A 68,444-nucleotide genomic window follows, 5' to 3' on the forward strand; every position below is an offset into this window, starting at 1 on the left:
TACCCAGGGGTCCCAGCACGTGGCCCCCGCCCGCCCGGCCTGGCACAGGGGGCCCTGCCGCGGCCTCTCTCACCTGCACATTCTCTCGGGCTTTGCTGCGTGGCCGCATCTCCCGAGCCTTCCCGTGGAACAGCCAGCCCCTGGGCCTTCTGCCTTACGGGGCGCATTCCCCCTCCGGTGCCTACTTCTGCACCTTCTAACCCCTGTCCCCACTCCCCCCCCCACCCCGACACACATTTCTCCCTCATCCACTGTGGCCCATGGCTGCTTTCTGTGCTTCTGGGAGCCATCCTGGCAGCATGGGGGCGCCGTCCCCTGGGGGCCTGGCCAGGGGCCCAAAGCTGTACCCCGGAGGAGTGCTCCCGAATCACTGCAGTCTCCCTCCTCCAGGGTGCGGTTCTGCTGCCCTTGACCCAGTACCTCCTGCGTCTGGGCCCACGGCCCTGCAGCACTTGCTGGCTGCGTCCTAGCGCGCCTTTGGGGTACAGCTTCCTTCATCCCATACCAGACCTGGCACAGCATCACGGTCAGAAGGGGAGGTGGGGCCAATGCCGGGGAGCCTGCTCTCCTGCGGGGCCCTGACCTCCCGGCAGGCCTGTGTCGGCTGAGGTCAGCCTCGGAACCGGGCTGCTCTGTGAGTCAGTCCCGGACCCAGGACGGGAGCACGCCGTCTGAGCTCCCAACAAGGCACACCGGCTTTCACAGCAACCTTCTAATTGCCTGAGAATCGCTCTCAGCTTTTTCTTTTCTTTCCCCAAAAACGTAATTGGGCTTAGCAACAACCACACCATTTCACGGTCCTTATATTTTCTCCCTCCCTCCAGGGTTTTCAAACTCCTGATATAGGGAGCCCCCTGGTGAATGATCTTCCACCAGAATACCACCTAGTTCGTCCACGGTAAACATTTTAACAACTTCTTTGTTACCTTGTGCTGGGGCCTAGAGGCCAGGGGTCCTCACTGCCAGCCAGCAGCCCCTGGTCCAGCTCCAGAGCCCCATCCGGCACCTGCTTCCTGGGGCCCACTCCTAGCTGAAGCTCCGCATAAAGTAAGCTTATCAGAGGGTACTCCCTGGCCCAGGGAGAACGGGATGCAGCGCTGGGCAGAGGGACAAGTTGGGCTTCACCACGACCCTCACTTTAGGTGAAGAGATTGGGCCTTTACAAACCCCCCGACCAATCAGGGCCGCGGGCTGACCAGAAAGGAGGCATGGCCTTGCTCTCGATGATTCTCTTCAGCTGAGGAAATCCCCAGAGGACTGAAAGCGGAGGGCTGCCTGCTGGCAACACTCCTAGCACTTGGGGTGTCCACCGTCCCTATGTAAGCCGTCCCAGGATCCAGCAGGCCGTGGGTACCGATGCGGGCTGATGGGTGGCCAGTGACTAGTGTGACACTGTCCAGATGTGATGGAGGACATTCTCGTCTGATCAATTCAGACGTTTCAGTTAGGTAGGAAGCAAGTTCACCTGCGTCCGGACAGAGAACAGGTGGGGAGCGTGCATTGTGTCAAACATGCCTACCTTGGAACAAGAAAATGCGGCAGCGGATCCCATCCTCCAGACGGTCTGTTTGCAGACGGAGACAGACTCCTAGCTCAACCATGGAGTGTTTGCTTAATTGTACTTAACTGATTGCAAAAGTGTATATTTGGAACGTGAATATGTAAATCAACATTTTCAATTGTAATTTTTATGAAACTTAAACGCGGATCAAGTATTCCTTTTGAAAATTTAGCATCTTACTTGAGATGTCCTGTAGGTGCAAGTTACACACTGGATTTCGGAGACCACGTATGAGAAAAAGAATGTAAAATATACCATTAATAATTTTAAAATATTGATTACATGTCGAAATGATAATATGTGCATATACTGGCTTAAATAAAATATAGTAATAAAGTCAAATCACCTATTTTTTACTTTTTTAGTAAGGCTACCAGGTAATGCAAAATCACTTATTTGGCTTACCTTCTATTTTGCACCCAATGAGTCAGAAGGAAGTCAGAGGCAAGGCACAGCTATGCTGTTCTCAAACTGGCCACTAGGTGGCACCCTTAACCCAGGACTGCGATTTTCAGACTCCAGGAGGCAGCCTCCCCCAAGATCAATCTTCAGGGAAATCTAGAGGAAAATACGGAGATAGGGAGAAAAGTTGGAGAAAGACTCTGGGAGAGGAAAGGACGCTCTGAACCGCGGGTTGTGTGTGGCCATGGCTGTGACCAATGGCAGGAGGCTGTGGGCTCAGCTCTGGAAGAATAAAGTAGAAGTGCGTTGTCAGAATTCTGTCTGTTCCTTCCCCAACTCCAGTGCTTTGGGGCAGTGGGTACCTGCCCCAGGCCCACCTATGACAGCTAGTGCAGATGTCCTTGGGTAAATGGGTCATGCAGAAACTCTGAGCTGGTGAGGAGCCGAGGAGGACAGAAAGACCACCTCCATGCCCTCCTCTACCCCCTCTGGGGGCGGCTGCTCCCTGGGGACTGAGCAGCCGTGTAGCCCAGAGCAGCCTCCTGGTAGGAAGGGCAGAGGTGAGCTGTGCTTGTGTACCTGGGGCTCATCCACTGCTTCTGGGTCCTGAGCTCAAGGGACTGACCCCCACCAGCGGCTTTGGCCTTTCCCCGTGTGTGTTGGAGGACCCGGTTCTCCATGCCCCGTTCTCCAAATAATGAGAATTCTGAGGACCTCAGCTCCTTCAAAAGACATCCACAAACAGGAATTACAGATTCCACTGGAAACAGATATGAGGGGGAAAAGTGGACCGAGACTTAAAATAGGCCTAAACACCATATTAAACAAGATAAGATCATTTGCCAGCAATACCAAATTAGAACGAGAAACTAGAAAAAGAAGAGCCAGGTAGAAATGATAGGCATGAAAGCCACAGTGATTGAAGAACATAACAGAAGGCTCAATAGAAGTAAGACAGTTGAGAAACTGTGGGGCGCCTGGGTGACTCAGTCGCTTAAGCGTCTGACTCGATTTTGGCTCAGGTCATGATCTCAGGGTCATGGGATTGAGCTTTGCGTGGGGCTCCGTGCTGGGCGTAGAGCCTGCTTAAGATTCTCTCCTTCTGCCCTCTGCCTCTCCCCCAATGGCCCCCCCATCCCCCGCACTAAATAAATAAATAATCATTTTTTTAAAAAAGAAATTGATGGGTTAAAAGGTAGGTTAAGAAACTCTCTTGGAAGAAACAGGAAATGAAAAGAAATAGGGAGGCTAGAAGGGGAAATGCCAGTGCCTAGAAAACAGGGGTCCCAGAAAACGAGATAAAGAAAAAGCAGAAACGGATACAACTCTCTGGGCGAAGAAACTATGGAGATGGATTCCTCAGGTTGAAGGAAAAATTAAAAAAACCTTAGATTGGAAAAACTCAAGAGTGCAACCGTAGGATTCCATTTGTATGAAGTTCCAAATGGGCAGAGCCAACCCACAGCACTGAGGTGGGCATGGGGACTCCGCTGGGGCCGCGGAGGGGGCATCCGAGGCTTGGTGCTGTTTCTGGGTCTGGTTGCTATGTGAATGTGTGCTCAGAAAAATTCATCAAACTGGGGCACCTGGCTGGCTCCGTCAGAGGAACGCGTGACTGTTGATCTTGGGGTCGGGAGTTTGAGCCCCATGTTGCGGGGCAGATTGTACTTAAAATTTTAAAAAAAGCTCATCAAACTATACACAATTTGTGCTTTTTCTTGTATTATGTCATTCTTTGGTAAAAAGCTCACTAGAGCAGGAGAGAACACACTGCCATATACCTCATGAGTGGAAGAAATCATGATGGAAATAGAAAAACTTAGGACGATATATTATATATCAAAATTTATGGGCTGCAATGAAAGCTGTGCTTTGAGGGAAACTTAAAGCCTGAAATATTTATATTCGGAAAGAGGAAAGGCAGAAAAATGAATGAGCCAAAGAGCCAAAGTAAGATGTTAGAAAATCACAAATAATAAACACAAAGAAATTAGGAGGCTCGTGTTATCCTGATACCAAAGGCAGATGAAACACTACAAAAAAGAAAATTGTAGACCAGCATGTCTCATGAATATGGAGGCAAAAGTCCTCCATAAAATACTAGCAAACCAAATCCAGCGGCATACTCACAAGATTATACACCCTGGCCAAGTGGGATTTATCCCAAGCTCGAAAGGGTTCAGGATAAGAACATAAGAACCTAAGAAACGGACCAGTGGAATACACAATGTTAACAGAATGAAGAAAAAACCCATATAACGATCTCAACCGACACAGAAAAAAACCTTTGACCAAATTTAACATCCTTTCATGATAAAAAGCACACAGAAAACTAAGAATACAAAAGAACTTGCTGGATAGTAAGGGGCATTGATGAAAAACACATGCAGGTAACATTGTATCCAATAGTGAAGGATTGAAAGCTTTCCCCCTAAGATCAGGAACAAGACCAAGATGCCTGCTTTCACCACTGTTAGCAAATATTGTACTGGAAATTATGATCAGAACAATTTAGACAAGGAAAAGAATTAATAAAAGTCATTAAAATTGGAAAGGAAAAAGTGCAGCTATCTCTATTTGCACATATCATGATCCTACATATAGAAAAATCCCAAAGAATCAACAAGTGAGTGATTCAAGCTAATAACTTCAGGAAAGTTGCAAGGTGCAAACACAACACACCACAACATCAGTTGGGGTTCTATATACCTGTACCTATAATACACATGAAAAGGAAATTAAGAAAGCTATTCCAGGGGCACCTGGGTGGCTCAGTTGGTTAAGCATCCAACCCTTGGTTTCAGCTCAGGTCATGACCTCAGGGTCGTGAGATCGAGCCCTACATGGGGCTCTGTGCTCAGTGTGAAGTCTGCTTGAGATTCTCCCTCTCCCTCTCCTTCTGCCCCTTCCCCCGCTCTCTCTCTCAAATAATTTTTAAAAAAAGAAAGCTATTCCATTAACAGTACCATTGAATTAATGAAATAGTACATATTCAAAGCAATTCTTAGTAAAATAAGGGCTAATAATTCTTAAAAAAAAAAGGAAAATAACTACAGCTTGCAAGGATGGGGAGCAATTGGAACCTTCATGCATCACTGGTGGGAAAGCAAATGGTGCATCTGTTGTGGAACACAGCCTAGAGTAGCTGGTGTTCATGTGCGGAGAGCTGCAGAAGAAAGGCCTCACCTGGGGGACACATGTGTGGAGGGCAGGAGCCCAGAGTGCTCGGTGTCCATGTTGGGAGGACCGTGGGAGGGTGGTGTGAGATCGCTGAGGGACTTCCTGTGTTGGGGGAGGGGCTGGGCCAGAGCCCCGTGGACACCCTCACGCACACCCAACCTGGTACTGACCGATCCGCTACCTGCAGGAAACTTCCTCCTGCAGTGTCCCTCCAGAATCTTTTTTTAAAAATATTTTATTTATTTATTTGACAGAGAGAGACACAGCGAGAGAGGGAACACAAGCAGGGGGGAGTGGGAGAGGGAGAAGCAGGCTTCCTGCCGAGCAGGGAGCCCGATGTGGGGCTTGATCTCAGGACCCTGGGACCATGACCTGAGCCAAAGGCAGACGCCTAACGACTGAGCCACCCAGGCGCCCACCCTCCAGAACCTTCTATGAGCATATATAACATTGTGTTCATTGTGCAAAACACATGCTTTCAGGAATTCCATCCACTATGGCAGAGTGGATGTCCACGGGTGAATTCAGAGCCAAGAGGTGATAAATCACTAGCTGAGGGCACAAACCGCCCTGGTGAGGTATGATCTCAGAGACCTTGAATCCCATGAGCCTTTCCTAAGACACCTACCAGAGAATGAGCTTCCCTCACCAGACTAGCTACAGAGACATGGCTAGAGGGCTGGCTGTGAGCCCCAAACGCCCAGTCATTCGAGGCTGAAAGAGAAGGTGACAGCAGGGAAGGTCTCCCTGGAGATATCCAACAACTATTTAAAACCGGGGACCCGTCGGTGGCTCAGTCGGTTGGGCAACCGACTCTTGATTCCAGCTGAGGTCATGATCTCAGTGCAGAGTCGGCTTGGAGTCTCTCCCTCTCCCCCTGCCCCTCCCCAGTGAGCATGTGCTCTCTCTCAAATAAATACGTTAGTCTTAAAAAAAAAAAAAAATCCGCAAAGGAAAAGCTGGTAAGCATTTCCCCTCCATGTGCTATAGGAACAGCACCGCTGGGCAATTGAGTGATAGATGGGGGCATCTCTCTGGAACTATTCTAGACAATATAGGAGAAATAAATGTTAAAATTAAGCTGCCCCCATCGTACAAGCCAGAGAAGAACCAGCGAATCCAGGGGGCCATCATCAGATCGGCTCACCTCAAAAAAGAGAGGCAGCCGGTCCTGACACCTCTGATGAAGGAAGCCTGCCCCCACCTACAGCCGGGCCAGTGGCATTGAACCTGAGTCGGATGGGGCCTCTAGATTTAACTGCTGAATCCCAGAAATTCAGAGGACAAGGAGGAAGCTGAAAGGACAGTGGCGCCAAGCTCTGGTGCTGGATTGGAGATCTCCCGAGCTACACAGGTGTGATGTGAGTCCAGCCTGAGCCGGGGTGCTGGGATCCCAAGCAGGGAAGGGCAAAGGGCACTGGGCAGGGTGGGAGCTAAAGGCAGGCGAAGGTGCCTGGTGGCACGTGGGGGCAGAAGCAGCTTTCATGGATATGCTATCTTGGTCCCAGTGCCCACCCTTCAGGGCTATGGACTGCATAGCCTGGCCAAGGACCACTGCCTTCCAGAAAGTTCCTTGGGTCAAGCTGGGTCCAGTAGGTAGAACCTTAGTTCTACCCCCTGGTGGAGTCCTGCGCAGGGAGGATGAGATATAGATACAGCTTCCCCAAAAATGCCTAAAGAGGGGATGATACCGCCACCCTAGGCAGGTGATAGAGATGGATACTCAGCCCCACACCTCCTAGGCTCCACAGGGACACAGGTGAACTCAGTGCTTCCCTTTGTATGCTTTTATTGGAAACACTCAGGGTTGGGATAGTGGGAGCCATGGGCTCAGTTGGCAGCAAGTATTTCCTGAACCCAGGGCATGAGCTCGGTGACGCGGGCGTACACAGCAGGAACAGAGGTAGAGCAGGTCCCACTGCCCCAGGACACGATGCCCACCAGGGTCCAGGCTCCGTCCTTCTGGCAGACCAGGGGGCCACCAGAGTCGCCCTGCAGGAGGAGAAAGGACTTGTTCCAAAGCCCGAAGCGGGGTGCCAGGTTCCCAGCGTGCCCTGACCTGCCCCAGCCCAGGTTCTGTGCAGAGAAATGACCAGGGTGGGCACAGTGACTGAGCAGGAGACCCTTCCATGTGGGCCCCACGGCAGCCCCAGCTCCGTCACCGACTCCGGGACGGCCTGGGGCAGGTGGCCGGCCCTCTGACCCGGCCAGCGTCTATACAGTGGGCCGGAAACCTCCACCACCCCATCGCCCCCTACCCCCCCCGCCCCGCGGCGGCTGGCGGGAAGATGCCACGGCGCCCGGAAGCCCCGCAGCACGCCCCGGCCAGGGCGAGCCCTGGGTCCGAGGCACCTGCTGGGCGGGTCCGGGCTTTGGCCGGGCCAGCTGGCGGGAGCGAGCGGGAGGAGACGCGCGCAGAAAGGAGCCGCGCTCCCCGCCTGAGCAGGGGCGGGGCGAGGTCCGCGAGCGCGGGCGGGGGTGGCGGAGCCGGGCCGCACCTTGCAGGAGGAGACCCCGCTGGCGCCGGCGCAAATCATCACATCGCTGATCTTGCTGCCCCAGAACTTCTGGCACTCGGCGTTGGACAGGAGGGGCAGGGCCGCCTGCTGCAGCTTGTCGGGGGTCTTGTTGGCTGGAGGGACACAGCAGGCCGGCGGGGGTCGGGGCCCCTCCCCCGCCCACCCCACAGCGGAAGCCGCCGCCGAGGGAGCCGCGGGGGAAGGGGAGACCCGGCCGGACCCCGGGGCCAGCGGGGCACGGCCACCGGCCTCGAGTCCGGGGACGATTTCCAGGCCTGGAAATGGGGCAATGTGGACCTGGCTGCAAGTTCGTGAGGGCGATGCTTGCTGGTACGTAGGTGTTTCTCGGCAAGTTAGTCTTCAAGTATAGAGCGCTTAAGCTCATCTTTTTTTTTTTAAGATTTTATCTGTTTATTTGAGAGAGCAAAGTAGGGGGAGCGGAGGCAGAGGGAGAAGCAGGCTCTCCACTGAGGAGGGACCCCAACGCAGGGCCCAACCCCAGAACCCCGGGATCATGACCCAAGCGGAAGGCAGACGCTGAGCCACCCAGGTGCCCCAAGAGAGTTTTGAATAAAAAATGGAAAGATTTATGGCTGTGTTGCAATTTAGACAAGAAAAAGAAAAGCTACAGGGGTGTCCCCCTGGAGACTCCTGTACTCAGGCAGCCCCAAGCGCAGACACATCTCCTGGGGGGAAACGCCAGGTCCTGCTCACCATTGTACTTGGTCTTTCCCCAGCCGGTGGTGACACACAGCAAACCAGGGGGGAATTCGTCTGTCGCCTCGGGCAGGCACACAGGGGACACGGCCTGGGAGAAGCGGGCGGGCGTGGCCAGCTTCAGCAGGGTGATGTCGTTGCGGACGGTCAGCATGTTGAACCTGGGGTTCTTGAAAACCTATAGGGTAGAGCCAGAACAACGAAATCAAGCCCTCGGATTCGTTGGCAACCTGCAGGTTGCAAGGAGATAAGCTCTTTCTCTGGCGGCCATGGAGGAAACAGACCCACAGGAGCCCGGAATGAGAATTCAGAGGGCGGCCCCACCCGCCCTGGGCTCCTACATCTCAGGCAGCCCAAGGGTCTTGTCCTTCCTGCTTCTGCCCCCAGCCCCTTGGCTGAGGCCCCCAGGCCAGTGGGACAGGGCTCAGGGGTACCTTGGCAATCTTCAGGACCTGGATGTTCTCCTCATCTGAGCGCTGGTTAAACTCCCCAGCCACGACCAGGTGAGACGTGCTAGAGGAATCACGTGGAAGTTAAAGAGTTGGAGTGGGCCCTGCTTCCTCCTCACCCCGAAATGTAGCCAGAAGCAGAGCACTGAGCCTGCCCAGGCCTCACCTGACCCCGCAGTGGGCGGCAGTGACCACCCAGTCCTCGCTGATGAGGGAGCCCCCGCAGAAGTGGAAGCCAGTGCTGTCCTGGAGGAAGACGGGGAGGTCAGTGGTGGCTGGACGCCTGCAGCCCCCAGCCTGGCTAATACCCCCGTGTGTCCCCCACTCACCTGCAGGGACACCTGCCAGGGCCAGGAGCCCGGGACGGCGTCCTCCCCATTGACGATCCTGGACAGACCACTCAGCACAGGCTCAATGGTGGGGACCCCGCAGTCTGGTGGGGGGGGGCAGGAGGAGGGGGAAGAAGGCTGAGGCCCAGGGCCAATCTGCAAAACTCCTAGTTTCTTCCAGGCCCGCGCAGGACCCTACACACCCTCCTACCACCCCCAGGCAACTTCTGCTGCAGTCCTCAACCTGTAGGCACGAGGATCCCCACATGCAGCCTGCTAACCCTACTCATGCACCATGCCCAGGGTCTTTCTGATGAAGGAGCAGAAAACAGGCCGAGAAATCAGACTGTGGGGCTGGACTCCCAGCCTTCTTGCTGTGAGACCTCAGAGTGTCCCTGAATCTCCACTGTTCATTTTCCTCAGTAAACTGGGGAGCAAACAAGGTTCCCCTCTCAGGTCAAAACTCACCTGTTGGATGGGAGGAGATTAAAATTGGCCAACCCCAAGCGCACGGGGCATCTGGAACTGGGACGCCTTGCCGAGGCAGGTAGGAAATGGTACATTCCACCCTTGGGCCCTCACTGAATTTTCTTTTCCAGAGATTTCAGGAACTATTCATGCATAAAGTTTACGTTTTTTAATTATTTTATTAAATAATTTGGTTCTGCCCCATACGTGGACACACGGGGAAAACAAAACGAGGGCTTGAGTTGTCCCAGACACTGAGAAAAGACAAGTGTACTTAATATGTCCGTGAGGACCTGGGGAATTCTCCGCACCTGTGCAAGTCAAGTTAGGCTCCCGCAGCCGCCACCGCAGCCCCCTGGGTAACACAGGCTAGTTAGTGCCTGCCCTGCTGCCCCTGGGCAACCCAACGCAGAGCATTCTTGCCAGAACATGTCAGCATACTAATCGCGTTCTTTGTAATAGCAAAAACATTAGAACTATCCCAGGATGAATTTACACAGCTGACTGTAGTGATTACAGTGATGGGGCTCCGCGCCAACAGGGATAAATCTAAAACATTACATGGGCGAGAAAAGGTACTTTATTATTTTATTATTATTTTTTGACAGAGAGAGACACAGTGAGAGAGGGAACACAAGCAGGGGGAGTGGGAGAGGGAGAAGCAGACTCCCTGCTGAGCAGGGAGCCCAATGCGGGGCTCGATCCCAGGACCCTGGGAACACAACCCGAGCCAAAGGCAGACGCCCAACGACTGAGCCACCCAGGTGCCCCGGCACTTTAATTTTTTTTTTAAGTAAGCTCCGTGCCCAGCCTGGGGCTTGAGCTCTCCACCCTGAGATCAAGAGTCGCAAGCTCCACCGACTGAGGCAGCCAGGTGCCCCGGGCACGTTTTAAAATTGATGTAGCGTATAATACTGCGTGTGAAAGTTTGTACACATTTTGTATGGTGTCTATGGATTTCTAAGTATGTAGTAAATTGGTAAAAATCCACCCAGAAATGAGGCCCAGCAAGCTCGGAATCGGGCTCACCTTCCACGAGGGGCAGAGGGAGAGTGTGGCTTGAGCTGAATCTAGTTTATGTTTTATTTTTTTTTAAGATTTTTTTTTTATTCATTCGAGACACAGAGAGAGAGAGAGAGAGAGAACATGAGCAGGGGGAGAAGCAGAGGGAGGGGGAGAAACAGGCCCCCCGCTGAGCAGGAGCCTGATGCGGGGCTCAATCCCAGGCCCCGGGACCATGACTCGAGCTGAAGGCAGACGCTTAACCATCTGAGCCACCCAGGCGCCCCTAGTTTGTTTTAAAAAGAAATCCCTGAAGCCAGTCAGCAAAAACAAAAATATTTGCAAAACCTTGATGGTAGGTACGTGGTTGTCATATTATTTCCTGTGGTTTTTACCATTTCTTCTTTTTTAATGGAAGATAAAGGACTTCACAAGTGCCTGGCACAATAAATAAAAATCTGAGGATGGGCACTGAGAGTCTCCTGTGACCGCTCCCCTCCTCTGCTCACAGTACCCCTGCCCGAGACAGGCCTGGGGCCCCAGGACTCAGTGGGGCCCAGACTGGTCTCTGGCACCCTCCTGGCTCAGAGTCCAAGTGCTCAGAGAGCCCCAAAAGGACCCCTGTGCTCCCCACAGCCTCAGCTTGCCAGTCTGGGGAGAGGCCCTGCGTGCAGGGAAGGGGGCCCCAAACTCCTTCTTGGCCAGGCCCCAGGGCTCACTCTGGACAGAGCCCCTCGCGCTCCTTCCCTGGGGCTGGATGCAGAGCCACTGGGGGCTCGGGACCCCCTCCTCAGCCTGCTCCAGGCCTGGCAGGCCCACCCCTAGGGTCCCGACACTCACAGCCGTAGGCAGCCTCCACAAGGGCAAAGCAGGAGAGAAGCCAGAGAAAGGCCATGTTGCTGCTCTCAGGAAGATATGGGACAACCGCTCTGGGGGCCCTGCTTTTTAAGTCTCCTGGGCCACCCCAAGCCCTGCCCAGCCCCTCTGGCCCTGCCCAGCTGGAGAAGCCCGAGAGACACCCACCCTGTTATCCAAAGACCTTGAACGGTAAGTGGGCGTCAAGCCCCTCAAACAGCCAGGGCTGGCTCTCAGCCTGGGATGCCTCAGCCCCTGGGAAAAGGGCAGCTGCTCTGAGGCCTTGTCACCCCTGAGACTTGGCAACACCTGGCATCCCAAAGGCTCTGTGACAGGCAACGCCGGCGCCCCAGCCCGGAGCCCGGGCCCTGGAGAGCCCAGCTCTGTGCAGCCTGTAGCCAGTCCCAGGAACCAGCCGCTGCCAGGGCACTGGGGGGGAATCCCAGCTCCTAATCATAGGCAACCCCCCCCCATGGGGTTCAAAGAACCCCGACTGTTGTCGCCGGGGGGCCTCCAGTACACTGGACGTAGGCAGCAGGGGCTCAGCAAAGAGTATTTTCAGTGCAATACCATCTACAAGTATTCTACAGATATTCTGGGTCATCCAGAACGTCCCCTTCAAACCAGCCCAGCCAGGCAGCTTCTGAGCGTGCGTGAGGGTGTGGGGGGGGTGGTGAGGGCGAGAGCATCGCCCCCGCGGAGGCCATTAGTAGGTTCTAGGTGGACAAACACGCTGATAGGCCATCCTGCATCTAGCCCTGGGCTCAGCTCAGTCTCTTCCCGTGGTAACGCACAGCGTAAGGAACCCGTCACTGTAGATAGCACTGTGTCCTGTAAAGTGGGGCGTTGACTGCTGCCATTAAATGACACACAGGGAAACAACAGAAATGATGTTGTGGTCCCAGAACACTGAGAAAAGGAAGGTGTAGGTAATAGGATGGTGATGCCTTTGCCAGAAGCAGGGGCCCAGTGACCTCTCAGCAGACCCTGGTGTAGATGCTGGGCACTCACATGCACACTGCGCATGGTGCGCCTGTCCTTGGGAGGCTGAGAGCCTAGTGACAGAGTCGGACACTGAAGGGACGGGACTATGATGTCTTGAGTCCCATAGTCCAGGCAGGGAGGCAGGGAGAGTGCTGCGGTTCTGGAAGGTGCTCTGGGCTTCAGCCCTGAGCTGGTATGTCGAGGAAGGTGGGGTGACCAGAGGAGTCTCCTCTCGAGGCCTCTGGGCACTGTGCTCCCCAGGGTCGCCTTCCCCTGGACGAAGCTGGCCAGAGTGAGCAGCATAGGGTCACTGCTCCTGATCGGGACTCCAGTGGCCTGGAGGTTTTGTCTTGATCTGTATGTGCTCAGTATGGGGTTTGTTCAAAATGCTCCGGGGGTGGGGGGTGGGGGGCGGTGAGCAGGGGCTCTGAGCAGTGGCGACAGTGGTCACGGGTGGGGCAGGGTCCCGGAGGAACCCCATATCTCTGGGGCAGGGCTGCCACATTTCCAGGGACGTAGAGAGCCTGCGGCTGGGTTCTAACTGGGTCTGAAGCTTTTTGGCAGCCCCTGGGGGTCCCAGCTGAGCATCAGCCCCAGCTGTGTGAGGAGTCCATTGTTAAGGTCCAGATCAGGGTCATTTATTGAAATATTTACATTCACTCGGGTTTTCTTCTCTTTTTTTCCTTCGCTCATTCCAAGCAGGTAGCCAAGCCAATTGTATTTTCCTTGCCTCAGGGACTTTTCCAGAGCAGCCCCCAGTCTCTGGTTCTCCAGGTCTGTTGCGAAAGTAAACCCCTGGCCCACTGGAGTGTAGGAGGAATCTTCTGGAAAGGCAGGGACAGCTTCGCCAGTTGCAGAGGTGAGTGAGGGTGAGGCTCAGAGCCACGAGGCCACGGCTATTCCTATCTGCTGCTGCCTTTCCGAGGTGAACCCCCCCCCCCCGAGCAGCGTGGCCTCCGGGCTACCCGCCCGAGCCGTTCCCCCTTCTCGTCCAGCGGAGGGTCACCCCAACCCAGCTCTCAGCGGGGAGACTCTGACTAGTGTCTGCAGTTGGGGCCAGCGGGGTGAGAACCCCCCCCACCCCCCCCACCCCCCCCACCCCCCCCCCCCGCGCTCGGGCCGTCTTGTGCGCATGTGCGGCTTGGCCCGCGGGCCACTCTCCTGAGGCGCTGACTCGGGACTGCGGCCTCCCTGAGCCGCCCGGCAGCACCTGCCTGGGTGCCCTCACGGAGAAGTGCGAGCCCCTGTGGCTTAGCCACTGTCTGCCATTGTTTTATGACGGGCAGCTTCTGGAATGACACAAAGTGCGCTGGCCTCCAGCGCACTGACCCCCAGGCACAGGAGCGGGGCCCCGAGAAGGGGGGAGGGCGAGAAGTCGGGCCGCCTCCCTGGAAGCGAGCCCTCCCTCGCCAGCGGCCACAGCTCCTTTGCGGAGGCCCTGTCGGCTCAGCGACCCTCTCCGGGTTCCATAACTGCTCCTCCCTGGTCTCGTCAGCTCCAGGGATGTCCCTATGGTTCTAGAGCCCTGGGCACGGCACCAGCCTTGTTTTCCCTAAACCCTGCCCACACCTTTGTAAGGTTTCCTTTATTTAAATTCACCTCAATAGGGGCACCTGGGCGGCTCAGGTCCTGATCTCAGGGTCCTGAGGTTGAGCCCCACGTCAGGCTCTGTGCTCAGCAGGGAGCCTGCTTCTCCCTCTCCCTCTGTGGCTCCCCCTGCTTGTGTGCTCGCTCTCTCTCTCTGTGTGTCAAATAAATAAATAAAATCTAAAAAAAAATTTTTTTAAAGATAAATTCACCTCAATAACCCAATTTTGAGTGTGCCGCCTGTTTTCCGGCAAGACCGTGACTGATATAGTGGCTGTGTCCCCAGGCCCACTGGCAAAGTGATGCTCACAGACTGGAGAAGTCCATGGAGAACCTCTTTGTCAGGAAAGAGGAGACCCCAGTGGCCCACGGGGTGATGCTGTGGCATCACCAATTAACACTGGCGGTGGCAGAGGCTGAAGGGCGGGTGGAAGGGCAGGTAGCTGTGGCACCAAATCCCTACAGGGTCAGCGGTGATCGTAAATACTGGAGAGTTGGGCCACTGGTCCAGGAGCCTATGAGAAGATGATGAAAATCACCAGTCATCCAGGAGATGCACATCGAAACCACAGTGAGATATAGCTCATACCCATGAGGATGGCAAATAGAAAACAAAACCAAAAAAAAAACCCCAAAAAACAAAAAATAAAAACAGAAAATAAGAATGCGAAAGGATGTAGAGAAATGGGATCCCTTGCACAATGGCAGTTCCTCATAAAATTAAAAACAGATTTACCCCATTATCTCACAATCCACTTCTGCATATACACGCAGAAGAATGAAAAGCAGATTCCCAGAGATATTTGTACACCCATGTTAGTAGCAACATTATTTTTTTTTAATTTTTATTTATTTTACAGGGAGAGACACAGCGAGAGAGGGAACACAAGCAGGGGAGTGGGAGAGGGAGAAGCAGGTTCCCCACTGAGCAGGGAGCCTGCTGCGGGGCTCAATCCATTATTTACAGTATCTAAGACACGGGAGCAACCCACATGTCTATCAACAGATGAACAGAGAAACAAAATGTGGTCTATGTATAGAAGGGAATATTATCCAGCCTTAAAAAGGAAGGAAATCCCAACAGAAGCTACAACATGGACGAACCTGGAGGGTATCATGCTCAATGAAAGAAGCCAGTCACAAAAAGGCAAACACTGTATGATCCCATTTAGGAGGCCATTGGACAGCAAGTAGAATGATGGCTGCGTGGTGCTGGTGGGGGAGACAATGGAGGGTTATAGTCTAATGGGTGCAGAGTTTCAGTGTAGCAAGATGAAGAGAGTTCTGGGCATGTTGTTGGTGGGTGTACAACACTGTGAATGCACTTACTACCACTGAGCTGTGCACTTGAAAATGGTTCAGATGGTAAATTTTATGTTATTTGCAGTTTACCACAATTTGAAAATTAAAAAAAAAAAAAAACACGCGCAATGAGATCCCACTTCACACCTACCATGATGGCTGTAATTTTTTAAAAGGTAAATAAGAGGGCGCCTGGGTGGCTCAGTTGGTTAAGCGACTGCCTTCAGCTCAGGTCATGATCCTGGAGTCCCGGGATCGAGTCCCACATCGGGCTTCCTGCTCAGCAGGGAGTCTGCTTCTCCCTCTGACCCTCTTCCCTCTCGTGCTCTCTATCTCTCATTCTCTCTCTCTCAAATAAATAAATAAAAAATCTTTAAAAGGGAAATAAGAGGCTTTGGCAAAGAATTGGAGAAACTGGAATCCTCGTACAATGCTGGACGGGATGGAAAATGGTGTAGTCTCTGTGGAAAACAGTATGGTGGCTCCTCAAAGAGCTAAACATCGAATTATCGTATGACCCAGCAATTCCACTCCTAGGTATACGTTCCCCCAAAATGAGAGCAGGGATTTGTTCAAAGCAACACTATCCACAACAGCCGAAAGGTGGAAACAACCCAAATGTCCATCAGTGGACGAATGGATAAACGAACTGTGGTGCACCCACACAATGGAATATTATTCAGCCGTGAAAAAGAATGGAGTACTGATATGTCCTACAACACGGATCAACCTTGAAAGGATTACGCTCAAAGGCAGAAGCCAGTCACAGTGGCCCACCTACTGCACAATTCCATTTCCATGAAACATCCATCATAGGCAAACCCATAGAGACAGGTATTAAATTCGAGGTTACCAGGGCTGGGGGAGAGGAGAATTGGAATTATCATTCAGTGGATACACTTGAAGTGATGAAAATGTTTTGGGAGTAGGGGGCATGGTTGTGCCACATCGGGAATGTAATGAATGCCACTGAACTGTACACTTAAAAATGGTGAAACTGACAAATTTCATGTTATATATATTTTACCACAATTTTTAAAAGCTAATGTAATAAACCAAAAACCATTGATTCATCCACTTTAAATGGGCGAATTATACAGTATATGATTTATACCGAAACGGCCACAGATGAGCCTGGAGCCTGACTCAGGGCTTGGAGACTTGCAGCTTGCAGAATCTGACAAACACTCAACCCCATCAGGTAAGGAGCTGGTGGGGAAGCAGTGGGGTACTTTAGGTAGACAGAGCAAGGCTGGAGAACTCTGAACGCTCAAATCTCCGTGAACCCCCCCTTGCCAACACAGGTGCTCCCGTTCCCCCCATCTGAGGGAGCCAATCTCGCTCCGCACAAAAGCTCTGTGCCGACCTGGGGCTGCCGCCTTCTGAGACAAAGCCAGTTCTCCGCAGAACCTCCCCCACCCATCCGCACCACTCCCTGGGCCATGACAAGAGTCGATCCTTCATGTTTCCCTGCACCCACACCTTTCACCCTCAAACTTTATATGGAAGGTGAGACACTGAAGATAGAAACGGACACAAGCCAGACCAGAGAGAAGAAAACTCTGACCCGCCATCTGCAGCAACCAGCCCAGCAAGCCAGCAGCAAGCCCACCCTAGACAGCCATGACTTGATTCATAACTGACTGCTTTCCTCATCTTTGCCCCAGCTTCCAGCTTAGGACGGGCCCAGTATGCACCCCTAGCCATTCACTGGGGGTGCCCCCCTTCCCTGCGCCAACAGCCTGCAGTCAGGGCACACCTCCAGCCCGCCCTTTGTCCACGACAAACCTTTCCCTCGCCCCTGCCTGCCTTCGAGTCTGTGCCTGAGGCCAGTGAAGCTGCAGGACCCCCCCACCCCCGCTATGGATAGCAAGCTCTGAATGAAGAGCCCCCCCCCCTCTGGGCGGTTTTCACTGTCTTCCGCGAAGGCCATGCTCCCGTGGGAGCCTCCCCGACATGTGTCACCCTCCGGGGTGCAGCTAACATGTCCTGCATCTCCCCACCGTTGTGAGCTCTGAGCTCGTGTCGCCCGATGGCTTCCCGAAGCAGCACCTTTAGGAGTGGTCTGCACGAGCTGCCCTGTCTGAGGGGGGCTATTTGTTTCCCACGGGGGCCCCCGCAACTCCATCTCGTCTCGGCTGCACGAGCCTGTTTCATAAACTGCTCAAAAGGGAGAAAGGCTGCCGATGAAACTGAACAGAAGCTGAGCCCCAAGCTTAGTTTTCCAGCTTACCATCCTGACAACACTGTGAGCCTCTTAAGAAACTCATCCTTGGGGCGCCTGGGTGGCTCAGTTGGTTAAGCGACTGCCTTCGGCTCAGGTCATGATCCTGGAGTCCCAGGATCGAGTTCCACATCGGGCTCCCTGCTCAGCAGGGAGTCTGCTTCTCCCTCTGACCCTCTTCCCTCTCGTGCTCTGTATCTCTCATTCTCTCTCTCTCAAATAAATAAATAAAATCTTAAAAAAAAAAAGAAAGAAAGAAAAAAGAAACTCATCCTTGCCTTAAGTACACAGAGTTTTCTGTTTTGCTGGTGACCGCCTTGCACAAAAAGTCACGGCTTTATTCTTGTGGGACCCTGGGCAGCTCCATTTCAAATGCCTAAATCCTGAAGGAGTCAAGGCATAAGAGTTGTGTCATTGACGAAAAGAAAAAAGATGTAAGAATCAGTTTCCATTTTTCCAACCTCAGAGGAAACAGTTTACCTGGTGTGGCAGTCGGTGCTGGGAGCTTACCAAAACCTCGTCCTCCATTCTTCCAGATTTTGTTTGAGGTAGAGAAGGTTCAGCTAAAATGCTTCCTTTCCTGACCTCCCCACCCTTGCAATTGGAGGTGGCCTGGAGACATGGCTCTGCTAATGAGATGTAAGCAGAAATCACTGGATGGGGGCTAACCAGGGAGATTTTTTTTATAAATGGGACAGATTCTGGTGGTATTGCTTTTTGTCTTTTTCTCTCCCCCCCCTTCTTCTCCTGCCTGAATGCAGCTGTGATGCATGGACGTTCAGCAGCCACACTGGAACCATGAGGAAAATGCCACAGGTTTTTGAGCTGCCACATCAGCCTCGGACTATCTCCCTTTAGAATTCATGTTAAATGAGAAAAGTAAACGTCTACTTTGCTTAAACTATAGTTTTTCAGGTCTCTATATTTCATAGCTGAACATAATGCCAACACATACCCAGGGAATTTGAAATATTTGATAATTTTTCCCCAAAACAACTTAAAGCTCCCTGAGAGGAGAAAGGAGTTTTTGGTGTGCATCTCTGACAACAGGCTGAAGATCGTGCCCCCAGCCATCTCCTGTTCCTTACTCTGCCATGGTTTGGGGAAAAATAGTAGGGAAAAAAGGGAGTTTAAGGGAGGGTCTCTGTCTGGGGGCGGAGCAAGAGCCCAAATGTCCCAGTGGGAGAATGGTACATAAATTGTGGTGCGCTTATGAAGTGCAACACCACTCCTGATACAGCCAAGAACACAAGTGAATCACAAAACCACTTGACTTGGGGCGCCTGGGTGGCTCAGTCGTTAAGCGTCTGCCTTCGGCTCAGGTCATGATCCCGGGGTCCTGGGCTCAAGCCCCGCATCGGGCTCCCTGCTCCGCGGGAAGCCTGCTTCTCCCTCTCCCACTCCCCCTGCTTGTGTTCCCTCTCTCGCTGTGTCCCTCTGTCAAATAAATAAATAAAATCTTTAAAAAAAACAGAAAAACCATCTGGCTGAGTGAAAAGAATCCAGATACAAAGACAACATGCAGTACAGTTCCATTTATATCAATTTCTAGAACAGGCAAAACTAATCTGTGGTGAAAGAAATAGGAACATGGTTGCTGGCTGCCTCAGAGGAGGGGTAGCTGGAAAGAGGCATGAGGGAACTTTCTGGAGTCATGGCATTATTTTATATCTTGGTTGTGGTGTTTGTTACACTACGGTGTGGGTGTGTGTGTGTGTGTGTGTGTGTGTGTGTATCTATTCATCCCTCTGTTCACTTAACATCTGTGCATCTCGTCACGTGTAAATTATACTTCAATATCTTATTTTTAATAAAAAAAGAGGGTTGGGATTTGACCTCCTGAGAGGCAGGACTTCAAGAGGAGGGGCCCCCTCACCTAAGGAAACCGACATTTGAGTGCCGGCCTCAAGCCATCCCACAGTCTCAGACAGGACGCTCTCCCTCCACGCCAGGCAGGACCTGGACACCCCCAACCCCACAACCTCCACCTGGGGCCAGAACCCAGGAGGTAGCTGCGCAGGGACTGGCTCAGGGTCTCACGTCCCCAGCAAAGCACAGGCTGCCTGGGCAAGAGCGGTCCCCATGCTGTTTGTTGCCAGGGCGCACACGGAGCTGGTCATCCTGAGTACACTGCCTCGAGCCACCCCTTTTCCTGGAATTGCTTCAGCAGTGCCCGCTAAACACACCAGCTGCTACATGCTTGCAACGAGCCGACCGGCGCAGAGTTAAGCTTTTCTGAATGGCACGCAGCCCGCAAACAAGGCCCTACCTTCTCCCTGGGAGCGTGCAAGAGTTGAGATGGGTGCGCTCCGGGAGCCCGGGGGGCTGGCTTCCAAACCGATACCGTCAACTTGATTGGCTGAACAACTGGGTCCAGAGATGCGTCGTCGGCTCCTCCTGGGACCCTGACGACTGGCTGCTTGGCCGAGGCCTAACCGCGCGGGGGCGGAGGCGCCCGGCGTCCGGGTCAAGGGGCCCTTCCTCTGGGTCTGGGGTGGCTGCGGGGCGGGCTGGAGGGCCGCGGGCCCCCCTCCCCCCCCCCCCCCCGGCGAGCTTCTGGCCCCGCGCCCCGCAGGAGCGGCTGCACGTGCGACCCGCCCCGCGCTGCAGCTGCGCGCCTTCCCACCCCTCCGCAGCCGGTGCGCCGGGGGCGCGGGGCGGGCGGGGGCTCGGCGCGCGCTCGGCTCCAAGGCCGCGGCCCCGCCCCCACCTGCCCCGCCCCTCCCACGTGGGGTCCCGCCCGCCCTGCGGCCGCTGCCACCTGGCCGCCCGGGCTGCCACTGCGGCTCCACAGGTGGAACGACGCGCCCGGCGGCCGCAGCAGCTCCCGACCGTGTCTCCACCTAGGGCCCTCCTCGGCCCCCGCCCCCCCCCCCCCCCCCGGCCTCTCTGCCCTGGCCTCACCAGTGCCCTCTGCCTCCTGCGGGCGGCCTCCCGAGCATCGCCCTTCGCTCTTGTTCCGGACTCTGCCTGGACACAGCCCCGGGGCTGTGCTTGGCGCACTCCGCCTGCTCCCGTAACTTAAATGTCCCCTTCTGGGTGAGGCCCTCCTGCCTTGGTATTAATCACGATAACTCCTTAGCTGGTAGGAATGTACTTTTTTTTTTTTTAAACTTTTCTCACTAAATTCTCCCACTGCTTTCCCCACGCACGCTTGCTAAAAGCAGTAGAAATTTCTTTTCCTTTGTTGCAGCCCACTATGGGCCTGGTTAGCTGGGCTGGAAAGGATGAACGGGCTTGCAGGGATGGCATGGTCTCACAGAGGGGGCCACCCTCTGCCTCCTGTTTCGGGCCCTGCTTTCCCACCTGATGCAGTGTGGCCACCCCGCACTGTCATCGGACAGTCTGCTAGAATGCGGAAAGGGCACCCATAGGCATTTCAGGAAGGAGGTCGGAGGACCAGCCAGCATGGATTGTGTCTTACGCCTGGTCCTAGCTCGGGATGGGTCATGCCCTTTCATCATGTGGGAGCCATACTACAAGCATCCCCATTTTACATACTTAGAAACAAAACCAGAGAAGGCACACAGCCTGCCCCAGTCGGCACAGCTGTGTTGTGCTGAGACCTGTACCGTGGAGCACGCTACCATCAGTGCGATGGAAATTAAAAGCAGCCATGAGATACCATTTTTCCTTGTGTGTTTTGCGGGGCTCACGCTGTGCCTGGCAGCCTCACTCTCAAGTGCTGAGAAAGGGCCCCACTGTCCACCCTGTCGCCCAAGCCAGAAGTCGGCCTCCTGGCCTGCCCCCCCCCCCCCCGGCCCAAACCCCATTTCCTGCCTGACCCAGCCTCCACCAGCTCTCACTGGGGCCATGGCTCCAGGATGCCACATACTCGATTCCAGGGGCCCATGGCGCCCCAGTGAAAAGACCCGGCCTCATGTGAACAGGCAGTGGGCGCCTTGTCCCTCTGAGCCATGCTGCACATAGCCCAAGTGACCACCCCAGATACTGAATGGAACCTTCAGGGAGACTGCTTGGCCATCCCCAAGATCAGGGGAACATCCTTAGCCCTGGCCGCCGGTGCCTTGGTCCCCACACCTCCTCCCTCCTTGACCACACTGCCCAGGGGTTTAGAATAACTAACAGACCAAGTAAATTACTTGTCTAAGTCTCTCCAGCCCATGAGAGAATAGGCTGGGCCTCAAACCCTGCCCAGGCCAGGCTGCTGTCCAGAAGTCCCTTCCTGGAAGAGGAAGCCCAAGTTTTCTGAGCCCTCCCCCATGGCTACCTTGTTTGGCCCCACCTTTGCCCTTGACCCAGACCCAAGCTCGACCATGGGCCACAGGTGCTGCCATCCCATGCCCCGATGCCAGCCCTGCTCTGGCACATTCTACGTCCTCGGGCACATGCCCAGGAAAGGGATTTTTACCTCAAGGTTGGCAGATAACAGCTTGGTGCCCAGGGATATAACAGGGAGCTCCCCAGACAGGCACCCTACACCTCCCTGACCATGGCCTTCCTCTGGATCGTCTCCTGTTATGCCCTCCTGGGCACAGCCTTCGGTGAGTCCAGGGCAAACAGAGGCCAGAAGGGATGTCTCTGCTCCCCTTCAACCCCCAGGGCCAGAAGGGGCAACAGGGTCCCTGCTCCCCGTTCAGGTGCACACGGTGGTGTGAGCCGGAGCAGGTCTCTCTCCCCCTCTGAGCCTCACCAGCGCCATCAGCACAATGGGGATGCTGGGAGGATTGGCCCAGACTAGCCAGCGCGCGGTTCCCAGCAGGAGGTGGGCCTTCCTGGGGCTGACCGAGGCCTTGCCCGCTGTGCAAGGGACAGGGAGGCCAAGTCGAGGGAGCGAAAATTCTCTGAACAGCTAGTGGCTCCCAAACAGGTTCGGAGGGCGAGCAGGCGGGCAGGTGTGGCTGGACCACCACAACCCTTTGGGACCCTCGAACCCAGCACTTTTAAACTTGTGTTCACCGAGCCCTTGCTCTGTGCCAGGAACAGAGCAAGTTCCTGCTTTGCCTTCTTAGTCTTCTTGCTGCTGCTTCTTCTCTCTCTCTCTTTTTTTTTTTAGGATTTATTTATTTATTTGAGAGAGAGAGAGAGAGAGAGTTTGAGGGAGGGGAGGGGCAGAGGGAGAAGGAGAGAGAGAGAGAAGCAGACTACCCTCTGAGCATAGAGCCAGACTTGGGGCCTGATCTCAGGACCCCAAGATCATGACCTGAACTGAAATCAAGTGTCGGACAGTCAACCAACTGGGCCGCCCAGGCGGCCCGTCTTCTTGCATCCTTGTCCCAACTCTGTGAGGTTAGCAGCTATATGATCCTCTCTTTGCAGACGGGAAAACGCTCAGAATGGTAAGGCTAGGCGGTGGTGGGGCTGCGTTCATACCCCCAGAGCCCTGCCTCCAACCCGTGCTCCGGCCTGGCCACCACCTCGAAGCCAACCTGTTGGGCTTCTCTGGGCTGAACCACACGTCAGACTGAGTTGTCCCTGGGGGTTCCTGGGAGACTGGGACCTGGGTGGGGAGCCCTCGGCCTCCATCCCTTACCTCATGCTCCCACCTCCAGGCTGCGGGATTCCCACCATCCATCCTGTGCTGAGTGGCCTGTCCAGGATTGTCAATGGGGAGGAAGTTGTCCCGGGTTCCTGGCCTTGGCAGGTGTCCTTGCAGGTGAGGGGGGAGTTCTGCCCCTGAGTGGAGGACACACTGGGGTATTGGCCCACCCTGGGCCCGGCTGGGGGCTGCTGGTGTCCAGCCAGCACTGACCCGTCCGTCTTCCTCCAGGACAGCACTGGCTTCCACTTCTGCGGGGGCTCCCTCATCAGCGAGGACTGGGTGGTCACTGCCGCCCACTGCGGGGTCAGGTGAGGACTCAAAGTCCCCAGGAAACCCCTTGGTGGGGGTGGGAGACTCTCAGCACTGACGGCTGGACCTTTAACTCCTTGTGCCTCAGTTTCCTTGTTTGGGAACGTGTAGAAAACCCAAGTCATGCTGGTCTCCCAAGGGTCACCGGGAAGGAAATACCCGGCGGGCTGTAGGTGCAGGTGTTTCGGGGGCAATTACTGATATTTTGCGCTCCCATCTCTGGATCATCAACTCTGAGCATATGCACAAAGATACACACGCGCACACATGCAGCCAGCACCCCCTCGCGTGGTCGCCCCGCCTCACAGGAGAATCCTCCTTCTTTCTCGGGCCCTCTCCAGAACCTCCCACCTGGTCGTGGCTGGGGAGTTTGACCAAAGCTCAGATGCTGAGGACATCCAGGTGCTGAAGATTGCCAAGGTATGGTGGCCCTGGAGTCCAGGCGTCACCCCGGGGAGGGGGGCAGGCCCTCAGGAGTGTGCTGCCCAGGCTAAGGCCTGAACACCCCCAGATGCTCCCGACCACCGTGAGGAGGCAAAGCAGAAAGCAGGGTGTTCAAGGTCTGCGCCATGGGCCTGGGCCTGGCCTCGGGCTCCTGGGGCTGTAGAAGGAGCTACCAAGTCGAACAGGCCATTGTGCAGACAGAAGCACTGGGGTGACCTGGGGTGGCCTGGTGCCTTGCTTCAGCCCTGTGTCGACCTCTTCCCGGACCCCAACCGCCACTGTCCGCCCCACCCCGCAGGTTTTCAAGAACCCCAGATTCAACATATTCACTGTCAACAACGACATCACCCTGCTGAAGCTGGCCACGCCTGCCCGCTTCTCCCAGACCGTGTCGCCCGTGTGCCTGCCCGCTGAGAATGACGACTTCCCTGCCGGGACACTGTGTGCCACCACGGGCTGGGGCCTGACCAAACACACCAGTGAGCGCCCTCCGGCCAGGTGGGTGGGAGGTGGGGGGCCGGGCTGTGCCTGCTGACCGCCCACCCTGCCCTTCCAGATGCCAACACCCCCGACAGGCTGCAGCAGGCGGCCCTGCCCCTCCTGTCCAACACCGAGTGCAAGAAGTTCTGGGGCAACAAGATCACCGATCTCATGATCTGCGCCGGGGCCAGTGGCGTGTCCTCCTGCATGGTATGGCCTCCTGGACTCACCTGGCACCCCTTCCCTCCCAGCCTGGGGTGGGTTCTGGCAAAGTCCCGGGTAAGGGGCTTGGCTGGAGAGAAGAGATGGAAGTCACACGAAGGCCTCTTTGGAGGGCCTGACACTCCGTCCCTGAATTCCTGCTTGAGCAGTCATAAAAATGCTTAGTTCTCCTGGCCGATCACCAGTGACCACAACAGAGGGATGCCAGGGCAGGGGGCTCTGGTCTTGAAATCTCCCTATTGCAAAATTCCATTGAAATCAGTGTCTGAAAGGATGCCCCCCCGCCCCGCTGGAGCAGTGCAAGGTACAGCCTGGGTAGTGGACCAGGGCTCCCAGAAGTGTCCAGAAAGGGTTGGGCTCCATGGCCAGTCCAGCACCACCCGTACTTCCTTCCTATCAATCAAACCCGCTTTATTAGGCCTCTATCATAGGGCCCCTGGTGATGGCGCAGCCTTACAGGGGCATAAACCACACAAGGAGCTACTGCAGCTTCTTTCATAATCCCTCCAGGATGCACCTGCCAGGTGTCTACGGGCTGCCAGATCCAAGCTCCTCTCTCTCCCTGCAGGGCGACTCTGGTGGCCCCCTGGTCTGCCAGAAGGATGGAGCCTGGACCCTGGTGGGCATCGTGTCCTGGGGCAGTGGGACCTGCTCTACCTCCAGTCCTGGCGTGTACGCCCGCGTCACCAGGCTCATGCCCTGGGTACAGCAGATCCTGGAAGCCAACTGAGTCCCCAGCCCCACCCTGCCATCCCTGCTGACCTGCTCCCCACAAAGCCTCAATAAACCAATAAAAAACACATTGATGATGTGCTCTCCTGTGTTGGGGCCCCTGAGACCTCATTCTGCTCCTGAACTTGCATCTTCACTGGGACGAAAGGCAGGAGGTCCCTGGAGGGCCCTTTTTTAGTCTTGCTCCCAAGAGATGAAGTGGGATCTTGGCCCCCACCCCTCACTCCTTGCTCCCACCCTCGTAGGCAGCAGGGCCCTGGCCATCCATGCCCTGCTCAGGGTGCTCAGGGCCCCCACCGCCGGGGAGTGGACAGCTGGGGGATGAGCCAGCTGCTGGCCGCACACACCTGTGGTTCCAAGGAATCTTCCCAGGAGCAGCCCCCAGGGCTGCGACTTTCCCAGGCCTGCACAGGAGTCAGGTGCTCCTCAGCCCAGGGACTCATGATAAGGAAGGGATGGCGAGGCCGGCTGTAATTGGTGGGCTGGGGGAATATAATGGGGGTCGTTTGGGCAGCCCCATCCCACCTCCTGAGCCACACGCCATGGCCTTTCTCTGGGTTGTCCTTGGCTTTTTCCTCTTTGGTAGCAGCTCCAGTAAGCGCAAGGTTCGGGCAGGCCTGGCAGCCGCAGACCAAGCCGCTCCCACCCCCGGCGCCCCGCAGCCCCAGAAGTGGGGACCCGGAGGGCCAAGTCCTCGCACTCTCATCACCCGCCCCAGCTGACCATCTGCTGGCGCCGCTGGCTCCCCGCCCCCAGCCTCTCTGGGTGCCTTTCCTGGGCTCCCCACTCCTCCTCCGCCTAGAGATCCCTCGGGCCCCTCAAACTCCACTGGTCATGCTGGACCTGCCTCGTCTTGGCCTCCTCCATCAGCTCAGAAGCGGGGGGTCGTCCGGGCTCCTCCAGCATCCACACGTGTCCCCGAGGCACAGGAATTCTGCCTCGGGAACGTTGTCCGCACCCTTCCTTTTGCCCAGCCCCTTCCGTCTTCCCGACTTGGGCAGCCTCCTGGGTTTGTGCCGCTCCGGGTGGAGTAACACTCTGACCCCGACCTGCTCCTGCTGCAGACTCAGGGGGCCGTGAGAGCACCAGGGACTCAAGCAGGACATCCCAGCCCCACGACCCAGGACCCTGGGTTCAGAGCGGGATGGAGGCTCCTCTCGGGGCACACAGTGGGTTGGGGAGCTGGCTACATAGGGAGTCTCCGGACGCAGGCTTCTAGCTCTGGGCCCCAACTCCAGAGGTCCCCCAGCCTCCAGGACCCTCCACAAGGGCACCAGGGCAGCTGCCGGCTGAGGGCCTGAGTGCCCTGCGGTGGCCAAAGCTCCAGGTGCCAGGTGGTCACAGATGCCTGGAAGTGCCGGGTCTTCCCCCTGGCCCCATCCACTGACCAGCTACCCTGGCCCTGGCCCCCAGGCTGTGGAGTCCCTGCCATCCACCCCGAGCTGAGTGGCCTGTCCCGGATCGTCAATGGGGAGGACGCTGTCCCTAGCTCCTGGCCCGGGCAGGTGTCCTTGCAGGTGAGGGGGAAGCTGAGGAGGGGCGGGTTAGACGGGGGGGGGGGGGGGGGGGGGCGGGGGCAGTCAGGCAGGAGAGGCGAGCCTGACCGTCCCTCTCCTCTCTCCCCGGACTGGCTCCAGCTTACACTTCTGTGGGGGCTCCCTCATCAGCCAGCACTGGGTGCTCACTGCCGCCCACTGCAGGGTCAGGTGAGGCCCGGGCTCAGGAAAGCACCCTCACTCCCTCCCCAACCCACCCTGCCCAGGCACTGCTCCCTGGCGGGAAGGGTCTGAGGCAGCCGGCGGGTGGGAAAGAAGCTGCCCCTACCTCCTAGCTACAGGCAGAGTGACCGGCTGCAGGAGAAAGCCCCCACCCTTGTGCCCCCCACCGCCTCGGACCCCCGCTTGGTCCAGGAGAGCAGCTCTAGGCCTGTGCCCTCGCTGCACAGATGGGGAACCAGGCCCCCGGGTCCCCGTGGGAGTTGAGGTCCCTGTGGCTTGGCCGGGGCTTCCCTCATCAGGTGAGGTTCCCAGACACCCCTCCGAGGTGGCCAAAGCCTGAGCACCCTCTGCCACCCCCTCTCTCCCCAGGAAGACCACCGTGTGGTGGCTGGGGTGTCTGATCATGGCTCTGATGACGAGGCTGTCCAGGCGCTGAGGATCGCGGAGGTACCGCCAGGCGGGAAGGCCGTGGTGGGGCTCCCTCCCCCCAACCATGCCCTGGACGAGGGAGGGGCAAGGAGGCAGGGTGTGTGGGCACAGACGACCCTGGCCAACCCGCTCGGGCCTCACCCCTGCACTTCTCGGTCCAGAGCCTTCTTTCCCAGGGAACAAAGCTCCTTTAAAAATACGAAGGTTGTTTCTGATGGTAAAATTAAGTTTTGCTCATGGTAGAAAAGCAAAAAATATAAAAACTAAATATCGCCAATGTGTCAAATGCCAGTTTCCTGAGATTTTGTCTGTGCAACTCCATCTGTGCGTCTTTCTCAACGACCGCCCGTCTGGCGCTGAGCCCTCTGTGCCTCCAGGCCTCTGTCCTCCCGCCTCAATCCCCCAAGTCCTCCCTCTGAGCTCTGCCCAGCCCCCACCACATCTCCCCAGGTTTTTGAACACCCGCTGTGGGACAGGATTATGGACAGCAACGACATCAACCTGCTGAAGCTGGCCACGCCGGCCGGCCCCGCTCTCCAGCACCGTGTCCCCCGTGTGTCTGCCCAGCGCCAGCACCAGCTTCCCCGCGGGCTCCGTCTGCGCCACCACGGGCTGCGGCAAGACCCAGTACGGCTGTGAGCGTCCTGGCAGGGCCTTGTCAGAAGCGAGACTCATTCTGGCTTTTGGTCTAAGTCCCAAGCATGTAAATTGCAAGCCGTAAGTCTTTCTATTTCTTTATTTAAAACCCTCTTAATGAAAAACCTACCAAACATGAATAGAGATGAGTTTAAGCGCTCTATACTTGAAGACTAACTTGCCGAGAAACACCTACGTACCAGCAAGCATCGCCCTCACGAACTTGCAGCCAGGTCCACATTGCCCCATTTCCAGGCCTGGAAATCGTCCCCGGACTCGAGGCCGGTGGCCGTGCCCCGCTGGCCCCGGGGTCCGGCCGGGTCTCCCCTTCCCCCGCGGCTCCCTCGGCGGCGGCTTCCGCTGTGGGGTGGGCGGGGGAGGGGCCCCGACCCCCGCCGGCCTGCTGTGTCCCTCCAGCCAACAAGACCCCCGACAAGCTGCAGCAGGCGGCCCTGCCCCTCCTGTCCAACGCCGAGTGCCAGAAGTTCTGGGGCAGCAAGATCAGCGATGTGATGATTTGCGCCGGCGCCAGCGGGGTCTCCTCCTGCAAGGTGCGGCCCGGCTCCGCCACCCCCGCCCGCGCTCGCGGACCTCGCCCCGCCCCTGCTCAGGCGGGGAGCGCGGCTCCTTTCTGCGCGCGTCTCCTCCCGCTCGCTCCCGCCAGCTGGCCCGGCCAAAGCCCGGACCCGCCCAGCAGGTGCCTCGGACCCAGGGCTCGCCCTGGCCGGGGCGTGCTGCGGGGCTTCCGGGCGCCGTGGCATCTTCCCGCCAGCCGCCGCGGGGCGGGGGGGGTAGGGGGCGATGGGGTGGTGGAGGTTTCCGGCCCACTGTATAGACGCTGGCCGGGTCAGAGGGCCGGCCACCTGCCCCAGGCCGTCCCGGAGTCGGTGACGGAGCTGGGGCTGCCGTGGGGCCCACATGGAAGGGTCTCCTGCTCAGTCACTGTGCCCACCCTGGTCATTTCTCTGCACAGAACCTGGGCTGGGGCAGGTCAGGGCACGCTGGGAACCTGGCACCCCGCTTCGGGCTTTGGAACAAGTCCTTTCTCCTCCTGCAGGGCGACTCTGGTGGCCCCCTGGTCTGCCAGAAGGACGGAGCCTGGACCCTGGTGGGCATCGTGTCCTGGGGCAGTAGCTGGTGCCACCCATTCTCACCAGGGGTGTATACCCATGTCACTGAGTTCAATCCCTGGGTTCTCGAGGTTCTGGAGACCAAATGAACCCCCACCCACCGCCCCTTCTGCAGAACCCAGGTAAAACCCTGAGAGCAACCACATGCCTCTTCACTTCTGTGTCCTCACCCCAGGGTGCTGGGGGGGGGGGTGGTGGTGGAAAGGATGGCTGCCTTCACTGGGGTCCCCGCTGTAAAGTTGAGAGCCAAGAGGGCTGACAGATCCTGCCCTTTCTTCGTAGAGTTAGAGAGACCGAGGCCCAAGTTCACATGCACAAGAGACAGCGCCAGGAGCCGCACCTTCCTGAGTCCCAGGGTTCTTGCCTCCCCCACGGTGCTGGACATACCCCGAGAGGCCGGGGGAGGACATACAATGACTCAGGTCAAGGGCGGACCCCAAACCCCAACTTGGAGGCCAAGTCTATGTGTAATTCCAGAAAAGATGCTCTGGAAGAAGTCCCACAGCTGAAATAATGAGCTCCTCTCTCAGAGCCAAGTTCTGGGCAAGGTCTGTGAAAACGAGTTTCCGTGGTGCCCTCGGCGGGTTCTCTGCCCCAGAACGTAGGCTCCAAGAGAGCCCGGTGCGCTCCTGGAGCTGCTTCCGTCCACGCTGGCTTTCTGCCAACCTCGCCGCGGCCCGCACCCCTCCTCGGCCAGCGCGCTTGGGCCCTGCTGTCGGAGGACGGCTCAACTTCTCTCCAGCAGCCTGGACTCCCAAGGTCTTGGGGCCATTGGCAGACCTGCTCCCACCTTGCAGAAGATCCCTGGCCCAGCCCTGTGTCCCAGGGCCTTGGTTTTCTCCTGAAGGGACCCACTTTTTCTTCACCCTCCCGGGAAGCCGCCCACAGCCTCAGCCCGAATTGCCTCAACCTGCAGCTCCTACCCCATGGCATCTGAGAGCAAGGACACAGCTGCTCACATCCATGAGCCTTCCTGGCTCTCACACCTCTCACACCAGAGGCTTTTCATTTTTAAAATTTTATTTAAATGTAGACTATTAGTCAAATGATTGGAAAACCAATAATGAAAAATAGTGTTTTAGAGTTTTTCTCCTGGTACAGTGGCGCTTGTGCTGCGGGGGGACGGGGGACCTGGCACCCCTGTGGGGCTAGGATTAGCTCAAGGGGTCCTCTGAGGCCATGAGGGTCATGGCCCAGGGCTCTCTGGGCCCCGGCCCCCCGTGTATGCAGGGAAGACAACCAGCTCACTCCTCAGCCTTGGCTCCCAGGGGCCCAGCTCTGCTTGGGCTCCTCTGAGGAGGCGCGGTCCCATATCCTGCCCCATCCTAACTATGTACAAAGCCCTGGACAGTCTGGGGCACCAGGCCCGGACAGAGCTGGGGCACCTGTCCCCGCGCCTGCAGCATGGCGACTCTCTCAGGGCAGGTGCCCTCCTCCCCTGACCCGCATCCCTGCGGTCACCGGCTCTCAGGCAGCTGCCAGCTGGCCCAGGACCCGGCGGAACTGCTGGGTGCTGTGGCCCAGCTCCTTGACCCTGTCCACCATGTCCTGGGCAGCGGCAGGCGACGGGTACTGCAGGGCAGCAGCCTTGGTGGTGGCCACGATGCCACGCAGGAGATCACACAGCAGGTTGCTGTAGTGGGTCACCTGGCTGCGCACGTCGGCCGCCTTGGCCTGCCTCGACAACGTGTCCCCGATGAACACCAGCTTGTGGGCGCTGAGGATGACGAACTTGCTGTGCGCCACGAAGATCTTGGGCGGCTGGTTGGTGGCCACGGCGCTGAAGAAGGCGTCCACCGCGTTGGTCAGTGTGGTCAGGTTGGCCTCGCACTGCTCCAGGTAGAAGAGCAGCAGCTCCCGGTCTGAGGGCCCCAGGCTGCCCGTCCGCCCCGGGGCCAGCGGCCGTGCCGGCGTCCAGTTGGCCAGGTCGTGGTCTATGGGCCGGGACACCTCCTGCTCCAGTCGCTCGAACTGCTTCAGCTGCAGCAGAGGGAAAGCACAGTGAAAACCACAGCCACACTGCATGAGGGGAGAGTGATGGCTCCCCGCGGGAGCGCACGACACAAGCCACCTCCAGGCAACGGCCAGAACACGCGGCCTCCGCAGCCTCCCCGAGACTCGCCATAATAGCCTGCCGGTCTCAAAAGATAGGATTCCACTCTTGTAACTTCTGAAACCACAAGATGATGGAAATGGAGAACAAATGGGTAGGAGCCATAGTTAGGGACATCGGTCTCTGCTTACTTAGGATGCACTTGCTGTGGGAAAGGGGGTGAAGGGTACGCTCTCTCTGCACCTTCTGATGGATCTATGCATACTTCAAAATTAATTTAAAAAACCCCACATTTTGTCTTCAACCTATACGTTGCAAGAAGATTCAAACGAGTGTCTGGGTGGCTCCGTTGGTTAAGCATCCGACTCTTGATTTCAGCTCAGGTCATGATCTCGGGGTCGTGGGATCGAGCCCCGCAAAGAGCTCTGCACTCAGCACGGAGTCTGCCTGGGAGTCTCTCCCTCCCGCTGCCCCTCCCTCCACTCGCTCTCTTAATTAATTCTTTAAAAAAAATTTTTTTCCCCCCAAATACACCAAGCAGAAAACAAGACAGCTGTCAGCTGGAATCCTGGGTACCCAGGAAGTAACCTCTGGTGGAATGCAATCCTGGTCAAGTATCTTTTAGAACCAAATACTAAAGTATTTGCAGGTGAAATGATATAATGGCTCCAAAATGCTTTATGGGGCAAGGGTGTCAGATAACTGGACTAGCAGTTGTGCTGAGAGGGGTTGGGGTGGGTGAATGGTACCCGGGGGCCTGGCTTCTTTAATTTTATAAAGGTATTCAATTTCCCATAAAAACTTTGAACAGAAAAAATGTACGGGGGTGTACCTGGCCGGCTTAGTTGATAGAGCATGCAACTCTTGATCTCAGAGTTGCGAGTTTTATTCATTTTTTTAAAGATTTTATTTATTTGACAGAGAGAGAGAGAGAGACAGCGAGAGAGGGAACACAAGCAGGGGGAGAGGGAGAGGGAGAAGCAGGCTTCCTGCTGAGCGGGGAGCCCGATGTGGGGCTCGATCCCAGGACCCCGGGATCATGACCTGAGCCGAAGGCAGACACCCAACGACTGAGCCAGCTCCTTGCCCAGGTGCCCCTGTTTTAGTTTTTTAAAAGATTTTATTTATGTTAGAGAGAAAGAGCACAAGCTGGGGGAGAGGGAAAGGCAGACTCTCTGTGGAGCAGGGAGCCCGACGTCAGACTCAATCCTAGGACCCTGCAATCATGACCTGAGCCAAAGGCAGACGACACTTAACCGACTGAGCCACCCAGGTGCCCCGGGGTTGTGAGTTTGAGCCCCATATTGGGTATTTTAAATCTTAAAAAAAGATTAAAATCTTAAAAAAAAAATCATGGTATTTGTAAAACCTCAGAAACCAAATTCACATAAAAATGTGGAGACTATTCTTCAAGATGCTTTCCTTTAAACATGAATATTCCTGTTTGTTTTTTAACCAGCAGACTGGAAACAGTACATGTGCCCACAAAACATGGGGGTTCACGGGCGCCAACCCACCGTGCAGTAGAAAGTCTGCGTGACTTCTGACAAAGCTGACTACTCATCAACAGCCTAGCCTGTTACCTGGAAGCCTTACCACTAACAAACAGCTAATGAACACGTATTTTATAGATTACATGTACTGAATGCTATTTTCTCACAACATATAATTTTTTCAGTATTTCTAGGCTATGTGGCTCATCCGCAAGCTTTTTCAAACTTAAGTCTCCAAAATGCTTTTCCAATATATTTATTGAGAAAAAAAAATCCAGATATAAGTGGATCCATGCAGTTCAAACCTGTGTTGTTCAAAGGTCAGCTAAATATAGTGTTTTATAGCCTACTTCCAGCCCCTAATAATGGGTCACAGGCTTCACATTGGCCAGTGTGTGTAAGCGCATGGGGAGAGGGCATCTCCATGACCAGCAGCCCCTGCCTTGGGAGTCATCCATGTGGACTGATGTGTCCATCCCGAGTGGGTTCAGACCAGGGGCCTGAGGGGCTGGGACCAGCTGTGCACAGGCTCAGGGACAGACAGGTTGTTTTATCCAAGATTTCAAGCCTTCATTTAACAAGCAAAACCAACATGGAACTGCCCCTTCCTCATCCCCAAAACACTCGGCAGCCACTGGGGGAGACTCACCATCTGGCTCCCTTATATCCAGGGGGAGAGAACACACTCATTTTCAGTTTGGACTCTGGGGGGTCTTTTCCATTCTTTGGCAATTCTTAATAGCCACCTAATATTCTACTCTACTAACATTTGTGTTTTATTTATTCAACCAATATTCTCATAGTAGACATGTGGGGCAGGGGGTTCCCGATTTTTCACTGATGTGGAAATGAAGGAATCGACACGCGCGTCCACACATTTTATGAGCCTGGACTGCAAAGGCACGTTCTGTCCCTGGTCGAAGAGCACTAGATCCTAACAGAGTTTTCCAGGTATATTCCTGTCTCTTCCAGCTTCTAGGAATTTACCTCAATGATCAAGCAGTCGGGTGAAGAGATTTATATTTAGCGCAGCACTGTTTACAGCAGTACTTCTGGGAATAACCGAAATGTCCCACCAACAGGGGTGCTGGCAGAGTCCAGAGAAGATACAGAGGATAAAGCACGTGTCCATTTCTTAGATCAGTGGAGACTCCATACGTGAGAAGGGCAGATGATGGATGGACGGGGGGAGATACATCTAATTATGAACCTTTACCCCTTTACTGAGTATGTTCTGTGGGCGAGGCGGCTCCTCAGTATGACACATTCTTTACTCAATTCTCCCACTGACCCTGAGATGGACCCACTATGATCCCCACCTTACCGCTGGGCAAATGGTGGCTTTGTGGGGGTCAGGGTGGAGCCAGCAAGCTCCCCTGGCCTCTGCCATCCTTCCCTGTGCCCGGGGCGAGGGGGGTACAGAAAACTTGATGGGTGGTATTTCTGTGCTGATTTTGTGCTAGTCTGTATTTTAAATTTTATCTTCATAATCAGAATAAAATACCTCATTTCTTAAAAAGAAAAAAAAAATCCCTTTCCTACCCTCAGGAAATGATCCAAAGAATGAAGAAAATTCTACATCTGCAGGTAAGCCCAGCAGTACAATCATAATCAGGGAAAGTGGGTACAACGTAAACACTCAACAGTAAGATGTCATGTGGCCTTTAAGAACAACTGAGGAGGAATGTTTAACGCCATGGAACAATTTCGAGATAAAAGCAGATGTAGAATCATCGAAAACACACAGAGACAGGCCCTTCTGGACCAGGAGCAGGGCTGCAAACTAGCCCCAGGGCACCCCCACTGCCTTGGGGCCTTGTTTCCTGCCTTTTTACACTTTTCTCTGTGAGTTCCCCCAAATGTCTGCCATAATCACTCTGATAACTCACACAGAAATCCAACACTCATGTTGACAGTCCGGCGGTTGAGCAGGGAGGGCTGTGGGGTTGGGGGTAGGGTGCTGGGCTCACTGGTGGCCCGAGCCCAGGGAAGCCAGTGACCCTGGGCATCCTCACCTGCTGCAGCTCGAGCTGGCCCTTCCCCTGCCGCATGATGTTGCCCTTTTCCAGCAGCTCCTTCTGGGTCTTCTCAAACTCTTCCTTCCCCTGGAGGCAAGGCACAAGGAGGGGGCTGAACCAGGAGCCCCCCCCCAGCGGCCTGGGGGACCTCAGGGCCCCTCAGGCAGCCACCAGGGGGCACTGCAGGCCAGGCCCAGGCTCGCATGGCAGGCACTGGGCCCACAGCAGGGACAGCTTCCGGGAAGGCGCCTCTCCGGAGCCCCTTTCACCAACTGCCAGCCCAGGGAAGGGCTGGGCACACTCCAGGTGGCCAGGTCACCCTCCCTGCCCCAGCTCCCATACCAGGAATCACATTCAAACCCTTCCTCTTGGCACACAGGGCCTGTTCACCCATCCCTGACCACTGGGCCTTGGCACCTGTTCTTAACCTGGAATGCTCCCTACTGGGGCACTCAGAGGCCTGTCCCTACCCCACCTTCCCGTCTCTGGGTTTTCTTTCTTTCCACGCCTGATAGGAAATCCCTTTCCCCACACAGAAGACAGCTGCTTCTGCCCTGCTCACTGGAGAAGCCCAGCTCCCGCAGGAGCTCAGGAGCTGTCGCTGGCTGGCACTGCAGGGCCCCTGATGACACGGCCACATCGGTCCAAAGGCCTGAGGGGGGTAGAGGAATGGGTTTGGGTGTGGGGGGGTGCATCTGGTCTGGAAGGTCAGAGCAGGGACACAGGGACTCACCGAGGCCTACTGGGGCCCAAATTCTCTTTTGGCCACAAGGCGGCTCAGTATGGAGAGAATCAAGGTCCCCCTCTAGCAGAATTAGAGATCCGAGAAGGCCAGCAGGCTTCCCTGGGGCGTTCCCCCGGGGAGCCACGATGGGGCAGGCACTTACCTGCAGGTGGACATAGTCGTAATCCTCCATCCAGCCCCCCTCACTGTTCTCATACTGCCCGTCTGGGGAGTCCTGGGAGGTGAACTTAGGGGGTGAGGGCAGGGGCCGGGACTGGATGCTGCTGGCCTTGTCGATGGGGTTGGGGTGCAGGGGGCCGCCCCCCTCCGGCCCTGGCACGGGGGCCTTGGTCCGTCTGAAGAGCAGCGAGGCATTGCCATGTAAGAAGGAGGCCAGCTGCTTGGCATCCTCGGGCACAGCCCGTGAGCAGGCCACCAGGCGGTCCAGGTCTTCGGGAGTGGCCCCGGGGCCTCCCCGGCCACCATCGAGGGCCTGACCGTGGGCCCCCAGCGTCTGGTACACATCCTCCATCTTCTGCAGCTGCCGGCTGAGCTTCGCATGCAGAGTGCGGTCAGAGGTGTGGGCGGCGTTGCCTACGGCGCCGCGGGCAAACTCCAGCAGCTCGTGGACGGCGCCCTGGACGGCGGCCACGGCGGCACGCAGGTCCCGCACCAGCGGCTCCTGAGGCTCGGCGGCGCAGCGCCAGCCCCCCCCGCCGCTGCCCGCCAGGTCCAGGAGCTGGGCCACGGTGGCACCGACGCCCTGCTGCAGCCGCACCAGGGCCTCCACGGCCACCTCCAGCTCCAGGGGCTCGCGGCCCGGCCCGGCGGCCTCCAGCGAGGAGGCCGACTGGCTGCTGCGTGTGCTCCCGGTACTGGAGGCCGACAGCCGCTTGGCCTCGCTTGGGGCCTCCCGCTCGGCAGGTGGTGGCACCGCATACACGCTGTCGTCGGCCGCACTGCCGTCAGCCGTCTCGGGAGGAAGCAGCCGCTCGCGGGGCACGTCGTACAGGGTGCCAGGACCGGGCCGCCGCAAGCCGGGGGGCACGTCATAGAGGTCAGGAGCGGGGGGAGGCACGTCATACACATCCTCGGCCGGCAGAGCGTCCGGAGCAGGCGCGGCAAGGACCAGAGGGTGGCGGGTCGGGTCAAAGGGCTTGGCCTTGGCAAAGGCGGGGGGCACGTCATAGGTCTCCTCACGCAGCAGTGGGCCATCAGGCACGTCCTTGCTCACTGACGGAGGAACATCATACACCTGGGGGGGAGGGGAAGGAACGGTCAAGGCCGCCACCCGCCCACCCAGAGATTCAGATGCAGCACACATCGTCCCAGTTCTTACCCACACAGGTTCCAGCCTGTGCTCGACATCCTGGCTCCACTGCTCACTAGCTGTGTGACTTAAGGCAGGCGACTCAACCCCTCTGTGCCTGCCTGCTCAGCCGTAAGATAAGAAAACTCGCTCACAGGTCTGCTGTGACGATTACATGGGTTCATTCACTGTGTAACTACAACACTCGGTGGGAGGAGAGCTTCCACACCATCCCCTCACCCCTGTGTATTCTCTACTCCGTGGCAGGAGCTTGGCTGATTTAGGGTGACAACACCCCGGTTCACCCAGGACAGTCCTGGTTTGTGCCTGATGCCCCCTCATAATTACTGGTCCCCTTTCGCTCCCAGAAGTGTCCTGCATTGAACGATAAATCCTGTGGTCGCCTTGCTAATATCCTGTGTGATCCTCTCAAGAACATGCTAAAGGCCCACAAGGGGCCCCGGTGTAGACGAGGAAGCAGAGGGAGGCTGGAGGAGCACTCGATTTCCACTTCTGTCACAGAGTGAGTGAGGGGCAGAGCCGCTGCCTGCGGTCAGGTCTCTCACTGCCTCCAGGCCTGCAGACATGGGACCCCCAACCCACCCCCAGCACACACTCCGTCACACCCAAACCCTGTATATACATCAGGCCTCAGCCCACGAGGCCCCGCACCCCCCGACTGCTCACCGCATGGTGGTTGGACAACGGCAGGCCCTTCTCCACACTGGGGGGTACATCGTATACATCCAGTGATGGATCCCGGCCGTTAGGACCCTTGACAGCCATGGGTGGCGTGTCATAGACCTGAGGCAGAAAAGGTGCAGTGACACGGGTGCTAGGGCCACCGGAGGGGACGGGAAGAGCAGAAACCCCGCAGCACCGACCCTAGGACCACCCTGGTGGGGGCAAAGCAAGCCCACCTCCCTGAGCGGGGCCGGCCCAAGGTCCCCCCAACTCCCAGACCCAGGACCTACCTCTTGGCCATACTGGCTGGGAAGCAGACCCCGAACTGGGGGCACATCGTAGATGTCCTGGGGCCCCGGGGCTAGGAGGTGGCGGGGGATGTCGTACTCGTCCTGCTCCAGCTGGGAGGCCTCAAACACATAGCCCTGCCCCACACGGGTGGGCACCACCACCTGGGGGCAGAGAGCCAACTGTCACCAACCTGTCACCACACCCTCAGGTCCCCAGGGAGATTCTATGCAATGGGGGGGCTAGGAGGCCAATGAGAGGGAAGGATATTCTCATCCCTTTGCGTTCTCTACCCTTTCTTCAATATGATGCAGCATCTGGGGAGCACTAGAACCCCTGTGGTTTGTCTGGAGCTGTCTGGTTCTGGCCAGGAAATGGCAGTGCTCTACAGCTGGATGACCTGTAAAGTCCCAGGAGAGGGTCCAAGGGGGCTGACGAAGAGGGTCTGCCCATGACTGGGATGGCCCTGATGACACCTCCTAGCTGCCCCCTCCTCAGAAAGGCTGCCCTACACGGGGCCACCCCCGCAGCAGGAGCCAACAGCCTCCTCCTAGCTTTGGGACAGACGTGACGGTGCCAGGTGGGGCCCACCTAGAGGTGGCCTGCAGGAGGTCCCAACAGCTGGGACCTGGGGCTTCCAGAAGGGGGTGCCCCTGCCCTCCTCATCCACCAAGCACATCCTGGGGAGACTCCGGAAGGCAGGGCCACCAAAGACTCCCAGACCTCAGGACCAGCTCTTGGGCTATGCTGGAAAGCTGGGTGTGGGTGTGAGGGAGTGGCCAAGACTAGAGCCCAGACCCCCACACTCCCAAGTACACCACACCCACGGGGCCGCCAACACCACCACTAACCCGGAAAGGGTAAGACCTTAGGAGATGCTGGCCTAGAGAAGGAGCCAACACATTCCCCTCTCTGGTACTGGCCTGGCATCCAGGACAGCAAGCTGCTGAGAGCCCTTCACACCAGCCTCTTCTTTCCGGGCAAGCACCCCGGCCCTGCAGGAGCCCACGGCCTAGTGGGAGGGGCTGGCAGGATCTAACTCCGCTCAGGGCACGCCTCCCCCACAAGCCTCCCTGCTCAGCGCTCTGGGACAGAAAGGCCTTTTGTTCCCTAGTCAAAGGGGATGTCTGGAACGGAGTTGACTCAGGCCCTCCCCACACACACCCCTGGGGGCAGCAGGGCTGGCCCTCGGGCTCGATGCCCCCAGAACCCTGCATCCCGTGCCTGCACTGGTCCCTGTGGCACTGACAGCCGGCTCCACACGCCCGTGTGGCCTGTATTTCCAAGCACTAGGTACTCCAGGAGCAGCGGAGTACCCCAGGCCTGGCGCGTGGGCACCAGCACTTTCCTGCTCAGCCCGGGCTTGGCACAGCCTCTGCTGCTGCACCCTCTGCCCACCTCCCAGGAAGCACAGCAGAACTGGGCCTCACCGTTAGCTGCTGGGGCAAGCGCCTCCATGGGGTATTCCCCGCCCACCCCACCCCACCCCACCCCCAGCGTGTCTGGGACTGGAGTTGGCGGCCCTCCCCAGACTCATCTCCCTCCTTGAGCCCCAGACTTGAGTCTCCTCCAGGGCTATTTTTAGCTGCTAGAACCTGCCAACGGACAGGACAGGCGGGGCAGGCGGGGGCAGGCGGGACGTGGCAGGTTGGCAGGGCTTTGAGGCGAGACCCGAGGCGTCTCCAGGCCCTGCGGACTCCAGGAGGCAGGCAGGTGGGGAGCCTGCCCCACAAAGAGGGGTAGGGAGCCCACTCACTGCGAGCCCCGCAGTGCCTCCCGAAGACAGAGAGTAGGGAGCACAGGCGGAAGGCTCTGGGGCCGGACCCCAGGCCATGGGCAGCTTGCCACTCCGGCAGCTGAGAGGGTGACAGTAAGCAGCTATACTTGCCAGCAAATGCTCTCCGTCCGAAAGAAACTGTAAGGCAGCCACCAGTGAGGGAAAGCTTGTTAGGGAAACCTACTCTCCAGAGAGCTGCTGAGCCCGCTCATCACAGGCTGCCCGGCTCTGCACCTGAGGCCCCATTAGCAGGCCCCCAAGGCCCCTGGGGGGGGCGGGGGAACACACAGCCAGAGCCTGGGAGGAGAGACAGAACCCTTGACCCAAGGCCCACGCATACACGTCAACAGTGCAGAGAACACACAATACCACACAAAGACACACAACAGACCGGGGCAAGGCCGGGCTCCAGCAGGGTGTCTGTAGAGCACGCGGGGTGGGCTGGGGGCTGGGGGGTGAGCCCAGAGACCCCACTGGGAGAGGCCACACCCCCTGCTGCATTCTGCTTGGGCCCGCAGTCACCCTCCAGGTAGCTCGGCTACTGGTCTCCCCCTTTTGCAAAATGGACGTCACCCCATGTGACCCAGGCTGGCTCCTGCTCTGGCATGCCCCCCCCCCCCAAACCAAAGCCTCAGCTTCTTCCTCTGGAGCACCGCTGGAGTGCTGTGGGACCGAGCAGGTGACAATCTAACCTCTCACCCAGAGCGAGGGACATGCTAAACACGGCCCCCTTCAAGCTCCTGGGCTCCCCAGGAGGAACAGGACCGAGCTCAGCTGTGTCTGCCCAGGCGCCTGACCCAGCACCACAGCTGTCCCCTTAGCACAGCTGCGGCCCCTGACCCAGAGGCAATGCCCCACAAGCGACCTCACAGAAACACCTCCCTCTCTGGGGGCCCCACTTGCTTCTGCCATCAGCGTTCTTCAGCCACGCCCCAGCCCAGAGGCTGCTAATGCTGTGGTGTGGCCCTGACCTCTCCCCCTGGCCACGTGGGCCATGGTGCCCCAGGCTCCAGGCACCTGACCCTTCCCCTCCTGGCCAGCGGCCTCATCACTCACCTCTGGCTTCCTGCGTAGCAGGGCCTCCCACCCCACCCACAGTCCTGGCAGGGTCCCTCCTCACCCTACCTGACCTCTACCCCTGAACTAAAAGCCTCCGCTTCCCAGACTTCTGAGGGGACAGAAGCACAACCTCGAAATGTGGGCAAAGAAGCCTGTACTGAAACATCTACCACCTCACTGTTTGTTCCCCAGACCCGTGCAATCAGGCCCCAGGGGGAGGGGGCAACACAAAAAAATCTGGGGTGCCCATCACAATTACTTCAGGGACCCCAGAAAATGCTCTTAACATCCATAGAACTTACAGTCTCAAAATGCAAAAGTGTGCATACACACCCACGCGAGACTGATAAATACACGATAGCTAAAATGATCCCCTCCTGACTGCGGAGTCTCCTCTCCAGGCTTTTTCTTTTCTTTTTTTTTAAGACTTTATTTATTGATTTAAGAAAGAGAGCTAGAGAGAGAGCACGAGCAGGGGGAGTGGGAGAGGGAGAAGCAGGCTTCCCGCTGAGCAGGGAGCCCGATGTGGGGCTCCATCCCAGGACACTGGGATCATGACCTGAGCCAAAGGCAGCGGCTTGACCGACTGAGGCCCCCAGGCGCCCATCTCTGGGCTTTTTCACACGTTATGAGTTTTCTACGACAAATGAGCACCGCTTTCATGACCCTAACATAAAAGCAGATGCTCCCGAGGCTGCCCAGGCCAGGAGCAACGAGGCTCCTCAGGGGAAGGCAACACGGCCCCAGGACACAGGGCCACCCACCAGGCCAGGGCCCTCAGGGACGCAGGCTCCGAGCAGCCCTACCACTGCACCCAGCTGGTTGAGCCCAGATGTCACCTACGAGCCAGCCCCTTGACTGGGAGGGACACAGAACCCAAGGCCCAATTGTGGGCTCAAGTCCACAGCCCAGCACGTGGATCTCACTGCTGCTCCCTGGCCCACGGGCTTCCAGCACTTGGAAGGACAAAGGCACCAGGACCAGCTTGTCGGTTAAAATTCAGGAAGGAGAAAGGGCATGCCTCCCCTCCCCAGGGTGTGTGCAAACCGTGGAGAGAGAGAGGGAGAGAGGGAGAGAGGGAGGGAGGGAGGGAGGGAGGGAGGTAGAGAGAGAGAGAGAGAGAGAGAGAGAGAGAGAGAGAGAGAGAGAGTGTGTGTGTGTGTAGACGGTGACTGAATGTGAGTATGGGGGGGGGGGATGGACTCCGGCCTGGCCCGAGGCTCAGCAGGCCTGCTCCCTGCCCCCTCCCCGGCGGGGCTCTGCTTCTCTCCCTAAAGCCATCTTGGGAGTGGCCCATCTGAGCTCTTCCAGTCCAGCTTGGCATGCTTCTGTCACCGGCAGGCTCTGGCCAGGCAGCCGAAGGAGCAGGTAGGGCAGGAAGCGGGAGCTAGTGACCCTAGTGGCCAGCGCCCATGGAGCCCCACCCTCAGCCGGCATGACCTCCGGCCGGGTCTCCTGGCTGCCACGCCAGGGGCTTGGGCAGGGGCAAGGTGACACGAGTTCCTACTGACTACCGCCCAGCCGGACCAGGGAAGGCTCCCACCTTAGCCCGGGACAGGGCCCGAGGACGGAAGTTCAGTGCCCACTCAGCCACCATCTCTCCAGCCACGGGCAGCTCTAGAGGAGGCCTGGCACAAACACGAGGCCTGGTCTGGGTCGCAGGAAGCTGACCTGCAGAGTTCGGCAGCTTCTCCTATGGGCCGGCTACTGTGCCCTGCACCTGGCCTCTCCCACCAGGGCTTTTGGGGCATGCTGCCTGCCGGGGTCTCCCCTCTGCAGAGGTCGGTGAGCTGGGCAGCTGGGGCTGGGCTGGCTCTGAGGGCCCTCCCCACCAACATGCGCTGGGTTTCTCAAGGTCCTCCTGGGCGAGCTGGAATGGAAGAACACCCATGGAGGAAAAGGGGAGAGCCGGGTTCGGCAACTCTGTCCTCAGAAGTATGTGGGATACCTCCTCTGCTTCTGGGCTTCCGGAAACTCCACTCCCCAAATCTTCAAGGGACTTGGGCATGGAAAGACACAGGCCAAAGGCGAAGAGAGGCTGCTCCCGACTCGGCCGAGAGCTGCAGTGGGACGGGGCCTCCCTCTTCAGTCAGCCTCCTCGCCACGGGTACATGGACTTGGGGGGACGACGCGCAGGCAGGCCTGTGTGGAGCTGAGGGTGCTGCCCTTAGGGCCCTGTCCCCCAGCCCACGTGGTGACTTCTGAGAGTCCCTCCTCTGGCAATCCCACAGGCACACTCCTCCTCATGGTGCAGGCGTCACACACAGGTCACGGTGCCGGCCCACCAACATGCCCCGGGAGAGGAGGGGTGGGTGCCCGTGGGGCCAGGCACGGCCGGAAGATGCGCTCCAAGCCCACCCACGGAGCTGACACATACTCGCAGAGGACTCATGGGAGCCCCCGGGCACAAGGTGGCTGGCCTCTCCCCTTTGTGTTCCTCCTTTCCCTGCTGGCCGGGATGCCAACATGCTGGCTGGAGCTCATGCGGCAGCCACGCGGGCCCAGCCGATGCAAGCCCCGGGCTGAGGACGGGCTGAGGACGGTGGAGTTAACAAGAGGGGTCGAGGCGCGGCCCCCGATGACGGAGGTGCAAACCATGACATGGGAGAAAGAAAAGCTTCTGACCCCATCTGCTCCAATGGATTCTCAGCCAGTCTTGCCTAACCGCTGTACTGAGCTCCCTCCTTCCAGGGCTGCCCCCCGTGACACCTCCCTCTCCTGGGTGCTCCCCCGCCCCACCGGGCCCTGTACCCTGCAGTCTGCGGGCAGAATGACTTTCCTAGAGCACAGATTGGGCAAGTCACTTCTACTCAAAACCCTCCACCCTCAGGCAGGGGTCTGGTTCTTCAGGAGCATCAGGCCCCCCGCTGGGGTTGGTCCCCAGTCTGCTGCTTAGGCTTCATCTGCCAAGTCCTGCCTGCCCACCCCTTCCAGACTTCCAGGCCTCTGACAGAGACTGCATCCTTTGCTGGGGACACCTTCCCACTGGGGTTTGCCTGCTGCAGGCCACCTCAGGGTCCAAGGCCAGCTTGGACCTCTTCGCTGGGGGGGTGCCTGCTCATCTTCAGTACGGATAACGCAGTCCCCAAATGCTCACCTCCCATCTTGGCCCAGACCAAACATGCAGCTGTTGCTGGAGCCCTAGAGACCCCAAGGGTCTGGCCTGGGCCCAGAAACCAGGGCCTGGGCAAAACTCCCAGGGGATGGATTGCCCGCTCAGGCCAGGACAGCCTTACCTTCGCTGGTGGCTTCGTCCCCTCCCAGCTGCGTGCGTCCATAGATGGGGGCACCTGGTAGATGTCATGCCCTGTTCCGGCAGCAGGTGGCACCTGGTAAATGTCCTGGGCGGGGCTGCCGGGCCCTGGGGGCACCTGGTAAAGGTCTGGGGCTGGGCTGGGAAAAGGGTGATGGGGCATCTGCTTCAAGAATGTAGATGTCTGCTTCGCTGGGGGAGACTGGAACTGTGGGCTGGGCCCAGGGGCTTGGTAGAGGCCTTGCTGAGTCTTGCTGGGGGTGGGTACCAGGTAGACGCTATCGGGCTGGGGCTGGTATGTGGCAGGAAGCATGGGTGTGTACTGGGCAGTTGGGGCGTGGAGGCCAGGCTGGGGCTGGGCCGAGGTGGCGGGTGGGCCGGGTCCGGGTCCTGCTGGCTTCTTGTCGTGCATGCCCACAAGGATCTTAAGGCGGTTTCCGGGCACTATGCCTTGGCGCCCATGCAGTGAGCAGAGCCACCAGCCATCCAGGCCCTGTGTGTCTCGCTCCAGCACGGTCATGATGTCGCCCTTGCGGAAGGAGAGCTCATCCGGGGACTCGGCCACGTTGTCATAGAGGGCTTTGGCCAGCACATTCTGGGGAGAGAGGACAGAGGGGGGAATGAGCATGTATGCCAGGGGCTCGGCGGGTACCCAGCTGCCACCCAAGGCCACTCGACTTGGCACTGAGAAAGGAAAGGTTTGAGATGATCCTGGAGCCTCTGCCCCTATTTGCTCCCGGCAGAGAGGCCCAGCTGATCCTGGCATTTTTCAAATAAGCCTGACAGTTCCTCAAAATCCTCCCGACTGCAGCCACCACCTACAGTCCAGGACGGCACTCAACATACTCTTGGAAACCACTCCAAAGTCACGCTACAACCCAAACCAACACTGCGGAGGACAGCAATAATGACAATAATGACCAGCACGTTCTGGGAAGAAAACAGGATGCACACCCTCCCTGCTCCAACTCAACGGCCCTGCAGCCCTGCCAACTGAGAGGGAAAAACGGGAGTGTGGGGAGGGGACCTGCGCGGACAAAGTGGTCACCATCTGCAGGCCACATGTTCATCTACGTAATAATTCCAACACACCAGAACCAGCAACTGATGAGAAAGAAATACAGAAAAGCCCACACAACAGCAACAACAAGCTACTAGTTACCCAGGAATTAATCAAGCAAAGACAGCAGGAGACGTCAGAGCAAAAAATGTGTACGTTCTGCCAAAAGGCTCAAGAAAAACCTGAATAAAACAGAAAACATACCAAGTTCACGGTGGGATGACTAAGCACTATAAAAGGCCAATTTCCCCAAGCTAACTTAATAAGTTACAATTATAACAAAAATGCCAGCAGGAGGTTTCTTTCTTTTTTAAGGAACTTGACCAAAGAAAAAGAATCCTTCTAGAATAAATGGAGAAATAGAGGTCCACGAATAAGCAGGTCAGTTCTAAAAATGAAATGCAAAGGGGCATGCTCTTTTTAGGCTGCGAGGATGTGCCAGGACTCTGGATCAGCGAGCGCGCCCGGGACCAGTGCCTCAGCACAGGGCTGGCGGATGGCCCGGTGGCAGAAGCCCCGTCGGTGACCACACGGCAACACCCCAGGGCAGCTGGGAAGGCCAGCGCTGCTTCACGGGTGGCGTTAGGAAACTCACTCACTGTAGGAGGAAAAATCAATTTGCACACTCGCCTCACGTTATAAACAAAGGACCATTAAAGACCCAACGGTGAAAGATACAACTCTAGCTCTAACAAAAGAAAAAACTGGGGAGAATATCTTTGTGACCTCGAAGTGAGAAAAAATTATGAAATACACCTCTAAAAACAAAGACGGCAAAAACACAAAACCTCAGGTTAACAACAAGGACAAACAGATGGATTCAACCTCACCAAAGTGGAACGGTTTCTACTGGAGAGAGAATAACACAAAGCTGACAGGGTAACAGGTCACCAAATGACAAGACAGGGATGAATCCAGAATCTGGAGCATTCTACAAATCAGCAAGGCAAAGACAAGAACAAGACACCAACAGAAAACCAACAAAATATGAACAGTGTGCTGCCTGGAGGGGAAAGGACTGGCCAAGAGCACCACGAAGGCTGCTCAGGGTTCCAGCCAGCATGGGAGGCCACATCCGCGACTCTGCTCTGGGCTCCAGCAGGTGTCCAGGTATCTGGTGACGAAGGCCAGCCACACCGTCCTGAGTTAGAGTAAGAAACTCAGAACCCTTTATGTAAACATTATAAATGTCCACAAAACAAGTCTATGTATTTTCCACTTAGCCAAGGACAGACTCTACATACACGACACTAGCATGGGTGCTTCTGGAAAAGGGACAGGCAGCAGGAATCAATGAGGAAAACACAGCAAACCAAGAAAGGGTCTCATGCAGACAGTGGAGGGCCAAAGAAGAGCAGTACCCTCCCCAGGCCCTACTTTTACCCCGTCATTCTGCTGCTAATTCTCCCAGCCACCCAAGAAGCAGGCGCTGCTCTGGGGCTCTGTTAGTCAGCAAGCCCTCCCGGAGAGGGACATGAGCTCCACATGGCCCTGGTAGAGAGTCCACACCGCTAAGCAGCCTGCCTGGGACCTGGGGAAAGGCCTTGTGGGGAGACTGGGGTAGAGGCAGGAGGACCCCAGCACCACGCTGGCAGGCCCAGAACCTCACTGGCCCCAGTGTTCTCAGTTCTCAGTCTCCGCCCTGCTGCTCCCCTCGGGCCGGTGCCAGGACCAGGCTGGACCCAGAGATATCACAGAGGGTCCCCAGCAAAGGGACAAGAGGAGACCAGGGCTGCTTTGGCCTCCCGGGGAGGGGAGGAATGGGGATCACCTGGGAGTCCATTTCTCCAGAGCCACTCAGAGCCTCCAGACCCAGAAAGAGCCAGATGCTGAAGGTGGGAACCAAGAGAGGCCAGGCTGGGGGGGAGAAGCCAGGCCAGGCGGGCAGCTCACAGAGAGCACAGAAGGCAGGTTCACCTGGTCCCACGGTGAGCACCGGGGCAGAGGCCCTCGGAACCACTAGCTGCTGCAACGCTCTGCCCATGCCATGACTATGATGGTTATATACGCACCAAAGCATGGGTAAGGCCTCCATAAACTGTCACTTGAACTTTAAAAAAAAAAAAAAAAAAAGGAGAGAGGGTAAGAATAACAGTGTGAATGTTTGGGACAACGGGGGATGCTTTCTCTTCCTGTTTTTCAGAACTTCTCAGTTTGTATTTAATGAGCACGTCTTGGCTTGGGGTTTGAAAAAAATACACATCCTGAAAAAGCACAGAGGACTACCTCCTAGGCTCCAAGGCAGGATGGAACAGGGGAGGCTGAAGCAGGTCCGGAGGCTGTAGCCCCAGGAGTGGGCAGGGGCTGTCCCGCAGCCCAGGGGGGCCCAGGGGCCCCATCCCCAGGCTGCCTGCAAGAAAAGCAAGTTTCCCAAATATGGTCTGCAGCCTGCCTGAGGGAATCACATCCCGTCAGGGGGCGGGACACCCGGCCCACCCTCCCCCTGTGACCCCAGAACACAGAGCCACCCCACTGGGTCCCCCCCCCCAGCCCCTGCCCTGGTGACCACAGGAAGTGCCAGCAGAGTGAGTCACAGGAAAATTCCCCTCCAGCCCAGTCAGAGGGGGCGGGGTGCAGACGGAGGGGACTGCCCCTCAGAGGCCCCTCACCTCTCAGGAGGACAGCCCAGGGAAGGCCGGCAGAGGGGCCTCAGCCAGGCCCTGCCAGGCAGTGCTGCGCGCTCAGCAAAGCTGGGAGGCTCTGCAGAGGGCAAGGTCCAGTGGGGAAGAGGGAAGGAGGGAGAGGGTCTGCCCAGGCCCAGGAGAGCTACTGGGGCCTCCTGCGCCCCGGGTGGCCAGCCCCCACCCCCTTGGCATGAGCTCACAGAGCGGTCAAGGCCAACAAGGGCTGCAACTGTATAGTCTGGGGCCGCTGGAGCCAGGCTGGGAAGCACCTCTTGGGCTCGGCACATGGCACAAAGCGCCAGGCACCAGGAGCTCCTCCGTCTGCATCAGCGGATGCCCCCACCCGGAGCCCCAGAGGCAGCCTCTCCACAGCCCAGCACCTGAGTCCTAGGCACTGCTGGTGCCAGGGTGCTCCTGCTGGCCGAGCACCCCAGCTTTGGGCCTCTAGGCCTCCCCAGCTGTTCCTGAGACACCTTCCTCCTCGGTCCCCCTCCCTTCGGAGTCGCTCAGCAGCAGCTAAAACCAGTCCTGGGTCTGGCTCTCCCTCTACTGCTAGGTGACTCTGGGCAAGTCCCTGAGCCTCTCTGAATATCCAGATCCCCCGTGCTAAGACGACAGACAGTCCGGTTTCACAGGACTGTACTTTTGTTTCACAAAAGGTTTGCCTGGCTCCCGCTCTCTGCCAGGTGCTGGGCCAGGCTCTGCAAGACGGTACAGGCCTAGTTTGTCCAGGCCCCTGCCTGCATGTGGCTTACGTTCAAAGGCAGCAAAGAGCCAACGATTTGTTAGGGCAGGGGGGAAAACCAGGGCACCTATAATAATGTGGGACAGGGCCACTGCACACAGGGCGGTCAGAGATGACCTCCCCAAGGAGGTGACATTTCAGACGACTCGTGAAGTCACCATGACACCAGCTAGGGAAGAGCATGCCGGCAGAGGACGGGCATGAGCCAAGGCCCCGGGGGGAGGAAGACGCTGGAGGGAGACAGGGTTGTGGCCCTGGAGTGGCAGGCAAGCCGCAGCAGGAGGCTCCGGGACAGTGCCTGACAGCTCCGTAAATGTCATGGAATGGTGGTGCCCCATGGCAGGGCAAAGCCTACATATAGCACCTGAGCATTTCTGCTACGGACACACTCCCCAGGACCCAGTGTCTCGCCCCAGCATGGAAGAGGGGCCAGCCCCCCAGAGCCTGGGCCAATCAGGTGCTTCCCCCCACCTTGTACGGGGGCACAGCTGTGACCTCTAGAGGGGCACACTGTCAGGGTGCCATCACGGTCCGGGCAGACACTGCCAGCCCTCTGCGCCCAAGGGACCGCAGAGAGTGCTGCCTGACTTACCCCAAGGTTCTGGCAACCTCATTCCTGCCTCAGGAAACCTTCCATTGTGCCCTACTCCTCCAGAACATGATGATGCAGGGGTCACTCCTCCAGGAACGTTCCCATGCCCCTCCTTGGGCATGCACTCCCCGTCACCCCCACCTCGAAGTGCTGACCAAAACGTCTTGTTGCTGCCTACTTCATGCCCTCTGACCCAGGTGCCCAGGATGGGGGGGGTGGGGGCTGCATCCTTCAGCACGGAACCCTCAGGCACACGAGCTCAGCGCCTGGCCCTCTGTGGGCAGGCTTAGGCAGAAATTCCCCTTGCAGACGATGGTATCCTAGCCTCCCTGGGAGCAGCCAGGAAGACCATGTGGGGCTCACTCACCCCAGAGGGAGGAGGAGAAGAGAACCCCCAGCCTGATGCCAACAATCCCCAGGCAGTGACCTGCCAGCCAGGCCTGCTCAGAACAACACCCTGGTTGTTGCACACGGGAGCCTACAGGTCCGCCCCACAGGCCCTGCCTGGCTCTCAGAATAGCCCTCATTGTGTCCTCAGGCCCTGTGGGCACCAGACCCACCCGGACTGGGTGGGCTCTCAGACACGGAGTCGCTGGGCCTTGGCCACAGGCGGGCACATGTCTGGAGGAGGGCAGCAGCCATCGGACGGTTTTGTGGGTCTCTTCCTTGGCTTCGCCAGTGCCTTGGGGAACGTTGTATATGCTACCCCCAAACCCTGACTCTGCAGGAAGGCGTGAGCTAGTGGCTGGGACAGGGGAGGAGAGACATGCTTGGCAGGTTCACAGTAATAGCAATAATGACAAACTCTGTTGGGAGCAGGCTCTTTTGCATACTCAGGCCTCCCTTTTAGCCTTATGACACACTCGGATTACTTCCACCTTACAGACAGGGAAACTGAGGGGCAGAACAGTTATTTGACTTGCTAGGGACACAGTTGGGAAGCAGCAGAGGCAGACCTGCGCCGTATGACAAAGCGGAGCCAAATAGCTCCCGGGCGGATGCTTAGGTTCCTGGAAGCCAGGAGTGGAACTCAGACTGGCCTTTTCCTCCACCCGTGTCCCCCAACACACACACACACACACACACACACACACACACACACACACACACACACACACACACACACACACACACACACACACACACACACACACACACACACACACACACACACACACACACACACACACACGCCCCAGCCCCAAGCATAGAGCTTTACACACAGTAGTCACTCGGGAAACACTAGTTCCCTTCATACCCAGAACCGTCTCACACTTGGGCCAAGATTATTTCTGGGGTATTCTGTCTGCTTGTCCCAGGAAGCCCCCAGTGGCTAATGGACAGAGGCCCAAAGCACGTGTGTGTGAATGGCAGTCTGGACCCACAACCTCTACTCACTGGTACCCCGGGAACCCCCCTGGAAAGACAGCAGCCAGGGGCCCAGTGATCAGGGTCCTGACTAGCCCCTCCCACTCTAAGGGCAGTCTCTTCCCTGCCCAGAAGTCCCCACACCCTCATCCTTGGTGGAACTCTGTCCCAGCCAGCCTTATCATCACTCCCCTAGTACACCCAGGAACAAGTGAGTAGCCAGGGTCTCGGGTCAAGTCCTCAGTGTTCGACCGGCAAGGAGCAAAACCGAGGGCAAGCCTCTAGCCCAGAGCCATCCCCAGGGGAGCGCGGCTCCTGCCCTACCCACCTCAGGAGTGCCTGAGGCTCAGAGGACAGAGCTGGGACCGTGTGCAGGTCCTGAGCCCTCTGTCCGACACTCAGCACCCAGAGAGCAGGGCTGCTGAAGGAAGGACTGAAAACCCACGTGTGCTGGCCATACCAGCAGCTCCCTCACACAAACACAAGCCGGGCCGAGCCTTGGCTGCAGCGGCAAGAGCAAATGTGCCGGAAGCAGGACCCTGCCCCTGGGAGGCTGGGCAGAGAAGGAAAGGTGGCATGGGCAGGGCCCTCCCGCCGGAGGACACGGCACGTGCAGCCCCTCACACACCTCAGATGGCAGCAAGCAAGCTGGAGTCAGAGCACCAAGACGGAGGGAGGCAGAGCCCTGTATCCTGCAGCCCACTCCAACTGCTAGCAGCTTGGGAATGGTCCCCAACCCCTTTAGGACCCTCACCACTGCCACCCAGCCCAGCGAAGTGACCCAGGCTGGCAGAACCCAGACCTGCGCACTTGACTACCCATTACTCTCCTTCTCTGCTCCTGGGGCCTTGCTGGGAGGACTCAGGATTCTGGAGTGGGCTGGCCGGTTCACTACTGGGATTTAGTCTCTCGCAGAGGGCTCCACATGAGGCAGACCTTTACTTCGGGGACAACACCAGCCCTAGATATGTCATCGTGGAGGGGAAGAGGCAGAAGGAACGGCCCCAGCAGGGACAGAAGGGACCCCAGTTTCTCTACCTTGACACCTAAAGCCCCCTGCGGCTCTGCCACTCTCCAGTCCTGAATGGTAACTTGCAGCAACCCTTAACCACCTCGGCAGGAGTGGAGGGGGACACAATGGTACAAAAGTGGGGTTCTCACTCAAATAAAAGTACCAAATCCCTGATCTCTGGGATGCACAGTAGAGATGAGGGTCTGAGATGGGGCTCGGCCATCCAGGCCAGTAACTCACTCCTTCCTTAGAAGTGGAAGGAATCAGGGCAGCAAGACAGTAGAGCCAGGGCCTCTCTCCCGGGGCCTGAGGGCCGAGCCCCACCCCCTTCCTTGAAGGGAGACCACCCGCTAGCCCCTTATTTGGGGGCCCTGAGGGCCCAGAGAAAGAGAAGTTTGCCCAGTGTCTTTGCTGGAGAATGATCCCTATCTCCCCGGCCCTACACCTTGCTCTCCAAGTGTGACTCCAACAGTGTCCCTCACCCCACCAAGAAGCCTCCCGGGGAGCACACCTGGCCTCTGGTTCGGGCTGCCCCAATTGCCTGTGGGCTCCTGGGAACGGGGGGGGGGGGGGGAGGGAGTTTTCCAGGCCCACAAGCACAGGGTGGTGAGAACTCCTGGAACAATGGATGCCACGAGGGGACCACAAAAGTGCCATCCTGGACCCAGAAGAACCCCACCAAGCTGGCCGCCAGTAGAGCAGGGCAGCACCCCAAGGCCCAGAGCACTCCCAATCCGGGGGTGGGGTGGGGTGGGTAGAGCACACGTGAGGCAGTGCATGGCGCTGTACCGGGAGACTAAGTTCTGAATTCAATCCCGTGTGAACAAGTACCTGTCCCTCTCTGTGCCTCAGTCTCCCTATCTGTATGACAACAGGGAGAGCAGCTGTCTCAGGGGCCTTTCCTGCTCAGGATGCCCTAGTGGCACTGACCTTACTTCGATCCCCTGTCCAGGCCTGAGGAGATGGTCCTAGCAGCCCGAAGCCTTCACACCCTGGCTCAGCACAAACTGTAATGGCCAGAGGCTCCAGGTCTCCTCCTGGAATTAAGGGTGACTGTCCCAGCAGAACCTGGCACTGCCCTGCCTCCACCCTGTTCCCACAGGGCCCCTTCGTTGCCCGGGGCAGGCGGGTAGCGGGTGCTGCTGCCAGGAGGGCATGCCAGCAAGCTCCTCCCAGCACCCAGCACACACCTGCTCTTCTAGGCCCATCAGCCCTGCCACCCCAGGACCCCACATCATCAGCTCTCCAGCCAGGAGAGGAAATGGGCATAGGACGTGTCCCTTGGCCCAGAAGGATGAGGAACATGTCCCAGCCTGGCTGAAATCTGCAGAAGAGTCATGGCAAACGGGGAGAGTGCCTCCCAGCCTAGACCCTCGTGGTAGGGTAGGGAAAAAGAAGCTCCGTGTCCGCAAGACTGACAAGTGAGCCACTACCCCCAGTCTGGGATTCAAGACCCCAAAATCTCCCCAAGCACTAACCGGCCCATGGACCCCAAGCACCCCAGCCCTCAGCAAGTCTCAACTTCTCCGACTCCTTCAGTACTGCTCTGAGCTATGCTTCCCGCAGCACTGAGGGGCTGGGCACTCTGGGAGACCCCCGAGTGGCGGGCCTGCTCCTCCCCCCAGCTCCACGCGCTGGGACCTCAAACGCTGGGACCCAGGGTCACGGTGCAGCCCTGGACTCCCGCCGCCAAGATCCGGCTCCTACCTCAGTATTTGCAACCAGGGTAGGTAAAGGCGGAAAAGCGCCTGCCCCCAGGCCTGGAATCCAGCGCAGACAGGCCGGGGGTGAATCATTAACAGACCCAGGATTGGCTCCCGCCGCAGCACCAACACCTCCTCTGTCACCACGCACTTGTTCGCTCAACCCCTAGCCTGGGGGCGGGGAGGGGCAGCTCCCCACTCCAAAACACACACAGGGACCAAGGATGGACCACCACCCCGCGTCCTGGAAGTTCACGGTCCAAGGAATCTCGGACCTGTCCCTATAGCTGAGGAAACTGAGGCTCGGAGACGGGTCTCGCAGGCCCAAGGTCACCCAGCAGGCGGCGGCCCGCAGGGGGAGAGCGGGACTCTGGCCAGCAACTTTCCCGGATTCAGGAACTTTCCTGCCGGCGAGCGGCCCCTGAGTCCCGCCCTTCTAACCGCCCCGTGGGCACGCAGGCTCTGGGATCCTCCGCAGACCTCGCCTCCGGGCGCCCCCGCCACAGCGGGAGAGGGGTTCCAGAACCTCGGACCCCTGCCTGGTGGCGGCCCCGCGGAGGCTCCAGCGGCCAGCGGTTCCCAGGACGCGCAGGTCCGGCAGGAAATGCCACTCATTTAACTCTTTCAAGCTAGGGACCGCCCAGCCCGCCCCGGGACCGCCTCGAAGCCGGTACGCGGACGCCAGCCGGCGCTCGCAGGAGCACGGACCCCGCCCCGCGCTCCCGGACCCGGGCCGCGTCGGCCGCACTCACCAGGTAGTTCATCGTGTCCGGCCGGCCTGGGGCCCCGCCTCCCCGCAGGGGCACACAACAAGCTGCCCGCGCCGCGCGCCCTCGGGGCTCCGAGAAGGCCGCAGCCGCCCGGGTCCCGGTGTGGGTCCAACCGCTTCAGCCACCACGCTTGCGGCCGCCACCACCGCCCAGAGAAGGTCCCACGTCGCTCCGCCCGCCGCCGCAGCCGCCGCCGCCGCGGCCCGGCCGGCCCAGCCCGGCTCCCAGCATGCCCGGCCGCGCGCGCCCATTGGCCACTGTGGCTCCCCATGCAAATGAGCCGCCGGCCGGCCCTGGGGGCGCGGGCGCGCACCGCCCAGTGGGACCGCCCCTAACCCCCCCACCCCCACCCCCACCCCCACCCCCCGGCACCAGACTCAAGCTACTAGCCTTCGAGGCTGGCACGGCGGATATCACCTTTTCTCCAAATGCACGTCCCCCGCCCTCCATCAAGGACGAGAATGCGTCCCTCCTCAAGGACTAAACAAATGCCCCCTCTTCCGGGAAGACTGCCGGGATTACGCCCCTCCAACATGGGCTGCTGCAGCCCCATGCAGCCCCCAAAACGCTAGCCTCAAGTCGACTTCTGCCTTCACCGCCCACCAAACCCTGGCCATTACGCACGTGTCCATAGGGCCGTCTGATCCGGATCTGAATCTAGAAGTAACAGGGAAGGGGCATAGAATAGCTGGTAGAAAACTAAAAACGACCACCTCACCAACTCTGGTCAGGCCTACCCTGAAAGCCCCAGGAAATGAAGACTCAAGGCAGGGAGGCTGGGAACTCCAACAGGGCCCCTAATCCAAGAGGCACAGAGCCTCAGGGCTCACCCTGTTCCACCAGACATGCCTGAGGCTCTGGCCTATCCAGGGTCAAGGGGCTCACCATCTCCCACCTTCTCCACTGAATTGAACCAAGCGACCCTGAAGCGTCCCCCCATGGTCTCGGTTCTGCCCTAGGAGCTCTGCTCCCACCCTAATCCCTCAGTCAGTCCTGTCCAGGCCTAACACCATGCCCAACAACGTGGGGGTGGGAGGTTGCCAGGAATGAGAGGGAAGGAAGAAGCACCACAGGGAAACTGAGTGGAGAGCACCTTGATTCTAGGGAGCCCCCCTCCCTAGGCTGCAGGTCAGTGACCGTCACCCCACACAGCACAATCAGGGTGTGTCAGAGTCCCTGAGCATGTCCAGGGTTGCACAACGGTCTGTAGAGATGTCTAGGATAGAAGCTGCTCCAGAACCAGACTGTGCAGTGCCTTATCTTCAGGATCCTCAGCTATCATCCTGGACCACTTGCTCAGCTTACAGACACCATCAGGCAGCTCACAATGCCAGGGAAGCGGTGGGTCAGACCTGGCTGTGCCCTGCAGGGAACCCTAGGCACGGCCTATAAAATATATACAAGCCCAAGGCGGACCCACAGCTGCCCCTACACCTGAAGCACATACCTGACACCCAGGGCTCAGCTGACTCAGTCGCTGGCCACCTCAGCCCTCTCCCATCTGTAAAACGAAGGGGTTGGGCTCGGGGCCCCTGGACAGCTTGTTAAAAATCACATTCCTTGGGGCACCTAGCTGGCTCAGTCGGTAGAGCATGCAACTCTTAATCTCGGGGTTGTGAGTTCGAGCCCCACATTGGGTGTAGAGATTACTTAAAATCTTTTTTTTTTTTTTTAAATCAGATTCCTAGTTCTCCCCCCTTCAGAAGAACTCACAGGGACCCACTAGACAGAACTCCTGGCCTGGAGGGAGGGGGAAGCAAGGAGCAGTGGGATTTGTGACCCAGAGTCCTCAAGAAGGAATGGGGCAACTAGCTGCCACCCTATGCTCTCCCCAAGACTGGTCCCCTCATTGCTCTTAAACTGCCCACTTCCCCACAAGAGGCGCCTGCGGTCAGGGAAAAACTACCTAAGGCATCCCCTCCTGCTGTTCCCAATGTCTCTGCCCCAAAGTCAGGCATGGAGCTGTGGGCCCAGCCCCTCCTAAACGCTGACCCTGTCCTTGGCCCAGCTAGCACCCGAGGTTCCAAGGAAGCAGATTGGAACCAGCTGGGCCATGTGTGAGAATGTGTCTGTGCTGGATGCTAGAGGGAGTCCTTAGGTTTTCCGGGGTCTCCACTCCGGGGAGACCAGGCTTTCAGAGCCAAGCAGAACCCTGCCTGCCGGTGTGCAGGCAGGTCTGGGGTGGGTGGGGGGGGCGGGGACACAAAAGGCCTGGCCCTCAGCGGGCTGGCCCTGCTCCATCCTAGCTGGCCTTGCGAGAGAGGAGGCGGCTGGCTGGGGCCAAGGGAACAGGAGACCCTCCCGACTCTGGCTCCGGATTAAAGCAGCACTAGAGGCGGGGTTGCTGGTGTGGGCGGGCAGGCGGGGGAGGGGACACCCCCCCACCACCACCCCGGCTCAGGCGGAGGCATTTCAAAAATTTGCTCCTTTTCCACTTAAAACTCCCTCCCACTCCCCAAGCCTGTGCCTCCCAGAATGGCATTTCCGCTTTGTAATCAAGGCCCTAGGATCTGTGCCCCACTGTGATGGAAGGACAGTCGGAAGGGGAGAGGAATGCCCCCTCCCAGGCCTGCAGGTAGATGGGGGGAGGGGCACCCACTGGGCAGGCTCTGGCTGGGGTGTATGGAGAAGCAGACCCTCAGTGCCAAGAAGCTCTGGCAGTGATACAGCCCCCATGCTGGCCCTGGACCTAGGGCTCTATGACCATGTGCCCATTTCATGCCCACAGTGATCCTACAAAACAGGCTTCATGATTAGCCCCACTCTCCTGATGAAGAGGTTGAGACCCAGTTTACGGCCCCTTGCCCCATCCTATAGGCTCCCAGCCACAAAAGGATCAGAGCTGGTGGCCAGGGAAGGGAGGACGGGGCTGCTAGACAGGGGGGGCTCCAGGAAGGGAAGGAGCAGGGGCACCAGGGCTCAGAAAGCCAAAGAAGCTGTGGCACTCAGAGACCCCAAAGGACAAGCAGCTGAGACACAAGCATTCCCCCAAACACAACTGAGTTCAGAACTGGGGCCCAGTACCACCACTCCAACACGGAGTGCAGGGCAACAGGAGGGCCGTGAGGATGAGCCTGGAGAAGGCGGAGAAGGTGTTGCTGGCTGGAGGCAGCCTGGCATCTCCTGCCTCGCGGAGGACTCACAGCTCACAGTCTGGAGGGGGGATGTCACCAACCCTCCGCTGGGGCCCAGAGGAGCAGTCTCTAGGAAACATGGTGGGACGAGCACATGGGGACAATGGTTCCCATCTGTCTATTAAAGTGTCCACTGGGGTGGGGGCTGCTGCTGATCCCAGACCCTAAATGGGGGAGGAGAGCTCGGGACCCAGCTCCCACTCTCTGGGCTTTTTGGGTCTTCTTCAGGTCAGACCCGCTGCACAAACAACTATTCTTGCTTTAGGACCAACAATGTCTGTTGCAGCGTTTGTAACAGCAAACAAAAGGGGGGCCCAACCGAGAGGCCCAACTGTAGGCGACTGCTTAGACAAGCATGGCCTCTCCATGGAACACTGTGCAGCCATCAAGGTGGCCACGTTCAAAGGCCAAAATCATGCAAGAAAATGCTTATGACGATGGTAAGTGAAAAGAGTAGGCTAAAATGGCTTGTGCAGTGTGACTGCAGGCTGCCCCTTTCCCAGCAGCACGAGAGCGTGGCTGGATGGGTCAGCTGATGGCCAGCTCTGGGAGCGGCAGCAGGAAAGGATTTCCTGAGGCCGGAGGTGAGTGCTGCCCGCCCTGGGGACAGGAAGAAAGGATGTATCTGGAGGTCCACGGGGTGTTGACGCCGTCCCTCTGGGCTGGCTGCTCAAAACCAGCCTGCGAGCTGAAGCCAGCCTGTGGATGGCCCAGGCAAGACGTGAGTCCAGCCACATCCAGAACCACTGCCACACACAGGCTGGAACCCCGCACACCGGCCGTCAGAACTCCACTCCCCAGAGGCCCAGAGAGGGGACGTGCTGTGCCCAGGTCACACCACTAGGAACTGAGCTACGACTGCAGCCCGCCCAGTGAGCCAGGTGTGTCCCCGCGGGAAAGCACCCCAGGTGACCCCCAATAGTGCAGAGCATGTCCTCTTAGGGTGATGCTGCAGCTGCCGGACATACGGAGCTTTCCCATTTTCCCCTGCTCTCTGAGGATGGAGTGACCAGTGACCAACGGGGCAGTTCATTCATCCATGATGAGTCTGACTGTGGGAAGGTGGGCCGGCCCACCAGCCTGGAGCCAAATCTCAGCCTGCCATCTTCTTCTACCTCCCCCCGGGCTAGTGCCTGGGTCCCCTGGGGGGGGGAGGTGGGGGGACTGCCAGGTGCAGGGACACAGCCAGTGAGGGCAGAGGGCTGACTGGCCTCCCAGATCCAGGCCTGGCTCCCAGCAATCGCAATGCCCCGCCCCCAGCTCCCTCCCCTACCTGTTCTGGCTCTTTCAAGGACTGGGAACTGGAAGGAACTGAATACTCTTCTAATTCTTGTTGCTTTTCTAATTGGAAAATTAAAGAGCAGCCCAGGCACCTGGAGGTGCCGGCTTCAGAGAGGAGCAGAGCCCCAGGCTGGAGCTGGTGAACGTGGCTGGGCCCTGGAGCACTTCCCAGAGACTCCCTGCCACACCCCAGGGCGCTGACTCCGGGTGGCCCGAGTCCCCTTTCTCCTCTGCACCCCTTCAAACCCATCACCCTCAGAGACCACCTCTCCCGAAGGGATCCCCCTGGGTGCTGGCAGGTGGGTGGAGGCTTGGACCAACAACCAGGACCCCCATGTGTGTAAGGAGAAGGTTAGGGCCTAGGTACACTTGCCCTCTCTGCTGGTGAACACCTCTCCCTGCATCCTCACCACCCCACCCCCCCAACACTGGGGGGGGCGGGGAGGAATGCAGAAGAGGCTGCAGAAGAAATGGGGGCAGGGGGAGAGAGGAGCAAGGTCCTGGCTGGCGGTGGGGGATGAAGACAAGTCCCTGTCCCCAGAGAAAAAGCTTAGCTGCTGGTGGCTGCCCAGCCCTGGCTGACAGCCTGGGCCGGCAGGGACAAGGGTGCGATCAAGAAGCCACCCCAGCTAGCCATCTGCTCGCGCCTCTCCCCATAGCAACCAGCCCCAGCCTAGCAGGGCAGTTGGAGGGGGATGACTTCAAATGCCATCTGCCACCCCCCCAAGCCTCCTTCCGCAGGGACACAGGTGCTCACACCCACAGAGACCCAGGAGGGGCAGACAACGTGGCCAGGCCAATTGGCTGGGGTAGGTGGGCAGGGAGAGGCGTGAGGGGCAGTGGAGTCACAGGAGGGGACCCTGGGGGCTCTGGGGGCAGCAGAGTGAGAGCACAGGAAGGAGCCGCTGCTTCCCCCTCCTCGGACAGCCCTGTTGGGGCATCCCACTCGCCCTACTCCGGCCCACAGAGGAAGGCTCCAGGGGCCCCAGGACGCCCAGACCCCAGTCCTCACCCAGCTGGAAGCCACAAGCACAAGGGCAGAGACTGTTAATGACTCCGGCTGGCGGCACCGTACCTTTCGGAGCCTTGGCTGGCGCGCGTGCTCAGTGTAAGGACGGGCGGGCCTCGTCACCAGCCAGGAGACCGTGGCGGACAAAGGCACCCTGGTGTCAGCAGCACACCCATGCACCTGCCGGTCACACAGCAGCCGCACCTGGCCTGGCACTGGAGGCACTCCCTTGGGCACTCCACTAAGCCCTCCCAACTCTCCCAGCCCCTGCTCAGGGGCCCTGAGCTTCCCTGAGCCCCTGAACCACAAGAGGAACAAAACCTCCTCTGACACCCTCGGGCAAAATCTCTCTGCGAAGCCCTGTTGCCCCTACCTCTAGCAGCCAAGGCTGGGGGCGCTGGCCATGGGGGGAGGGGCCGGTGATGGGGTTTCTCACTACCCACATTACAGTGTGCCGGTCATTCCTTCAGCACCTATCACTACCAGGACCCAGCTGCCGTGAAAACGGGTCCGGGGGCGGGGGGCGGGGGGGGGGGGCCACAAACAGACACGGACCGCCTGTGGGGAGGAGAGCTCTGGAGGAGAATGCAGCAGACCACAGGCGATGGCAGGGGCTAATTCAAACAAGGTGCTGGGGTGGGGTGGGGTCCTCTCTGAAGAGGTGGCATTTAAGCAGATGAGCAAATCTCCTACCAGGCTCATTATATAGAAAAAACAACGGTAAAGATTAGTAAAAATAGCACAGGCTCGCCAACTCCCTCCGTGTGCAGTGCCCTGGATGCAGGGAATGATTCTCAAGCAACCTCCCCCCATTCCTTGGGTGGGCAGGGGTTGTCCACCAGGCTGGGGCTCCCCAGAGTTAAAGCGGAGCAGCCCGGAGTATCTGCCCAGTGCGGTGTCTCGGGACAAAGAGTGAGCCCAAGAATCTGTCCAGACCTGAGAGGGTGGAGCGATGGGGGCAGCATACAGGTAAGGCTCCATACTCTCCTACCTCCTGCTCTCCTACAGGCGTCCCCCTGCCAGGACCTCTGCAATGGACTGGATAAACACGGCTGACTCCAAAACCTAAGACACTTCACCTCTTGAGGAACCTAGAAAGAGGGAACACAAACCCCAGATACATGGGCAGGACTGAATAGAAGGGTGTGTGGTCACACCACTTCCTGAACAAGATGTAACTTGGGGGGACCCAGGATCTGGAAGCGCAGACAACTCTCTAGGCATGCCTCAAAGCACACGTGCTTGGATATCGGGTCTTATAAAATACTGAAATGGAGTGTTACACCACCAACAACGCCAGTGTGTTCCAGTACCTAAAAATACACAGCGAACAAAACCAGAGACAGATATCCATCAGCAAGAGAAGGGCTAAGTACATAATTTCATATTCATAAATAGAACACTACTCAACAGAGCAGAGAAAAAAGAACTCTTGATACACACTGCATGGATGAAAATCTCAAAACTGTTATGCTGAATGAAAGAAGCCAGACCTCAAAGAGCACATCACTATGTGCTTCCACTTACAGAAAGCTCAAGAACAGGGGCGCCTGGGTGGCTCTGTCGGTGCAGCATCCGACTCTTGGTTTGGGGCTCAAGTCATGATGTCAGGGTCATGAGGCCCAGCCCCGTTGGGCTCTGTTCAGCAGAGGGTCTGCCTGGGATTCTCTCTCCCTCTGCCCCTCCCCCAACATGCTCCTGCTAGTGTGTTCTAAGATAAATAAACTAAGCCACAATGCAAGAACTCAGAATGCTGGCCACCTTACAGAGGGTTGGAGACAGGTGACTGCAAAAGGGACACTTTCAAACTTTCTGAGATGATGGAGATGTATCTTGCCTTGATTGATGGTGACATGGGGTCTGCATTAGTCAAAACTCATCTAACATCTGTCCATTTCAATAAATGTAAAATTCTTTAATAAAAAGTCTCACTGGTAAAAATAAAACAAAGCACAGAGGAAAAAATACATGGAATTAAGAATACAAAAATAGATATTGCAATCCTAAACCCACCATGTTACCCTTTTTGCCCTGGCTGTCAGGAAGCTTAAAGTTATGTACGTCTACCTTCCCCATACATTACATAGTTCTGGATCTTTTGATAATCCCAGACTATTTGTGTCTTTCACTATAATCTGCTTTAAATCCTTCTTGGAACTTGGAGGAGTTTAAATAATAAATTTAGATGACTGAAAAGCACCCCTCAGCCTCTAATCTTCTTTAGAGAAGGGATTAATTTTAGAGCTGCAACTTGTGACCATCAATCTGGCCAGAGCAGGCATCCAACACCACCTCTACCACAGTCCCCAACCTGTCCCCAGACAGTTTTCTTTTCTTGAAAAGAGGGAGAAAATGACCTGGCAAACAGTGACTAAGAGTAAACCAAAGAAACAATGGGGTTTGACCAGGATGAAATCAAAGCAGGCAGCTGTGACAAAGCCCAAGTCAAAGGCTGGGGAGGTGAAGGTGACCCAGTGGTGAAGGTGACCCACTGACATGGGGGGGTGGGGGGAGGGGCAGGATCCCAGGCACCCTTGACCTAGGGAACACAGCCTCATGACTGGAGGTGGGAAGTGGGGCTCAGTGGGTGCTACCCTTGTGGCCCACTTGCCTCACTCACAGGCTTGAGCCCCCCCAAAAGTGCCTCCTTCTTGTAGAGGGGCTATTCCCTTACTGAGCAGGCTGCTGCAGATCATACCCGAGGACAGTGTGCAGGGTCCCAGGGCTTCCACTGCCTGCAATTCTGTACCCACTCCTGGGGGCACTCAGTGCAGGGCATGTCCACCTGGCCTGGAGCACGGTGGGCCAGCTGGTGGCCCTAATGGAGGACACTGTATGTCGGTGGGGTGAGGACAAGTACCTGCCCATCCAAAGCTCAAGAGGCAGGGGTCCTGTTGGCAAGGTGGGGCAGGCGAGGGTCTAGGGTCATCCTATGCTAAGGCCTTAGCGGGAAACACACCAACCATCAAGAAAGGGCCACTGGGGGAAGATTGGGCAGGCCACAGAGAGCTGATCACGCTGCCCCAAGTCAGGAGTGGGTCTCGGCCACTGCACTAGCCAGTGCTGCAGGAAAAGATCATAACCCCAACTGAAGGAACTGCTATGACTTATTAGCCTCTTACTAAGAGCCTTCTGCAACCCTTGCCAAGTTCTCACAAAACTCCACGAGTTAGTGCTGTTAACCTCCCCGTAATACAGATGGGGAGACAGGCTCAGAGAGCTTCAGTAACAGCTCAAGGTGTAGACTAGCCAGCATGATTCATTCTAGAGCCCTTGCCCTCAACCCACCAAAAGTCCTCCCCATCCCGAAGCAGCCTCTCTGGGAACCCCCACTCAGCCCACAACCAGGCTTCCAGGACAGCAGCTGAGATGCCAGGCTCTCTGCATGGGGACCCGGCTGTCTGTCCACAGGGGTTCCTCTGCACTCCCCGTGCCACATGCTCAGCAGGCAGCCTGGGCAAGCTAGGGCAATGAGGCAGACAGGAGCCAAGCAGGCCTGAGACCTACCCGGAGGAAGCCTGCGGCCTGGTGAGGGAGCCTGACGGCAACCAAACAACCCCAGCAATAAACACACAATCACAGATGCGAGCCCCGGGAGGGCTGTGCAGAATGGTGCCCTCTGCCTGAGCACTTGAGGGTGAGCACGGGTGAGCAGGAGTGACCTGGTGAGCGAGGCAGTGGCCAGAGATCACTTCCTGCAGAGGGAGGGCCAGGCAGAACCAAGGCCAGGTGGGAGGAGGGGCAAACCAGGTGCTGTGGAGACCGAACGGAGGACTTTGGACGAGGACCTTGCCTCTCCCCACTGTACTCTTCTGAGCCTGTTCCATCGGGCCTCAGCCGTCCACAGCCTGGAGCAGTGAGCCCAGCAGTGAGCACAGGGCAGAGCCTCCTGGCTTCCTGGCCAGCCGTCCCATCACAGTGCCGGCTGGCATATAACCAGCCACCCCTGGTTCCTGGGATCGCTGGTGGAGGTGCAACCAGGTGCCACACCTGGTCCACTGATCTCCACCAACCATGGCTGGGGCCTCACCGGGCTAGACCCACCCTGCCGCAGAGCCGGCGCAAGCAGCCTGGCCTCTCCGAGTCCCAGCTGCCTTATCTCCCCAGGGTACCGAAGGGGTTACACAAACTCATACTTGAAAAGCCACAAGCAGAGGGTCAGTCTCTCAGCAGCCAGCCTTGGCCTCTGTGGACAGCTCAACAGGCCGCAGCCCCCACAATTAGAGAGGCCATGCAGGATGACGCTCACTTTCCGGCTCTGCATCCTGCCAGACCGGGCTCCCGCCCCGACTTCGTCTCTCAGTGGCCATGCAACCCTGGCAAGACACAGGTCCTCCACAGCCTGTGAAGCCCAGCGCCCAGCTCCTGGCACACACAGCAGCGACTTCACTCCTTGAAAGGACCAACCGTCAATCAGTAAAGGAGCAGAGGGAAAGATAGTAATAATTTTAAAAAGGAAAATAAAAAATAAATTAAATTAAAATGAATAAATAAAATAAGAAGGAGCAGAGAGGCTAGCAGGGCAGGGTCCATTTCACAGACAGAAAATGAGTGGCAGGAACAGACATCAGGGGACTTCTCCACAAGCTGGAAGCTGGCCTCCTGCCTGACAGCGCCAGGGGGCAGTGAGCATCTTGTCGCTCCTAAACACGAATCATGCCAATGCCCACCAGGGGCCTCAGGGGAGTGGCACGGCGGGTTTCCTTTCAAATGCTCCCTGCCTGACCGGAGGGAAGAGACAGGCCTGGGGTGCCAGATGGCCATGCCCAAGAAGAAGGCCAATGTCAGGGAACGGCCAGGAAGTAAATCTCCAGGTGCTATGTAGCACCTCCCTCAGCTCAGGCAAGGAGGAGCAACTGAGCAGAGACTCGGGATGACTCTGTGGGCCCCAGAGCCCATAAGGGTCAAATATCAGAGTGAGATCAGCTAATCCCCCACACAGGACCCTGCTCTAAGAGGAAGTCACTCCTAGCTCAACCTGGCCCATCCCAACCTCTTCTCTCCCTGCCACCACCGCCCATTCCCTTTGGAAGCATCTTGTAATTTCTATGGGCCAAAGTGCCTGCGTCAGCCCCATCCAGGAAAAGATTGCCCAAATGAACGGGTATGCTTAAAACCCAAACACATCCTGAGTACCACATGGGCAGTCACCACTCTGGGTTCCAAGAGCAGGGCTTAAGGAGGCAGCTCAGCCTGGAAGCCTCCGAGGGGCCTCACCACTCACAAGCACAGGAAAGCAATTTTCAGAACATTTCACAGCAGCTCCAAAAATGAACCTCTCCTCCCAGCCCCACCAGATCATACACTGCCCAAGGTCCCAGGAGAGAGCTGGGGTACTCTGACAGCCCAGCCACTAGGGGCAGATGGTGAGGCCTCTGTCCACCCCCGGCAGAACCCCCAAGGGCCACGGCTGTAGGCCGGAGTGTGGGGAGTGACTTGGAGCTATAGCAGTGGAGGGGACCCACCGTGCAGACCACAGCTCCAGGTCTTCACGCAGGTGTCCACAGCAGTGCCCAAGTCAGACCCACCCCTCTGCCATACCTCTCTCCTTACAGTTGGGGCCACTGAGGTACAGAGCCCAGGAAGGCTGCCCAAAGTCCTGTAAAGCAAGGGGTCTGGCTGCCACCCTAACTCTAGGTCCAGACCTCTGCTATGACTGTGGACAACCAAACCAAATCAAGCCCAGACCTCCCAAACTGAGCCCCATCCAGCTTGTGATGTGGCCTGAGTCACATTCCCCATTCACTGTTGCCCTAAAGCCCCAGGCCCTCAAGCAGGCTGACGGTCCACTTCCCCTCCAGCCAGGGCCCACAGGGTCAGGGCAGGTCCCTTGATGCCCTGGGCCAGAAAAGATCCAGAGCTTCGCAGGACAGCAGAGCAGGAGAGAAGACAGGCATTTTCTGTCTTCTTTCTGTCTTTCTAAAGATGAGGCATTTATGCTCTGAACCCGAACACATGGGGGGGCGGGTGGAGTTCACCTCAGCACAGTCTGGAAGCCGTACTTTTTGCATCTGTAACTCTGCATTACCGCTCTGGAGGCGGCAGGACCTGGGGTCTCTGATTCCATAATAACAACGCTCTGCACTTACACAGCACCTCCTGCAATCTCCACACACTCCATGGTGGTTCATTAAGAGGCCACTGCTCTGCCAGGAAGCCCCCACTGTCTGCTTCACCCTAAGAATGGGGCTAGGAGTGAGGCGCAGTCCCAGGAAGGCAGTCAGGTGGGCAGGCACTCCGGCCCACTGCCCCCTTCCCGTCAGAGGGAAAAGACCCTAAGTCAGCAGAGAATCAATGGCTGAAAGCCACAGATGGCCCAGCCTGCGATGGAGCCCCTTCCGGGCAGGACGCAGGATGTGGGCCCCTACCTCAGTCTGTCCATCTGTAAAGCGGGCAGGGACCTGCACCTGAGGCCTGGTGACTGGGGGTGGCCAGGATCACCTGCTACCCTTAGGAGGCGCCCCGATGCCTCCAGATGCAGGCCTAAGTGTGGAGCCATGATGGCCTGGGAGCTGGCCAAGCCTGCCTGGCTGGGCCAGGAGGAGGGAGTGACAGGCGAGAAGAGAAGCCCCCAGGGCTAGGAGGGAGGAAAGGGCCGGCCCGGCACCCAGAGGAAAACTTCCCGGGAAAGTGAGCGAATCAGCCTTCCTGGGGGTAGGCACAGATCCCACTCCGCCAGGCCGTCCTGGGGGTGGGCTGTCCCGGGAGAGACACACCCCCGGCCCCAGGCCTGGGCCATCGCGGGGACGTCCCTGGAGCACAACTGGGCAGCTACCCCAGGTGGCTTCCTGGGGGCAGCACAGACCTCCCCCCTTCACCCGGCCCAGCCATCCTGGAGGGGGCCTCCCGGCGAGCGACACAGACCTCTCCCCACTAGGCCTGGCCATCCTGGTGGGGGGAGGGGGTTCCGCGGGGCAGCACGGACTCTGGCCTGGCCCGGCCGTCCCAGGAGCTTCCCGGGGCCAACAAAGGCCCCTGCCAAGCCTCCCGTCCTAGGGGGGGGCTCCCGGAGGGGACAGCACGGAACCCAGACCGAGCCGGCTCCCGTGAGAGGGTGCACAGAAAGGCAGGGGCAGAGAAGCAGCCCCCACGCTAACCCCCATCCATGCCGGGTCCGGGAAGGCCCAGGTGGGGTGACCCCCGCCCCCAGCCCGGGGCCCCCCGCGGCATTGGGCCTGCAGCGGGCGGCGCGAGGTCTCAGGCCCGGCCGGGGGCGGCAGACCCGGGGTCCCGGCCGGCGGGCGGTACTCACCGGCACGGACATCTTGGCCTCCGCTCCCGGGCCCCGGGCGGGCAGCGGCGCCGGCAGGCTGGGGGCTCCGGTCTGCCGCGCCGCTCAGAGCCCCCCGCGCGGGGTCCCGGCGCTCTCGGGGTTCCCCGCCGGCTCCTGCGCGCTCCCGGCGGCCGGACTGTCCGGCGGCTCCAGCCCGCGCCGCGCATGCGCCGCACCGCCCCTCCCCCTCCCGTCTCCTCCCTGGGGGCCGCGTTAAAGGCGAGGACCCCGGACCGCGGCATTTTTCTGTCGGCCCAACGCGGCGAGGAGGCTGGGTCTCCACCCTTTACCCAACCTTCAAGGGCCACCTCGAGTCGCACTATCTCCTGTTCTCCCACCGGGTTCTGGAAACCAGAGCCCCCACCCCCCACATTGCCCAGCCCAGGATGCTGGGCGCCTGCCCTGTGGTCTGGCGGGGCTCCCAGTCCTTGTGTCTGAAGGCGATTGCAGGTCAGCCTCGCAGGGCTCCTAGAAACCCTCCCCGCTCCTCCCGCTGAAAGCCCAGAGACCCGGGCACCCCTCCCGCTGCGCTGCCCAGACCTCCTCCGCCTGCTCTGCCCTCCCCCGCGGCCCCTCCCTCGGTGGTGGGGAGCTCCCGACTGCCTGGGAACAGCCTAGCGCGTTAGGGTCATCCGACAAATAGAGCTGACAGATAGAGCTGGACTGGCTTTTAGGGAGGATCCTGCCTCCCCGTAACCCCCACTCAAGGGCCACCCACAGCCAAGCCACCCAGCGCCAAGGGCCAGCCCTCCGACGCTGGAAGACTGGCCTTCGCGGCCCCAGCCTTTCTTCCCCAAGGTTAAACATCCCCAATTTCTTCAGCTGTTCCACATCTGCCATGGTGTCCACAGATAGCGGCCCATACCCGTGCGCCCTAATTTCCCACCCCCTGCCAGGTGGGCCTTCCTCTTCTCATGTTACATTTAATAAACTGAGGCTCTGAAATCCCTCAGCAACCAGAAGGCAGAACCAGGAGTCTGACCACTCTGGTCTGCCACTCATCATATACCGCCTGTCCCTGTTCCCTCTGTTTCCCAGAGAAAGGGCTGCTACCACCCAGGAAGGATGAGTGAACACAAGGTTTAGGGGCCGGGTCAGTCCAGGGAGATCAGCACAACTGCCCCCCAACCCCTCCATGGAGGAAAGGTAAAGCTGGCTCCATGAGGCTGGCTGGCAGCAAATGTGGTTCATGGCAGGACCTGGGGGACAGAGCTCCAGCCCTCTAAGACATCTGTAGGGGCAAGCGCCCAGGGCTACAGGTTCTTTCATCCGTCATGTGTGCAGTGCCAGAAGTCCTCAGGTTATTGAACAGAGGGGAGGAAGTACGGATGAGGTGAGCTTTCTCGGAGACTTAGATCAGGCCCCAGCTCCCCAGGCCTCAAAACCCCCCGTTGGCAGGTCATCCACTGGGGTTTAGGAGGCTTTCCAGCCTTCTTCCCCAAGAGGTGGGGCTGCCTTGGTCTTTCTCTAGGATGCTCCTGGGGAGAGTCCTAACAGTGGTCCCCAGCAATGAGAGGGGTACTAGATGTGAAAGAAAGGGGGGAAATCGAGGCCTGCTATGAGGCCCAAGTCCCAATTCTAGGACTGATGAGCTGGGGTCCTTTCCTGTTCCACCTAAGCAGTGTTGCCTGCCCCCTTGAATGGGCATTGTCAGTTATGCGCCTCAGTTTCCCCAGCCCCAGTGTTCGGTAAGGCATTGTTGGAGGGAGCAGGCAGGGCCCCAGCAAACAGAGGGGGTCTGGGCCGACAGCTGCCACCTCCTCAAAGAGCGCTCTGTGTGTGTGTCTGGCAGGCAGCCCTGCCCGTGCCCACCCGCCCGCGTCCAGCCGGCACTGGGGCTCCCGAGCTGGGGGCAGCAGCTCAGCCTGGCGCCTGGGCTCCCAGCCACATGCGCGCGCTGTCTCAGAGGCCCCCACGGCCACCCTGGCCCCTCCCTCACTGAGTCCAGGCTCCTCCTCCTCCCTTCTCCCCTCCTTTGGCTGGATTCTTTTCGCCCACTGTTTCTGTGTCCTCTTGCATCAGCCCCTTCTCTA

The 68,444-nt window shown here is 58.0% G+C and overlaps 3 protein-coding genes and 1 pseudogene across 5 annotated transcripts; 2 read left to right on the plus strand and 2 right to left on the minus strand.

The window, feature by feature from the left end:
• Positions 1–6,973: 6,973 nt before the first annotated feature.
• On the minus strand, positions 6,974–11,540 carry LOC114201443 (chymotrypsinogen B-like). Its single transcript, XM_028094111.2, has 7 exons — positions 11,468–11,540; positions 9,158–9,261; positions 8,995–9,074; positions 8,814–8,892; positions 8,377–8,557; positions 7,642–7,775; positions 6,974–7,135 (listed from the first exon to the last, which is right to left on the minus strand). The coding sequence occupies exons 1-7, from the start codon at positions 11,520–11,522 to the stop codon at positions 6,974–6,976; spliced, it is 795 nt and encodes a 264-aa protein (XP_027949912.1). The 5' UTR covers positions 11,523–11,540.
• Positions 11,541–21,928: 10,388 nt separating this feature from the next.
• LOC114201155 (chymotrypsinogen 2) lies at positions 21,929–25,323 on the plus strand. Of its 2 annotated transcripts, XM_028093696.2 has the most exons (7): positions 21,929–22,084; positions 23,093–23,196; positions 23,311–23,390; positions 23,733–23,811; positions 24,134–24,314; positions 24,392–24,525; positions 25,106–25,267. In XM_028093696.2, the coding sequence occupies exons 1-7, from the start codon at positions 22,033–22,035 to the stop codon at positions 25,265–25,267; spliced, it is 792 nt and encodes a 263-aa protein (XP_027949497.1). In that variant the 5' UTR covers positions 21,929–22,032. The 2 variants fall into 2 exon arrangements, with proteins under 2 accessions (XP_027949497.1, XP_027949506.1); XM_028093705.2 differs by lacking the exon at positions 24,392–24,525 and having other exon boundaries at positions 22,033–22,084; positions 25,106–25,323.
• A 476-nt stretch (positions 25,324–25,799) lies between these two features.
• On the plus strand, positions 25,800–29,271 carry LOC114199326 (chymotrypsinogen B-like; annotated as a pseudogene).
• Positions 29,272–30,474: 1,203 nt separating this feature from the next.
• Positions 30,475–53,723, minus strand: BCAR1 (BCAR1 scaffold protein, Cas family member). 2 transcript variants are annotated; one of them, XM_088027148.1, is made up of 8 exons: positions 53,697–53,723; positions 43,917–44,435; positions 43,824–43,877; positions 37,754–37,915; positions 37,467–37,583; positions 35,634–36,725; positions 34,744–34,833; positions 30,475–31,162 (listed from the first exon to the last, which is right to left on the minus strand). In XM_088027148.1, the coding sequence occupies exons 1-8, from the start codon at positions 53,706–53,708 to the stop codon at positions 30,650–30,652; spliced, it is 2,559 nt and encodes an 852-aa protein (XP_087883274.1). In that variant the 5' UTR covers positions 53,709–53,723; the 3' UTR covers positions 30,475–30,649. The 2 variants fall into 2 exon arrangements, with proteins under 2 accessions (XP_087883274.1, XP_087883275.1); XM_088027149.1 differs by lacking the exon at positions 53,697–53,723 and adding an exon at positions 52,432–52,455 and having other exon boundaries at positions 43,824–44,435.
• Between the last annotated feature and the right edge of the window lie 14,721 nt (positions 53,724–68,444).

This window comes from Eumetopias jubatus, unplaced genomic scaffold (assembly GCF_037043125.1).
Source record: "Eumetopias jubatus isolate StellerSeaLion01/CBP00866 unplaced genomic scaffold, mEumJub1_p1.0 scaffold_10, whole genome shotgun sequence".
Lineage (NCBI taxonomy): Eukaryota > Metazoa > Chordata > Mammalia > Carnivora > Otariidae > Eumetopias > Eumetopias jubatus.

Coding starts and splice junctions, on each gene's coding strand:
- LOC114201443 (XM_028094111.2), bottom strand. CDS start 11,522: ATGGCCTTTCTCTGGCTTCTCTCCTGCTTTGCCCTTGTGGAGGCTGCC. Junction 9,075..9,157: donor CCTGGCAGGTGTCCCTGCAG/GTGAGTGGGGGA, acceptor GTCTTCCTCCAG/GACAGCACTGGCTTCCACTT. Junction 7,776..8,376: donor GGGAAAGACCAAGTACAATG/GTGAGCAGGACC, acceptor GTGTCCCTCCAG/CCAACAAGACCCCCGACAAG.
- LOC114201155 (XM_028093696.2), top strand. CDS start 22,033: ATGGCCTTCCTCTGGATCGTCTCCTGTTATGCCCTCCTGGGCACAGCC. Junction 22,085..23,092: donor CCTCCTGGGCACAGCCTTCG/GTGAGTCCAGGG, acceptor TCCCACCTCCAG/GCTGCGGGATTCCCACCATC. Junction 23,391..23,732: donor GCCGCCCACTGCGGGGTCAG/GTGAGGACTCAA, acceptor GGCCCTCTCCAG/AACCTCCCACCTGGTCGTGG.
- BCAR1 (XM_088027149.1), bottom strand. Junction 37,916..43,823: donor GGACGAAGCCACCAGCGAAG/GTAAGGCTGTCC, acceptor CTCTGCCCCCAG/GTGGTGGTGCCCACCCGTGT. Junction 37,584..37,753: donor CCAGCCAGTATGGCCAAGAG/GTAGGTCCTGGG, acceptor TTTCTGCCTCAG/GTCTATGACACGCCACCCAT.